The 72,089-nt window shown below is 32.8% G+C and overlaps 4 protein-coding genes across 4 annotated transcripts in view; 3 read left to right on the top strand and 1 right to left on the bottom strand.

The window, feature by feature from the left end:
• Positions 1 to 818, top strand: part of LOC106643499 (contactin-5-like) — a 3,516-nt gene extending 2,698 nt beyond the window's left edge. Inside the window, exons 2-3 of the mRNA XM_089589113.1 lie at positions 345 to 641; positions 759 to 818. Of these exons, the coding sequence (XP_089445239.1) occupies positions 345 to 641; positions 759 to 778 (317 nt within the window). The 3' untranslated portion in view covers positions 779 to 818. The remainder of the gene's footprint in view (positions 1 to 344; positions 642 to 758) is intronic.
• Positions 819 to 23,936: 23,118 nt separating this feature from the next.
• On the top strand, positions 23,937 to 26,779 carry LOC149375436 (vascular endothelial growth factor receptor 1-like). The gene is made up of 4 exons (XM_089589112.1): positions 23,937 to 24,201; positions 25,833 to 25,984; positions 26,072 to 26,403; positions 26,485 to 26,779. The coding sequence occupies exons 1-4, from the start codon at positions 23,937 to 23,939 to the stop codon at positions 26,777 to 26,779; spliced, it is 1,044 nt and encodes a 347-aa protein (XP_089445238.1).
• A 23,673-nt stretch (positions 26,780 to 50,452) lies between these two features.
• Positions 50,453 to 56,231, top strand: vib (phosphatidylinositol transfer protein vib). The gene is made up of 6 exons (XM_014358663.3): positions 50,453 to 51,055; positions 52,003 to 52,033; positions 52,595 to 52,858; positions 52,928 to 53,005; positions 53,290 to 53,670; positions 53,756 to 56,231. Exons 1-6 carry the CDS (start codon positions 51,036 to 51,038, stop codon positions 53,798 to 53,800), a joined length of 819 nt encoding a protein of 272 aa, XP_014214149.1. The 5' UTR covers positions 50,453 to 51,035; the 3' UTR covers positions 53,801 to 56,231.
• Positions 56,232 to 56,370: 139 nt separating this feature from the next.
• Positions 56,371 to 59,561, bottom strand: Arc42 (Activator-recruited cofactor subunit 42). Its single transcript, XM_089588470.1, has 5 exons — positions 59,491 to 59,561; positions 59,023 to 59,119; positions 57,821 to 58,488; positions 56,978 to 57,201; positions 56,371 to 56,908 (listed from the first exon to the last, which is right to left on the bottom strand). Exons 1-5 carry the CDS (start codon positions 59,495 to 59,497, stop codon positions 56,699 to 56,701), a joined length of 1,206 nt encoding a protein of 401 aa, XP_089444596.1. The 5' UTR covers positions 59,498 to 59,561; the 3' UTR covers positions 56,371 to 56,698.
• Between the last annotated feature and the right edge of the window lie 12,528 nt (positions 59,562 to 72,089).

The raw sequence follows: 72,089 nt of genomic DNA, 5'->3' as shown, positions 1-72,089 counted from the left end.
ATCTATTAACTAAAAGCTGTATTTACCCACATCAGTTCTATATATTTACTCATGTTTGTATGCATTTGTATATAAAACCACTATCGTTTATCAAATATCAATATTTATGCTGTAAACACTTTCACTACATTCCTCTAAATCATAAAATCCAATAACTTGTAAGTGAGTTTTAATAATTGCTTACTAGAGTCTTAATTTATGTCTTCAAATTTATATGAAATATGTATTTCTAAAATGTGTCAATGCATACTATTTAGAAGGCTCAAAAGAGTATAAGTACTATAGTGTATTCTGTAAGAGTAGATGACTTAAACATCTAATACCCACAACGTTTTTATTTGTAGAACCAGAAACACCGACAATTATTCGAACCAATATGAATGACACAGAAAAAATTCTGTCGTGGAGAGATGCTCTAAACACAATTACATTGCTGTGCAAGACTAAAGGGTTACCAGAACCTGATATCACATGGCAAAAGGATGGCTCACCCTTAAAGTTATCGAATCAATTCAGTGTAGCGGAAAGAAATCAAAAATTGATAATAAATTTTCTCTTTGAGTGGGATAGTGGAAATTACTCCTGTCTTGCCAAGAATCGTTTTGGAAAAGTACTGAAATCTATCAAATTTATCGTTAAAAGTAATTAAAATTTCAGGTTTAATGACATACTTTTCTTCGTCAACAGAATTTGAAACGGATGAATTAGACTTACTTACACTAAACGTGGTTTAAATTAACAATTTATTTAAATTTTAGGCCCTGAAAGATCGTTCTAGTTCTGCTTGCTTGAAAGTTGTACAAGGATTTAAATTTTTGGAGAATTAAGAAGGACATTAATTGACTGACACCCAAGTAGTGCTTGGGTACTCTAACATGTATTTATGGCCTTTAAGTCATAGTATTTAAAGTATTAAAAATAAAATTGTTATAATTATAAATGTCTAAGTACTAAATTCAGTTCAACTGACTACCAAACAAAAGTAATTAAAAGTTAAATACCATTTCACTTTATAAGTGGTAATGAACTTTGAAATAGAAATTGTAACGTTGCGATTTCGGCCCCGAATCGACGTTTTCACGTCGACGCGGAGCCGTCCCGATACAACGCACTAAAACACATCATATCACGTACGACACGTAAAACAACAAAATTCTGCGACCCAATACTCTCTCGAACGCCTTGGCTTGGCTCAGCTCTGATCTCTCGATGTAGACTCCTTACCTAGAGGAGGCCCCGCCGCGGACTATCCGTCGGGAGGCGGACAGTTCCCGAGGGAAATGATCAGGATGTGATTATTTCACACTCGTACAAATAAACACACTAACAAGAATTTTACTTTTAGACTACTCTTTATTTCATTTACAAGAGATGAACACTTCTAGAGAATCGACGCTACCTCCGGCGCTAACTCGCAATTCGCAGTACACACACACACACTCTTGCTCTTAAACCCCGCATTCGAACACCTACCTACACATACATGCACACGCATACCCACAGTTCCCGCACTCGACCTCGAGAATGGCTCGTTTTGAGGTTACGACTACCCGGTTCGATTACGAGAGCACTTGGCTACATCGACACGCCTTCGATCACGAGCTACCTCACGCATCAACCCGATGGCGAGAACATACACCACGCATCCTCTCTTGGTCTACAGGGTGTCCTACCGGCGGCTTCACCAGCTGGTTTACCGAGTCTCAGAGAACGCTGCAAACACTCACACACACAAACAAACTCTAAACACACGCATTACGTCCTACCGCAGCGGATAGTCGACCTCTCGCCGACTCCCGAGACTCAGACAACGCTTCGCTTCGAATACACACGCGTATTACGCCCTACCGCAACGGTCAGCCGGCCCCTCGCCGACTCCCGAGACTCAGACAACGCTTCGCTTTACACCCGCGTATTATGCCCTACCGCAGCAGACAGTCGACCTCTCGCCGACTCCCGAGACTCGGACAACGCTTCGCTTCGAATACACACGCGTATTACGCCCTACCGCAGCGGATAGTCGACCTCTCGCCGACTCCCGAGACTCGGACAACGCTTCGCTTTCGATACACACACACACACTCTCACACGCAGTGTTACAGTTTCCCGCCATCTCGAATGCCCTGAATTACCCACGATTCAAGCGATCACGCCCACCAAGCTCTCTTCCCTGACCCGAACGTCTTCCTCTCGAACCAACGAATTCTCGCTCTCTCACTCTTTTAGCAACCTCGACCCCTCATTTACACTTTTTACTCTACTTCACAACCTCAACAACGTCCCTCGTATCTTCAACCACACACACTCATCCATACGTTCGCTTTTTACCCTTACCCTCGAAACATCCTACAATCACACAACCTCACTTAGGCGCCACATACTATGTCCCTCTCCCTCACTTCCCTACTAGTCGCTACCCTTACCATGCACTACGTGAGATACCTTTAGGCCCCCATCTCCGGGGAGTTATCGGCGTCGTGTCCTCGCGATGTCGCCCACTGCCATCTTGCTCTTCGTGATTGCGTAGTCTTTAGCCAGGCTGCAGATGATGCCTCCCGTAGATCGCCAAGAGCTGGAGACGGACGTAGGTTGAACGACGTCTCGATGGCGCACACGCTCAACATCATTCCCGCATGAAGGCCCGTCAAGGAGTCCTCTCAGTCTCGCTGCTCGCGTCCTACTGCCTCAAAATCTCTTCTATCTCTTTCTTTCCCCTACCTCTCTCATACGACTCAGCTCGCACACGTCTCGCTCTTCCACTTAACTACACGTATATACACAAACTCCCTATATTCCCGGCGCATTACAGATTACAGTTCTACAGAAGACCCGATCCACACTAAAATGAACATATATATATATATATATATATATATATATATATATCTCTCTGCGCACACAGTACTAACGTTAACATCACTTATAGTCCCTTAATTGCACATTTCTTCTTATTATTCCCGCTTTTTCCGCTCGCGCTTCTCTTTGCTCGTCTCACTGGCTACATGTCTCTGTCGTCCTCTCCTTTTTCCTCGCATGAAACATAATGAAACACAACATACGTACACAGGGCATTAAAACAAGCCTAAAACCTCAAATTTTACATCGAGTCGAGTTTTGGTGTTTTTCGGGCTAATATGAAAAATGACCCCGTCATATTCCCCCCCACTAGAACGGACATTTCCTCAAATGCTCCGTTCTACACCAAAAGTCAACGTCAATATTAAAGTGACACAAGTTACTCACCCGGGTGGTCCGAATCCACATTGCAATCTTCGTACATGTTTATCGCGTATCTCCTCCACTGTAATACTCGGGCTGGTCCAACCTGAAGTGATCGATGGTGGCTCTCACGTAGGGAACTGCTAGGGAACACACAAAAAAAGAAAACAGAACCTTGTCGCACACTTCATCTGGTTCTCGTTTATTCACGCGCCGATATTGACTTTGACTGCCGTCATAAAATGTACAAGTAATAATAGAAATGTACGAGTAGTATATTGAACACCAATTTAAGTGAAGTTAAATATAATATAACCAATCAGTACTTGTTTTAGATAACACTTTTGACTTCAAAGGAGAATGAGCAACGAAATAAGTTTTAATAGTAACCAATGCATTTTTAGGCTCTTTCAGGCTACCCAAATCTTTTTTTGTTGATGATGTAATCCACTTGGCATCATCATGTGAGTTTAACATTTATTAAAGTGCTGAAAGTAAAAACTCGGGGATTTTCCTAAGGCTCGTTAATACAATTCCTTTTTTAGTACATATATTTTACTCAGTAAAACTAAACATTAACAAGCGGCTAAATTTATGCAAAAACTGCGTTTTATGGCGTTAATTTTATCTTACAGACATAAATTGTAGTTAAAAAAAAGTTAAATTTTTTAAAGATCTATGAATTTAACGTTAACTTCGTAATCTGAAATGTAAATAAAGAAGATGAGTAAGTTAGGTAGGGGAAAACGACATTTTTGCGATTTAGATCCCAAATTTAATATTATAACTAAATATTTTAAATACAAAAAAGTTGTATTTCGACGCGACCTTTAACTATCACGTTTAATTTATAATCTCGAGTGCAAAACAAAAAAGTTGGGTAGGGGAAAACGACTTTTAATTCATTTTACAACAGAGATGAGTAGAGAGATTGCTAACGCCAATGCTACGGCGTGAGACAACTTTTTTCCACTGATCGGGGCGACCCGCCGCGGCCAGCCGTGGAACCAAGGCGCACATTTTTCGAGAGTGCGAGACTCGTATCGAAGAGCGTGCGCCTACAAGAAGAGAAGTGGATTCGCGTGGAAATGAGCACATAGGCGCACATTTTGGCGACACGTAGAAGGGGTATACCGAATGTGTGCCTACGAGGAGAGGAGTGGAAATGTTAACTATAGCTATATATCTGAGCGCACAGCCAAAGCAAGCGATGACATTTTTCTCTTTTGACTGCAACCGAGTATATGCTATATATATTTAACTGACTCTTATACTCTCTCGCTCTTGCTTGAATGATATCTATCAATCTTACATTCGATTAAATCGTGAAACTAAATGCTCATATAATTATATGCACAGAATTTGATATCAAAACATTTTTTTTTTTCCGTACGTTAATACTTAATTTGAAATCTAGTATTATTTTGAAAAAATGATCAGCTTAATTTTTTTAAGGATAACAGTTCAGCTATAACCACTGGTTAATTATTTTTCCTCATCATAATAACTGTTATGAACTGTAGGACAAGCCCCGGAGGTTATCGATGAACATATGTGACTTTAAGATCTCTTTCCCTCGAAGTTTCGATAGCTAAGGTTGTAAGGGCTTATGCCACTACTGTTCTCGTTTTGCTATCTGAGGATCGATTCCAACTGTCGGCAATTTTTTTTTTTTTAACGTGATTCATCATTCTAGTTTATTTTCTTTTTATTTATGTTTTATTTATGTTTTATAAATAATATTAAAAAACCCTTTTTTCCCTATACATCGAAATACATTTTTTTAATACTAATTATATTAAATAATTTCATAAGCTGATACTTATCGTTAGCATGGCCATTTCGGAATTTCATATAAATTCTTATAAATTATCGAAAATTATGTTCAAGGTTAAACTTTTACTTTTTTGAAATTCATAATGTAAGTGACAAGTGGTTGTAACTACCAGGTAAAAATTTTAAGTAACGTAACAGTTAACTTAATATATAAGATCTGTTTTTCATTACTGTCCAGATTTTTGTTGCATAATTTTCAAAGGTATTAAGTTTTGATACTTACATACGCTAATTAAAAGTTTGGTCTAGAACCAACATTATGTAATTGAAATTGAAATTACATATTTAATCAACACAATAAGTATAGCTGCTATACCTAAAATTTTTTTACAACAAAAGACGGAAAATAAATGTTTAGGGAGTTTTATGTAAGTTTTCTTGTGCCTCCGAAGATTATGATTATTGTATAGATAGATAAAAATATCGATCAGAACAGCTTAATCATTTCTTGGAAAAAAAAAAATAAAAATTAGTGAAAATTATGTATAAGGATTTTTTCTCTCTTACTTTCTTTGGAGTTTTAAATGTAAGAATTATACTCATATCCTAAGAAATTTTTTTATTATTATGAAATTCCGAAATGGCCATGCTAACGATAAGTATCAGCTTATGAAATTATTTAATATAATTAGTATTAAAAAAATGTATTTCGATGTATAGGGAAAAAAGGGTTTGTTAATATTATTTATAAAACATAAATAAAACATAAATAAAAAGAAAATAAACTAGAATGATGAATCACGTTAAAAAAAAAAAATTGCCGACAGTTGGAATCGATCCTCAGATAGCAAAACGAGAACAGTAGTGGCATAAGCCCTTACAACCTTAGCTATCGAAACTTCGAGGGAAAGAGATCTTAAAGTCACATGTGTTCATCGATAACCTCCGGGGCTTGTCCTACAGTTCATAACAATTATGATGAGGAAAAATAATTAACCAGTGGTTATAGCTGAACTGTTATCCTTAAAAAAATTAAGCTGATCATTTTTTCAAAATAATACTAGATTTCAAATTAAGGATTAACGTACGGAAAAAAAAAAATGTTTTGATATCAAATTCTGTGCATATAATTATATGACCATTTAGTTTCACGATTTAATCGAATGTAAGATTGATAGATATCATTCAAGCAAGAGCGAGAGAGTATAAGAGTCAGTTAAATATATATAGCATATACTCGGTTGCAGTCAAAAGAGAAAAATGTCATCGCTTGCTTTGGCTGTGCGCTCAGATATATAGCTATAGTTAACATTTCCACTCCTCTCCTCGTAGGCACACATTCGGTATACCCCTTCTACGTGTCGCCAAAATGTGCGCCTATGTGCTCATTTCCACGCGAATTCACTTCTCTTCTTGTAGGCGCACGCTCTTCGATACGAGTCTCGCACTCTCGAAAAATGTGCGCCTTGGTTCCACGGATGGCTGCGGCGGGTCGCCCCGATCAGTGGAAAAAAGTTGTCTCACGCCGTAGCATTGGCGTTAGAAATCTCTCTACTCATCTCTGTTTACAAGCACTTTTCGGCTCTTAAAACGTGTGCGTTACACCCTAGATAAAAATATTTTACACAAAAAAGTTGTATTTCAATAAGATCTACAACTTTTACGTTTAATATCATGATTTAAAGTACAAAACAAATGAGTTGGATAGGGAAAAACTACGTTTTTGCTATTTTTTAGCACTTTATGGCTCACAGAACATTTGGGTTACATCCTGGACAAAAATTTTAAATGCAAAAAAGTTATATTTCAAGTATATCTACAACTTTGTCTTTCACAGCAAACCTCGAAAATATCACGTTATAAAGTTATAGCCAAAAAACTATTTTTTTGCACTGAAAGTACCATCTTAAAATGACTGCTATCTTTTTTTCAAAAAAGGAAACCTTGCCGATTTTGGACCATTTCGTTAGACATAAAAAAAAAGCTCTCTATTGAATTTTAGCCCAATCTAACAAAAAACTACATGAGTTAGCTAAAAAACTTGATTACGCCCATACATACATACATACACCCCTGACGCTGAGATCCGCGAAACAATTTTTTTTGTACCAAAACTTTTTTTACACAAAAACAATTAGTTTTAAAGGTACTAAAACCTTTTGCCCTGGCAAAAATATAAGTCACTCCTGAGTATCAGTCATGTCTAAAAAACTGGGTATTAAAATTTTCTTGAAAATTATACTTCAATTATCCTAACTATGTGACAATTAAATAATTTCCCTCCCAATTTACAAATTTGAAAAAATCTGCTAATTTGTTAGGTTTTTCCAATGTTACAATAACTCGTTTAAAAAAAAAGCTTTGTAAGCTATTAATCTATATATTTAACTAGCGGCCCCCGTCTCGGCTTTGCCCGAGGCTCACTAAATAGAATACCGTAGTGTGTTGACATGTAATGTAAAACGTTTTGGTTAGAAATTTTACATATATTCCAGACACTTCTTAGAATAAAGATAATTATAAAAAACATATTTGTTCGGAATTCATACAGTTTATTTGGTCAAATAATAAGCTGGAAAAATTTTTAAAAATATAATTATGCTGAAAAGTACCGTGCTTTCCTTATGCCATTAAATGATCGTTGGCCATAAGGGGCCGTTGATTTGCAGTTTCTCCGTATAATTTACGAAAAGGGCTTTTTTTTAAAGTTATTAAGATTGAAAACCCCCAAAAAATATGTACTAAAAAAAAATTTTTTCCTATCATCTCACAACTTTAATACCAGGTCAACAAAGTCCTGGAGCTTAATCTCTACATTTTTTATCGCCACGAAAATACAAATATATTTTCTACTTGTTTAAAAAACTGAAAGATTTAGGAGATTACTGTTAGGGTACTATGATAATCTGATCTGTCACGTAATGGATTATTTATTTGTTGATTTTGACGCTGCTGTTCCAATCCCTAAACATTTTTTGCGTCAGTTTCTTGACGCCTCAAATTGTATTCATAAGATACATTTGAAGTTTTCTTTCCAATATACCCTTTTGCGACTATTGGCATGCTTACGACTTTTGTGACTCATAAAGGCTGTTTTCAATCAACTTTGTCAAGTTCTAATATAATTGTTGGCAAAGTAGTTCGACGTCCGATTGCCCTAAAAAAGACCGGTGAGGCGGTGAGCTTCTTTAGTTAACTCTTTCTTGACTGCAGTTAACAGCAATTGTGACTCCTTGGATACCTCAGGTTGATCTTCTCTGGCTTACTGTTAAAGCCCCAGACTAATCGGGAAAAAAATTATAAACTCCGAAGCTTTGGAGCTAGTTGTAGTGCTCTTTCCCAACGTCTTTCAGTATAACGTCGAAGACGTTGGTGTCTAAAGCACCTTTTTTTTGCAGACTCAATTGTGTTGGTAATCTAAGATGGGGGAATTGGTTCGTGATGCTTGCCCGATGGAGACTGTCCCGTTGGCTCAAGTTCTTTTTCCCTTCATAGATGTTAGGTTCGTCCAGCGCAGACCTTGGAGAGGATCGGTGATTCCTGGTTAAATTCTTAGAATCGAGAGGGGTCGTCGGTCACCGGGGTCCTCAGCCTTGCGACGAACAACTCCGTTCGTGACATCTGCCAATGAATGACTGACTTGTTTAATAGTGGCCGTCTTTACTTAACATAGTCTTTTAGTCGACGAATTGCTTCTGGAAATGGTAATAAAAAAAGAAATTGTTGGCAAGGTAATTTAAACTTAGGTGGCCCTTAAAAGAACCAATGAGATTGATGGTTAAGTAGGGAACGTGAATATTACAATGGCCCTAAAAAGGACCAGTGGTGAAACTTCCAGGCTATTCTTTATTATTATTCCTGATGATGGAGAGCTGGCTGCGGGTAGCTTGACTTTTATCCTCGAAGTCTCTATGTACGGAGACTGTGATGGAGGGAGGTACGCTGCTGACCAAAGAATATTTTGCCTTCGAATCGTTTTCCGGATAACCAACCGCTCGCTCACCGTTAATCGGGAAAATGTAGGTATGCCGTTGGGAACACGACCACTGAGAAGGTAGCCGTTGTAGCTTCCCGTGCTCTTCAGGGCTGTCTTCCCTGGCTAACATTTGTAGCCAAAAATTCTCTGATGGCACCAGGCGGGATGGTGTAACGGGCACATGACTGTGAAGTATTGGAGTAGGTTATGCTCTGGCTAGATACGTCTCCTGGTATTCCACCGGAGACGTAATCGGTTATAATAATTTTTTATTGGTGGCACTCGTCAACAATGAAAATTTAGGGTGGATGTAGACCTACCTAGGTCTCTTGTCCATTAAAGAAGAGTGTCGTCGGTAACCGGGATACCCAGCTGCACGACTATCTACATTTTCGATGCAGCTGAAAGAACTGCTGGTAGACAATTACAGAAATTCTTGAGACTCTCCGACGTATTATAACCTCACTTATTTAATTCTGTTGTAGGTAGCTTTGATTTCATGTCAACGCCACCTATCGGATCCTACTGAACTAAAGTGGAAAGCTGGCGTGTTTTTGCAAAACTGTGAGCTTATTTATTGCTATTGTTATTAAGTTTTCAAGATAAAAATTACACTAAAACCATCTAGGAAGTGTCAAGAATCGGTATACAAAATTTCAGCAAAATCGGTTCAGTAGTTTTCGCGGTTAGCGATTTCAATGGTTTTAGCGACTTTGCTTTATATATTAGTAAGATGTAAGCAACAAAGAAAATTCTTAGCTGCGTCACTAGGTTTGATAATTAACTGTTTTGTCAATTTATTATTGTAATCAATACATTGATAAGACGTAGTTCCCCTCTTTTTTTTTTTTTTTTACCTCTGAGCCACTGCTAAGCATATTCAGTATTAATAATCTTTCCTAAATATGCGCTTAATATCAAATTAATAGTCTTTTATTCCGATGTTAAATCCAATCGTGGCTGAGTAGTGCAGCTACACAAATTTAGTTTATAGAAGATATTTCGACAAATAGGAGGTACCAGGCATAGCACACAATGGTAAACCTTCAAGGATCAAAGGACTCATTGCTGCTTCTACAGTTGACGACAATAGCCGTTTTTCTTAACGTACTATCAAGTAGGTCATGTAAAATTTCGATTAATCGGCGCTATAACCTCGATAAACTTAAACAGTACCTCTTCGATTCATACGAAGTTATTAAGGAGATTCGAGAGAAAAGTTTGAAATGTAGGATCGTGCTAAAAACAATGATTGGTATATTAAATTTTGAGTACATAAGGAGTGCACGTGCATTTTTTCAGATTTTTTACCAGAGAAATTTTCGAGGAAAAAATAGTTAATTTAACATGGTCTCTTATGATAAAACATGGTTAGGTTGCCTTCCAATTGAAATTAAAGTGTAATAAAATTGTGTTAGAACGAAAAAAAACGTTTTTATAGATACCACGGTACAAAAGAAAGATGCTCAACAAAAAATGAATAAGAGAGAGTGCATGTTATAGGGGGTACATCTGCACGGGCCAAGGAGACTCCGCGTTCCTTGCCTTTCTGTATGATCCACCAAACCTCCTTTAAGTACTTCTGTTGTTTCGCCATTATGAACTTTTTTGATAAATACTTTTAAAAAAACTCGTATGTTACTAGTAATCTGTGTACTTTAGGAATTTAAAGTAAATAATTTATGACGATTACAGCAATACTGTTTTATTAATACAATTCAGGCTGCCATGGACACAAACTCCAGCTTTATACAAATGCTACAGAGTTGCAAATAAACGAAGGAGAATCTCTAGAGATTACTTGCAAGAGCAGCCATCGGGTGTCTTTTGATTATCCAGACAAAAATAAAGACAATGTAAGTTGTAATAGTAATTTATTTTATGGACATCAGTTTTTATAAAATCCTTGTAAGTTACAAATTCTAAAAATCGGATGAATCCATATCAGTACTTAATGACAAGCTCTAGTGCAGATTGATACTGTTAATTATAAGTGTTTAACGATGGCATAGCAAATTATCCTCACCTTAACCATGAACATAAGTTAATTACATGACTTGAGAAATTGCTTGGAATATTATTCTGACATTTTGTTCGAAGTGAGATTTTCAATATTAGTTAGCATCGATGATTTCTTTGTCAAAGCTCTAGTGATACGCATATCAAATTGATAAAATATTTTCCTAACGAGGGTGCATTAAATTCTTGAAGTTATAGGAAATAGTGTAATCCACTGCAAGGATAGGAAATTGCATTTTCTTGGTTTTAACTCGGGCATATATATACCACTTAGAGAAGGATTTGTAATACTTTTTCTGATAATATTTTTCTTTTCATTTGATTAGGAGTATCTACGTTCATTAATTTTCGTTCACGATATAACAACGTTTTAGCTGACAGTGAGGGGCGTGGCCATATTTAACTTTTATCCTCGCTTCAGCGATGTTGCAAGAGACTCATTAAGCTTAAATAATCAAGAAATATTTTCTGCTGAACGTGCTATAAAATACAGATATAAAACAAGTACCAATCTGATTTTTGATACAAAAAAGGGCTGAATTAGCATTTTGTGCTCGTGTCTCACTCGTGAATTTATTAATGACACCTGAAATTAGAATGCGGATTTCTTAAGTATTCTGTAGTATGGGATTTCAAAGTAACTAGAGTAAACGAAATTTTTCTGGATTTTAGAGGAACGAAAACAATTGTATCTGAGATTTATCCCTATTTTTCCTACTGAGGGCACACCTAACCCTAAACAACGCCTGAGGTAGAAAAAGTTGTTTACATAAAAGCTACCTCATAAGTTAAATAAAATATAATCTATAAATTGAGTTGATAGAGAAATTTTAATTGCTAAAATTTTATGAGATCCGACACACATAATTTGATCGAACGTCATGTACCATCTTCACCAGTTAATCAACGACAATTACTTAATCACGTTCCATAGATGTAACTTATTTTTTCTTATTTCAAATTGATTCTTCATAGTGTACCCTTATTGTATGTAAAAAATAATGTAACATACCTAAAAAGCTAATAATAGAGTTGTTATTCATGCATCTTAGGATTGCAATGTACAGTAACAGTTAAATTAGGAATTATGAAGTATATTTTAATCGTTTTATATAACTTTTCTCATACGTTCATACAGAAAATTTTTTTTTAAATGAATATGTACAAATAAAGTGTCTATAATAAATAATTAATAGGTAATCACGTCCCAGTACAATATAACTTCTAATGAAAAGGATGGAGTCACAACATTTCAACGACCGTCCCTTGTCTTTGGTGACACTGGCTGGTACAACTGTTCTGACAAAAATAATACTATGTCAGGAATAGGATCCAATGATTTTAATACCAGTGGGAGATACATTTACGTTGAATGTAAATAATACTAATTTTTTCACTTATTTTCTATTCTTATTTACTTTCGATGCATTTGTGTTAATACTCAAAAAAACTACATAAAGTAACATATTACATTTCTTATGCAGCCAATAGAAGTGCATTCGTACAAACATCTAATGATTTCTTAAAGTACAAAGTACGTGTTGGTAATCGGGCAATTCTGCCGTGCCGCCCAACATCCCCCAAATTCAATGTGACACTTACGACACTTGATGGTTTGGTATGCCCCTTATTTCATTTTTAAGACATTAATTTTCTATTTGTAAGCATATAGTGCACATAAATTTATTTTCGCAACAGTGTGCGGAAAAGGTGTGTGGTAAAGGTTCTTGTCGCACAGTGTGCGGAAAAGGTTTTGCCACACACCGGAAAAAATTTTGCTGCACACTGTAAATCAAAATTCATACCTATTTTGTACCTATTTTCCTCACACATAGCGAAAAAACTTGTACGCAACTCGTGCGGGACGATTTCCCGCACTCGTGTGATAGACTCGCACTCGTGGCCGGTGACGGTAACTCGTACCTTGCGATCACGCTCGTGCTACGCACTCGTGTGCTCAACTGGTACTCGTTCCCGTCAACTCCGGCCACTCGTGTGAGTCAATCACTACTCGTGCGGGAAATTGTCTTTTCCGCACTTGTTACGTAAATAACTATTTCGCAATAGTGTGCGGAGAATGGATTTTTCCGCACTGGTATTAGTGTGGAAAATCGATTTTTCCGCACTGGTATTAGTGTGGAAAATCGATTTTCCCACATAGTGTGCGACAAAGGTGTGCGGCAAAGGTTTTTCCGCACAGTGTGCGGAAAAGGTGTGTGGCAAAGGTTTTTGTCGCACAGTGTGTGAAAAAAGTGTGCGGCAAAGGTTTTTGCCGCACAGTGTGCGGAAAAGGTGTGTGGAAAAGGTTTTGCCACACACCGGAAAAAATTTTTCTACACACTGGAAATCAAAATTCAAACCTATTTTGTACCTATTTTCCTCACACATTGCGAAAAAACTTGTACGCAACTCGTGCGGGACGATTTCCCGCACTCGTGTGATAGACTCGCACTCGTGGCCGGTGATGGTAACTCGTACCTTGCGATCACACTCGTGCTACGCACTCGTGTGCTCAACTGGTACTCGTTCCCGTCAACTCCGGCACTCGTGTGAGTCAATCACTACTCGTGCGGGAAATCGTCTTTTCCGCACTTGTTACGTAAATAACTATTATGATATGTAGGAGCCCCAGATGGTGATCAGCAAAAGGACAAGTTTTGATCCGAAATATGGTTTCATCATCGACAAATCAGAATTTATTGATAGTGGCAACTACACTTGCGAAGTAAACCAAGATGATTTCACGCAAAAAATGTACGCTGAACTTTTGGTCATTAAAAAAGAGCAGAAAAAACCAGTTTTCAAAAAAGATGGCTTGGAACATATCGTTGCTGGCTCAACATTAAACATCAGTTGTGCAGTTGAGATTGAAAAAAATAATCCGTACAATATCTCCTGGAAGACTCCCCGTGATTTGGTAATAGAAAAAATACACGTATATGACTACGAGAGACATTTTTTTCAATTAAAAAAAAGCTTTAATTAAAATCATTAATAAGCATTGACCTCTAGTTTTCTATAATAAATGTGATATTTATTCTTATAATGTAAGTCAATTAACATACTACGCTATCCAAAAAATCAATGACAATTATACTTAAAGGATAATCGTATTCGTTTTTTTTATCCTGATTCAGTTTGCATAAAATATCACTGTCTTTTACATATATTATACAGACTTATTGGGGATATTTTGTTATTAGATTCCAAGAAAAATTTACAATTATGTTGAAGAAATTGAAAATCACTTAGATTTAGTAACATCCAATCTTATTCTGAACAATGTTACTTTCGATGACGAAGGTAATTTTACTTGCCATGTTAGATCATTTTTCAGTGAAGATCAAAGTACAAAGATTTTTTTAAAAGTACACGGTAAGTTATGAATCATTTGTACTTTCTACCTTTTTTTACCATTTCAGTAAAATGTAGATCATAACGAACCTGACTAGTGTGTACGTACTACGATAATTGTGTTTACAGATCCGGACAAAACATACATAAACTTAACGTATAAAGATGGAAAAAAATTTTTTGCAGCAGTATACGGCTATCCAGTAACTTTTGAAGCTTATATTGATGCGTACCCACCGCCAACTCTTAAGTGGTACGATAGTTATTTATTTTTTTTTTTTTTAAATATTGTCCATTTGCATTACAAACTAATCATGTATAAAACACAAACTAAAACCGTAAAATAATCTTCTAGGTCAGGTACTAGAAATTCACGTCCTAGATATTCTATAGTTATATCAGAAGATAGTTTTTTAATTCAGAATACAAAATTATCAAGTAGTTTAACTGTAAAGAAAGTGGGATGGGTCAACTCCGGCATATATTATCTCCAAGCAAGCAATACTGCAGGAACGAAATCATTGTATTTTACACTCAATACTCACCGTAATTATGATATTGAAATCGATTTATATATTTTATTGCTGATATTTCTCTGAATATTTTGTCTATTTAACCTATTCATCACTTGTAGCACCAGACGAAGTCCCAAATGTTTATCTTAACGATAAACACGGCATCAAATATTCGTATACTAAAAACAAGAATGCAACTTTGGAATGTAGTAGCTTTGGTTATCCAAAAGCAAATATATCATGGTCCTTCAAGCAGTGCCTAACAAGTTCTTATGATCACTGCAACATCCTGAAATTGAAGGTTGTATACTCTTGATCAACTAAAAACCTTTACTTATTTTTACATGAGTACATGATATTATATTTAAGTGTGTTGAGGTGTTTCTAAACTTTAAGTAAGTTTTCAACAATAAAAGACGTATGAAAAATACTTCTTAAAACGTGTAGTACTAACACAATTAAAATTCAAGTATTGGAGGCATTTCACGTCAAATCTCCCAGTTTTTTATGTTTTAAAATAGCCATTTTTGAAAGAGAACTTTTTTCTGAGAAAAACATGGCGATGAACATTAGATTTTTTTTTTTTTTACTAATTTGTATATATAATTTTTAACTTTTATTATGTTTTCCTCTTTTATGAAAATATTAAAATTTATGATTATACGTCCAGTGCACGCTCAAGGAATCCGGTCATTTTCTTCATCATGTTAATTTTTTTAAGTAATGGTAAAAGTTTTAGTTTTCATGAATTCATTTCATGTACACTTACAGCATTCCTTAAATTAAATTAAAATTAATACTTTTAACAAGGAAGATAAAATTAAAAAATAAATAAATAACAGAATTCATAATGTCGTTCTTTGTAATCAATTTTTTTTGTATTTATTTGAAATTGAGTACGAAAAACAACTTGAGTTAAAAATTGGAGGATGCATAACAATATTACTTACGATACCTTCAAAGAAACTATTATCGCGGCAGGTTGAGTAGAAATTATTTACTTCTTAATCTTACTATTATATAAAGAGACAGCGTTTGTTTGTATGTTTAAAAAAAATCTCAAAAACTACTGAACCGATCGATCCCAAGTTTTGACAGAAGATCAGTTACAACTTCTAATGTGTCATAGGCTATTAAAATCAACGAAATGCGAAATGTTGTCTTTTCATAGAAAAAGAAATGATTTCATTTCGTTCCTCTGCACTGATACTTTAGTATTTTTTATTGTCCGGAGAAATCATAGATGAAATACGAAAAAAAGATTTCGCAGATTTATCGTGACAACCACTTATACAACAGCTTTTATTCATGTTTTTGCCACACACTGCTTCAATTTTGACAGCTCGTCAGAGGTTATGGGACTTTGTTATGATCGCGGAGGCGAGGAAGCTTGCAACCATATATATATGTATAGTGGACGGGTGCAATCCACCTGATTGCAGTACTTTTTTTTCTGTACTGATTTTCATTAAAACTACACTTTTGGCAAATAAACGAAAAATTTCGTCTAATGCATCGGGAATCGCTATTGACTATATTTCAAATTTGTTATAACTGGATCATGGTAAGCACAAAAAATAAAATGTTTTTCTAATCAACTTTATGCCCGCGATAATTTCATTCATTTTTTTGCATTGCTAACCAAGTGAAGATGTAAAAAATTTAGTGTTCATTTGATAGCTTATTAAAACCTGAAGTTTTTAAACGCATTATCATTAGTTGGGACGTCCTCGTGAATTTCACAGCTGGTTTTGCACATTTGGTGCAAATTTGAAAAAAAAAAACAGTGATCGCGCCATCTTGGAATGACGTCACAAGTGAAAATACCTTATAATTTGACTTAAGTAGAACCTCCCGAACTAGTGAGGCGACTTTATTTCTATTCCACTCGGGTTATTTCTATTCATCTGCTCATTTCTCCTACAACGCATCAAAAAATTAAAGTAAAGTAACTTAACTTTTTTTTAATACATTTAAATACAAGTGATGTCTCAAGACAACACGACCAAGAATTATGTCCCTCTTACGCTGATAAAAATACTAATAAACGCAAACAAACAGACTTTGAAGCACATCGTTGCACTCAATATTAATTTCCGTATAGGCCATCAAAAGATAATATTTAAAAAAGTTAAGAAATCATTTTTCTTTTAATCGCTAGTTGCATTAGAAAGCTAGAGGAAAAATATATTGGAAGCGTATGTTCCAGACATTTTATACGTTGATTCTAATGTTGGCATAGTGACCTGAAAAAAAGATACTTTGGCGTTCGTGCGCCATCACTAAGAGAGTTGAAATCAAATGCATTATAGGCCTATTAATAGAAAGAGACAACAACCCACAAATTATTATTATTCATCAACAATCTAGTAAAAAAGTTATAAATTTAATGTGTCTTAAAATCAATACATATTAAGATATAATATGGCTTACGTTACTGCGAAGCAATAATAAATACAGAAGGCAAACGTTTTGGAGTCTTTATAGGCAAAATCGTAAGCAAATTAACTAACAGTTGTCATAGAAAATATATGATAGCCCAAGAAAAGTGAGTTTCGTCTAATCTCTGCTAAATACCCTCAGTTAGTTTCTCGAAATCGGTTTTGAGTTGTCACATTCGAGTAAAAAAATATTTTGATACAAATTAATACTATAAAAGAGATTTTTCTTACTAATTACTATTTGTAAAAAAGCATCAATAAAACCTATAAGGACATAAGAGTCAGAAACTTATAAATACTTTTATTATCAGGGCAAAGAAATGGAATGGCCGTATGCTGATGGAGTTTTCTCCGAAATAACAATAAACGTCACCACACTTGGTTTTTTGAATTGCACGGCTTGTAATCGTCATATTTGTAACTCAAAACAAAAAGACATTCTAATTGTTGGTAAGTTAATATTTTCTACACTTTTATTAACACTTTTTTTTATAGCTATCGATATAGCGCGTTTGGAGGCGCAAATGGGCTGGGCTTTAGAGTTAACTGTATCTAGAGCCGGTTCTTTTGTTTTTTTTTTTTTTTTTTTTTTTGCAATAAAAATTAGTACAAAAACATTTTTTACGCTTTCATTGCTAAAATTTATTAGTACTTAATTTCCTTTAAGTTGGTATTTCTTAGTTTAACATCTGGTTTACGATATTTTCTTTTTTGTGAAGATGAAGAAGATTTTGAAGAATCACTTAAAATTGTTACGGACCAGACAGACTTTTTCGTAGGAGATAACGTTACTGTAACTTGTGCTTTCATTAATTACATGTTAAAAAATGTTACATGGTTCAAACGATTGCCTTTTACAAATAATTATGGTAAGCTATCAAGAGACTTACATTATATACATTATTTTATAATATGTTTCAACAAATCAAAAACTCTACCAAGTTTACATCTAATTCTAGAAAATATGAATATCACGTGGAAAAACTCCAGTTACATCAATCGAGCTATTCTCTCATTTAAAAACGTGCAGGTATCTGATCAAGCAAACTACTATTGCAAAGGACAGTACGTACAAGGTGGTGATATTAAAAAAAGTTTCAACCTCAGAGTCCAAGGTAAAAATAACATTATTAATTTTAATTACTATTGCTTAAATAAGTATAATAATAATAATTATTATAATAATCGATGTAATTAAAATAGTAATAGTAATAATAACCAGAATTAATACAGAACGTTTCGAGGAATTTTTCGTATTAGGCAAAAAAAATTGTTTCTTTTTTTTTATTTTCATTTCTCAATGTAAGCAGTGATTTGTCGTAATCAGAGAAAAAGTCCTAAGTGCAATCACTGTCTGACTAAAAAAAATCGATAAAAATTATTAAAGTACAAAAAATATTTAATAGAATTTCCAACCATCAAATTGGTTCGAGTAAATAAGTTATTAATATTGAATATAGCTTAGAATACGCAACCAATTTCAGTTATACACTGACCGGAAGCTCATCTCATTACAACACTTGCTTTAAAATATAGTTTGTTATGCAAATATTTAACTAATAGTTATTTACGTAACAAGTGCGGAAAAGACGATTTCCCGCACGAGTAGTGATTGACTCACACGAGTGGCCGGAGTTGACGGGAACGAGTATTGAGCACACGAGTGCGGGAAATCGTCCCGCACGAGTTGCGTACAAGTTTTTTCGCAATGTGTGAGGAAAATAAGTACAAAATAGGTTTGAATTTTGATTTCCAGTGTGTAGCAAAATTTTTTCCGGTGTGTGGCAAAACCTTTTCCACACACCTTTGTCGCACACTTTTTCCACACACTGTGCGACAAAAACCTTTGCCACACACCTTTTCCGCACACTGTGCGGAAAAACCTTTACCGCACACCTTTGTCGCACACTATGTGTAAAAATCGATTTTCCACACTAATACCAGTGCGGAAAACATCCATTTTCCGCACACTATTGCGAAAAAATAATTGAAAGCTACCCTCAAAATTTTAGTAATATGCATTATACCGGGGAAAGTACTAAAAATGTATTTACATGTTTGATTAGTTGTAGGAATGTCAGACTGATTTTTTTGTTTTTGTTTTTTTATTATTATAAAATGTCAGATAAATTCATTAAACTTTAAAAAGATAAAAAAGTCGCTCACTGCCACAAAAATATCACTACCCATTTAATATCTACTTCCAGAAATGTGAGTTACTAAGAAGTTTTTTAGGCTGAAAAGAAATTGGTTATCCAGTGGGAAAAAAATGGATTAAAAAAAAAACTTCCATTGATAATTTACATCATTGAGTAGTATAAAAGTATCAATTCTCGAATCTATGGACACTTGCAGAATTTTTTTAATACCTTACATTGCATAGGTACTTCTCTTGGTTTGTATAACTATCATTTATGAAATTGAGGTGAGAGATAAACATCGTGGAATAAAGGGTATCATATAAAAGTTCTCGTCACACAAAAATACATCTAATGTATTAGATTATACAAAAAAAATGGGTATCAAAAACTTAACTGCATTTTTTTATTGTAATGGCAAAAAAACAGTCCAACTGTGTGGAAAATGTCCGCTTTCCCGTATCTTACTTTTTTCAATCTTCTTCTTACTACGCTAAACGTGTTGGACCAACAAAAAAATTTTGTATGCTTCAACAAAAAAATTTTTAATTTATCTCTTCATAAACTGAGGACTTATGGCACAAAAACATCTGAATTTGTTTAAAGCGCATATTACAGTAGATCCTGAGGTAATTATTTTCCCTAAACCCACCAATATTAATTAATCTCATAATAATAACTATTTAATATAATTACTTGTAATTATAATAATGTTAGAAACATAAACTGTAAATACAAATATAACGATGAAATTAGTCATTTTGGCGACTATTATAGTCGCTTTGAAAATTAACCTGGACGGGAAAACCATGTGCGCCAGCACCTATGGTATCGATTGAGTAAAACACGGGGAGACGCTCTTGGCATCAAATGCAAGTAGTCTGTAGATATCTTTAAATATCTCAAAAATTAAGCATATTATGATTGTACATGAGGCGTAAAATATGTCATAAATTTAGTTATTAATAAATCTTTCAATTCCATCCAAATCATTAGTGGTGTTCTGTTATTACAACCGTTACAAGTTTGATAAATTCAAGCAAGAACTGAGCCTTGTATCTGCTTAATCATATGTATATCAATACTGAGAGCAAAAAACCATGCAGACACGCCCTTTGGTTGCAGTATATACTATATACCCATCTGTATTATATAGTTCTTTATGTGGGGCATTCCTCACAAGCCCCTACAACCTCCTACAAACCCCACAAACCCCCGTTGGCCCTTCACTACCTTCTCATAGCCCCACCCTTCCCATAAAATCAGATAAAATTCCGTCGTTTCCTCGCTTATTTCAGCTTAGCTTAGTTTTCGTCCAGACCCCGACTACCCTCCACATACCCTTACCACTCCCACAGAATTTTAATCGACCCCTCTCAACGGACCCCCGATTCCCCTACACTATTTTTGTGAAATTTAACTAAAACCCTACTGACCATCATGGACCCTGATGCCTACCTACACACTTATAGTATAATAATTGAATAAATTTTAAAATAAAATAAAATTTATACGTATATGTGTGTATTTATAATTTTGGGGGAAAATGCTAATGTAGTTTCTTTTATTTCGACTCATAATATTTTTCATCTATTCCCTTCACTACTTTCAAATAACTTCATTCTAAGATAAGATAATAGTATAGGATTTTCATAGTGCATTTTTCGAATGCAGTTAACTAAAATATGTATTATTCACAATGTTTTTATTTGTAGAACCAGAAATACCGACCATTATTCGAACCAATATGAATGACACAGAAAAAGTTCTGTCGTGGAGAGATGCTCTAAAAACAATTACATTGCTGTGCAAGACTAAAGGGTTACCAAAACCTAATATTATGTGGCAAAAGGATGGCTCACCCTTAAAATTATCGAATCAATTTAGTGTGGCTGAAAATAATCAAAAATTGATAATAAATTTTCTTTTTGAGTGGGATAGTGGAAATTACTCCTGTCTTGCTGAGAATCGTTTTGGAAAAATACAGAAATTTATAAAATTGATAGTAAGAGGTAATTCAAATTTTAAGTTTAATGATATCCTTTTTTTAGTTAAAAGACTTTCAAACATATGGACTAACTTACGCTAAAACTATTCTTAACCATAATATTTATTTGAATTTCAGACCGTACAACACCGCGCTAGAATCTATTTTCTTAAAAGTCGTAGTAAATTTGGATTTTTGGAAAATAAAAAGAGCTATTGAGGTAGCTGAAGTTTCAATGGTGCTCGATAACTTACACTTGTCCATGGTTCTATAATCAAACTATTTGTAGTATCAAAAATAATATTGTTACGACTACAAGTACCTAGTACTATAGTTAAATTTATATGACTACAAAATAAAAATAACTAGCAGTTCAATAATATTGTATTTTGTAAGTGTTAACAAAATTGTAAATCAACTAAACAAATGATAAAGATCAACATGTAATTTTGCTAAATTTAGTGTATTCACAACTCGTTTTTGCTTCGTTCGTTAATCTACCAATAGATTTGAGTAATAAAAATTAACTTAGACTCCACCAGTAACCAAATCGTATACGTATCGTATCACTACTTTCCTTGATATTATTGAAAGTGAAACATGACTCCTTAGATAAGGATCGTATGAAAGCGAGAAAAAATAACACTATCATTGAAAAACTGTAATTGAAGTTGCATGCTTTCATCAGTTTAGATACGTAGTACTTATGATTTTAAAAATAAAGAATATCGAAGAAAGTTCGACCAAATGAAATTGGTATTTACACATTATTTACTTTTTGAATGCAAAGGCCAAGGCATAAGCACTAATTTGCATAAAGTTTAGATAAGAATGGACCGCATGCTTTTTTTTTCTTGACCCTCTCAAGTATGCTGGACCAAAATAAAAATTACATGATCTTAGTAAAGAGAAAATTTTTAATTCATCACTTGGTAGACCGTAAGCTTATTGTATAAGTCACACCTTTATTTCTATGCTATGGACTGGGATAAGCATTATTAATAGAGCTAGAACAGAAATAATAACCATTTAGAACTCAAGTTGCATCGTATAATAATATATAGATATAACAAAAAGGAGCACCGTTTAGTTACCTTTTGTTATCGGCAGTAAATTTCAAGTAATGCTTTTTTTTATAGGAATTTTAAACCGCTCTTAGCATTCAAGAGGTTATAAATGATATTATAAGTTACTACAGACTTGTTAAATAATATTACAAATTATAAAATCCTAAATTGAGCTAGTCCTGTCTGGAGCACGTATAAATTCAAACAGAGGAAACTAGGAGATAAAAAAAATTCATTGATAACATTTTTAATTATCTTCCTTCAATCTGTTGATCGAACGAATTTACCTGCAACATCTTTTTTCCAAACTATTGATTTAAAAAAGTAACAACAAACTGGTTAGTAAGACTATTCGATTTTTGCAAGTAGTCGGCGGGGTAACAGAAATCGATCAAAGTAGCTATACTGAAAGAAGAGTGCGTAACTTTAGGACTTTTGAAGGCACAATTCACGGTCCACATTTCGCACAATTTTGAGTGTTTCATCATGTTTGGATTATTAAATGTAGATTTAATTAAACTACAACTAAAAGTCATCTACACATTCACTTTATTAAAAATGAGTAAAAGTTTTGAGTGCAATAGTTTACTGACAGCGATTAAAATAATATGCTTGATTACATAACTCAATAGAACCATCATTAATACTCACTCATGACATACTCACATCATTTTAAAAACTAATTCAATTCTTTCCACTTCGACATCGTGCAAACAATGTTATATTACTGGCTTTGGAATAGAGTTGATTTTGTCTATACGAATATTGATGTAACTTTTTTCTTCTAAATTTTGAGTTACTGACTACTACGATGTTTACAGTTATTCTGATTATAAGTAACGTGAAATATATTGTTAACCTCTGAACGAAGTACGTATACTATTTGTATGAAATGGGACAAAAGTTCCTTCTTTTGGCGTGGTATCAGTGGTATGGTGAAAACTTGTATTATTTGAGAAGATTAAGTTCTCAAAAGTTCTGGAATTACGCATTACGCACTTTTCTGGCACCAAATGGCACCAATGCAATTGCACGACATGAACAGATTGGGCTGCTACTGCATGGAGCCAGACGCCATCTACGCAGTAAAAATAATTCGTAAATTTACTACCAGCATTGAAAAAAAACTAATATTTGTATGAGAGTGTGGGATATTCCAACGTCCAGCGTTGTAAAATTACGGAAATTTTTTGCCAAAAAGTGTCTCCTGAGATTAACTAACGTTAACTGCAGCCAGCGATGGCCAGCATAGATTCACTGCTCACTATAAGCGATTCCTCAGTTTTTAACAAATATTCACTAAAAAATTTGTGTTTTCTGAGTACTTATTGAGATAAAATATATTTAAACAGGAATTCTAGAAAAACTTTGTTCTCAAAAATATTATGGTCACACAGTTTTTTTATTTATAGAACCAGCAATACCTACAATATTTTACACCAACATGAATGGCACTCAGAAAACTCTATCGTGGAGAGATGCTCTAAACACAATTACATTGCTGTGCAAGACTAAAGGGTCACCAGAACCTAACATCACGTGGCATAAAGATGGCTCACCCTTAAAGTTATCAAACCAATTCAGTGTAACAGAAAAAAATGAAAAACTGATAATAAATCATCTTTTGGATAGTGGCAGTGGAAACTATTCCTGTCTTGCTGAGAACCGCTTTGGAAAAGCACGAAAATATCAAAAGTTTATTGTTCAAGGTATTAGTACTCAAATTTTTGATGTTACTTTTTTGTATGAGATTCATACAGCGTTATGTAATACACTGATGCATGCATGGTTTGACCCTTACTGAAGTAATTACTGTTATTTTTTTTAAAATTAGGGGCAGAAAAAACTTGGCTCTTGATTACAATGATTGTTTTATTAATAACCATCTTGACATTACTTATGACATATTTTTCGATAAAGGCAAGGCATTCAAAGGTAAAAAATATTCATCATATAAAATATTTGTAAATAAAATTGTAAGGTAGAAATTAAACTTCTCAACTTAATTACTTGCTACACAAAGATGGAGAAAGAACTATTGACAGCTCGTGTAATTAAATTTGAGGAAGGATCACTACACCTTGTAAATCCAGAACTAAACATGTCAGATCAAGCAGAGCTTTTCCCATACGATAAAAAATGGGAATTTTCCAGAGAAAAGCTAAAGTTTGGTATGCTATGAAAAGTTAAAAGTTTATTCAATTTCACGCATTTACAAATTGAACTACGACTTTTTTTACTATATGATAAACTAATCAATTAGAATATATAAAATTACTACGTGTAAAGTAAATATCTCACGTGCAGTTACATGATGCAAAAATGTGAATCACACCGTCACAAGTAAAAGCAACAATACTTTTTTTAACCCTTTCTTTTTTATACTTTTCAAGTTTTTGTAAAAAAAAAAGTTTGATGTAGTATTAAACCTTTAGTACATTTAACGTCATAAATAAGTGCATATGCAAGTCAAAATACAATGTCTACTAATGCATAAAAAATAATTCATAAGATAACGTATAGTTCTGGAGTATTTTTTGTCACTTTCATTTTCCATGTAAAGATAAACAGTTGGGGAGTGGACAATTCGGGGTCGTTATGAAGGCAAGAGCGTATGGTATACGTCCTGATGAAGATTTTACAACTGTGGCCGTTAAGACGATCGACCGTAGGGCTGATTTAATCTACCTACGAGTTTTAGAGCGTGAACTAAAAATTATGACTCATCTGGGAAAGCATTTAAATGTTGTGAGTCTTCTTGGTGCCTGTACCACAAATATTGGTAGACGCAAGTATTAGCTTTAAAATTTAATAACATTTGTTCCAATTGGTAATTGAATTTAAAAGTCATTCATACATTTTTGAGGTGAGCTGCTGATTATTGTGGAATACTGCAAATATGGAAATTTACAAGATTTACTTTTGCGTCACCGCGAAAATTTTATCGATCAAACGAATGTATGTAATAGCAAAACAGTTGCAGAAAATGGACAAAAATTAATAAGGTACTGATTATTTTTACTTGTTACATATTTTGTTCAATATGTTCAAGGTTATAATCTTTTAATATCATAGTCACTGTTTAATTGTTGAGGACTTATAAATTTAAAAAATAGTTGCATTTCATTAAAACATTTATACATATTAATGTGAAAATACTTGCAACCTATAAAAACGAAAATCTATAAGGATATTTTATGAAAATGTTACTGATGATTTTTTTACAGCGTAAAACATGCAGAGATGGATTTTTTATCAAATCATAGCCATTCCTCAAGCAATGAATCTGTTCTCTACTGCTCTGACTTTAAAAATTTCAATAACACGAGCGAATTTGAAGGTAGCATTGAGTACAGTGACTCCCAACCAGGTTGGATGTCTAATTACAAAGGTGATTGCAATGAAGGAAATCTTCAACCCATAAGCTCTGAGGATCTTCTCTTTTGGGCATTCCAAGTCGCTCACGGAATGGAATACCTGTCCAAAAAAAAGGTACGTATATTCACAATTTTTTGCTTTTTCCTAACAAAAGATTACTGAATTACTTGACTTTCATACATACATATTCTACATGCACAGGTACTGCATGCAGATTTGGCAGCGCGAAATATTCTATTGGCAGAAAATAACGTTGTCAAAATTTGTGATTTTGGCCTAGCTAAGATGATTTACAAAGACGGAATTTATAAAAAACAGAGCGATGTAAAGGTACCCTTGGCATGGATGGCTATTGAGTCAATCAAAAATGGAATATTTACGACTAAGTCTGATGTCTGGTCATTTGGTGTGGTGCTGTGGGAGTTTTTCACTTACGCAGACACGCCATACTCTAGAATAGGATTTATGGAATTATTACAAGAACTTACCAAAGGCTATAGGATGGAAAAGCCTAAATTTGCCAGCAATAATGTGTTAGTTAAAAGAAAGATCTTTTTATCTTCTTTAGCGTACTTTTGTTGTTACCTAAAAATAATTGCTTACTGCTATTCCAGTTACGATGTAATGCTTCGCTGTTGGAACGAGAAGCCACACCTGAGGCCATCATTTACGGAACTAATCGATATCATAGGCGAGTTTTTAGAAGATGAAATTAGAATGCATTTTAAGGAGCTTAAAAATATGCATGCGAAAGTAAACGAGACAGACAGTGCCGAAGAAAAGTACGACTATTTAGCTAATATGACGTCAGCATCGGATCATCCAATGTCGGTCTCAACCAAGAATGAATACGCTAACTATATGTCTCAGATGGAAAAGCCGTTGAATTTTAATACCAAAAATTCGTAAGGGGAAGATAGATATAACTGTACCGGTGTCTTATGTGACTTTCTCATATCATTTATGTCTTCAGTAATTATTATTTACCTTTAAGTCTCAATTTAATAGTAGATGTGTAAAAGTTAAAAAAAAAACCCTTAAAGTTTTGTAACCATTGAGCTGAATATACAAATAAATGAGAGTCTATGCTATACATTCGGCCAAAGTTACCATCCTCATTTACTTTTTATTTTTTAGAGTCTAGAGCAAGACGTGGCCAACACTTTCACAACATCTAAAAAGTTGCAACATTCAAGAACTATTCTTATAATGTGAAGATAGGATCTGTATTATATCCAGTATTTTTCTGACTTCAGATATTCCCTTCATCTTCCTAATAAAAGAAAGGTACACCATACCAGCACCATTAAGTTAGTATAATCGGACTTGGGTGTTTAATGTAAATCATGCAGTAATAAAATGACTAGAGGCAGTATTTTCTACTATTCTAAGCTCAGCATAAATGATATCTGAGGATAAAAACTATGTCGATTTAGAATGGTAGTTTTTCTAATAATACATTACTGCTACTATTTACCATTTAAGCTAGTTTTCTGAATATTGGTGATTGTAAAGCCGATGGGCAGTATATTATTTTTAATATCCGCATGATAAATCAAATTAGTTATGAATTAGCTATCAAAATTGTTAATTAATCAAAATTTTGTATGGTGAATATGAGTTTGACAGTTCACAGAAAATCACTAGACAATAGCAATTTTAAGTTTCCAAGTCTTCCGAACAATGAGACGTAGTAATAATAATATTTGAAATCAAAGTTGTGTAGATGATACTTTTGGGAAATATCATCTACTACAACATGCGTGTATGTATGCTTATTTTCGAAAATATCAAGCGTAAACATGTCAAGTAAAAAAATAAAATAAAAATTTTATTATTTGACACAATTTGTGAAGAACAGATTCAGTGCCTCTATGTACGTTTTAAACGATATCACTCAACGTCAAAAAAGCTTGCTTGTAAAATTTTGTTTGGATATATACTGTAAACACGTGAAATAAAAAACAGTTAAATAATGCGAGTTTGCAATTTTCCTGATATCTAGTGATTTTTATTTAGAGCTTTCGGTGCTACACACGTCAATGCTTTTAAAAGTCTTTCGTAAGCTGCTAATCTATAAATTTAATGTGAGCAACAAAGAAGATCCTTAGCTGCGTTACTAGGTGTGATAATTAATTCTTTCGTCAAGTCATTATCATAATCGGTGTGCTCATATGACTTAGTCTTTCCCGTTTCTTTCTTTTTTTTATTAGTGAGCAACTGCTTTATTCAGTAGATAATTAAAAAACGAACATCTATACTAAGTAATCGGTTGCCTTTGAATTAATAGTCTTTTGTTCTGAAGTTTAGTCCGATCGTGGATTAGTTGTACACTTACACAAGTCAAGTTGAAAGACGACACTTCAAAAAACCAAAGGAACCATACAGACCACGTAATGTTAAGTCTTCAAGAAGTGAAGAACTCATTACTACTTCTGATATGTGTGCCACTAGTGTTTTTTCTCAATCTTCCTCCAGGTTTGTCTTGCAAAATTACTGTTAATAACCTACTATCACTTTTTCTGAGGATTTAACAATTACTAGCATTAATATGTACCCATCGATAAAATTAGATTATGTTCTAATATTGCGTATATGGACACTAGTAGATAATTAGGTGAACAACATAGTTTTACGCTTGTTTAATGCTGTTTGTACTTAGGCAGACTGTTATGTCTAAACTGAAAAAATTATATCCTAAGGATACTCTATGTACACATTTTTTGTTGCATATTAATCTAAGGTAAATGTCTCTATTATGGCCAAAAATTTTATCATATATTTTTCTCTAACTTTATATTGTTTATTGTAAACTTTAATGTCAAAAATTTTGGTTCTTTTGAGGGCGCTAAAAATTTACCATTATTATTCTAATTTTTAATTATGGTTCTTATCTAATAAATTACTTTGTTTATAAAAAGATTACAAGGCCAAACTTTGCATAATTATAAAATATTGTATCAGTTGTATCATTGTACCTATTAATTCACAATTATTTACCTATTTATGAAAATTTTTTAGGCACGACTGATGCCAGAGCAAAAAGGGTAAATACCCTTATAACTTATCGTTTATTTGTAAAAAAAGTTTTGGTAAAAAAAAATTGCGATTGCGGACCTCAGCGTCAAGGTTGTAATCAAGTTTTCTAGCTAACTTATGTAGTTTTTTGTTAGATTGGGCTAAAACTTACCAGATAGTTTCTTTATTTATGCCTCACAAAATGGTAGAAAATCGACAAGGTTTCCTGTTTTAGAAAAAAGATAGCAGTCTTTTAATACCGTGGAAATGTATAAATTTTTTAGTAACCCTACACCGATCAGTACCTACGTTATACACAGTATGGTAACAACAGTAATATATTACCTCGTATCAGTCGTTCCTTAAATGCAGTTTTTGCATAAACTTACCCACTTGTTAAAAACATAAATAGTACAATATTTCAAGACAATTAAAGTTTTTTCATTTGCATGACACTATTGTAGTTAACAGAAATAATTATAACGTTTATTCGTTCCCTAAAACTATATACTTGATGAAGTTTAGTAACATAAAATGTACGGTTCAAAAGATAGGTTATGTTTGACTTTGGCACTATTTAACAACAAGTACCATTTTTTTATCTAGTACTTTGCATATCAAGTACATGAATTCTCTTATTCCATGAATAGGAGCATATTCCAAGAATAAAGATATGTACCTTATGCTTCTCCTTGTAAAATATAACAATTATGATTTAAATAGTTACAACGATTATATCAATACTGATTTATTCATACTTTGCAGGCTGTTATGGATACAAACCCCAGCTTTATCCAAATGCGACGGAGTTGCAGATAAACGAAGGAGAAGCTCTACAAATTACTTGCAAAAGCAGCCATCGGGTGTCTTTTAATTATCCAGACAAAAATGAAGACAACGTAAGTTGCAAGAGTTGACTATCTTACATGCATTAGTTTCTATAAAATCATTGTAAGTTAGAAATTTATCATATGTATGTATCGGTAGTTATTGACGAGCCCAAGTACAAATTAATACTTTTAGAAAGTATTTAACAATGGTAGGATTGACGTACCCCACATTATAGCCGTTATAAACACGAGTTGGTTCCATAACTTGAGGAATCATCTGCAAAAGTTACTTGAAATATAACTACAGTATTTGTTTCGAAATCAGACTTTTAATACTAGTAGAGTATCTATGATATTTTCGTCGAAGCCCTGGTGACATGTACATAAAATTGTTGCAATATTTTCATAACGAGGTTGCAAGAGATTATTTAAGGTTTATGAGAAAATGAAGGTTATTTGTCATTACAAGGCGTAGGCTGACTAAAAAACTAAAAATAAGAGAATAGTTGTTTTAATAATTATAATGTAGGGAAGACTAAGGCGTTTAAGGTTTAGTAAGTAACTGTGACATCTCAGTTTTTTTTTCTAGCTGATGAAATATTTTTAAATTAATACTTGTAAATAATGATTCGTAATACTTTAACTTTTTTCCGCTTCAAGTAATGCAATAAAAAAATTAAAAAAAAACAACAACAACAAACCAGGGGGGATAAATGGGTCATGGGACCCACGGTAAGAACGAAGTTCTTTGAACATGACGAGTATAAGAACACAATTTCTCAGGTAACAAGGGGGTCGCCAGACCAATTGAAAGAACGAAGCTCTATAAACGTTAATACTGCATTCATGTAGTTCACTAAACAAAAACTTGAAAAACGAATAAAAAAAAAAAAAAAAAAAAAATAGTTTACTACTCACGATGGTTGAACTTCGTGAGAACGTCGTGCATAAATACAGTACTCACGAAGTTCAACCATCGTGAGTAGTAAACTATTTTTTTTTTTTTTTTTTTTTTATTCGTTTTTCAAGTTTTTGTTTAGTGAACTACATGAATGCAGTACTAACGTTTATAGAGCTTCGTTCTTTCAATGGGTCTGGCGACCCCCTTGTTACCTGAGAAATTGTGTTTTTATACTCGTCATGTTCAAAGAACTTCGTTCTTACCGTGGGTCCCATGACCCATTTATCCCCCCTGGTTTGTTGTTGTTTTTTTTTTTATTTTTTTATTATTATTTTTTTTTTTTAAATTTCTTGTTTTATTTATTTTTTTTTTCATTTCTTGTTTTATTTTTTTTCATATTTCATTTTACTACATTTTTTTTCATTTTTTCGTATTTCCTTTATTTAATTTCTTTCTTATTTTCATATTTAATCTTTTTTTTTTCATTCCCTTTTTTTTCATATATCATTCTTTTTTTTTCATATTTAATTTCATTACTTTTTTTTCATTCTTTTGTATTTCCTTTATTTCTTTTTTTTATATTTTTCTATTTATATTCATTCTTTTGTTTTTTCTTTTTTTTCATTTCTTTTTTCATATTTCATTTCATTATTTTTTAATATATTATTTTATTTGTTCAAATTTCATTTAATTTCATTATTTTTTTTTTTCATATTTCATTTTTTCATATTTCGTTTTTTTTTTCCATATTTAATTTCATTACCTTTTTTCATTTATAACAGTAATTATTAGCATTACTGTAATGCAAAAAAAACCTCAGGTTTAATGAAAATACATATATTTAATGCGTAATAACGCGCCTTATTATATTTAATCTACATAACCATATTTATGCTAATTAAATTTTTTTTTTTTTTTTTTTTTTTTTTTTTTTTTTTTTTTTTTTTTTTAGATGTATTATTTAGAAAACAAATACACAATTTATAAAACAAATTCATAATTGAATGTATTATCAGTGAATACATTTAAAAATGGAATGTTATAGTTACGAATTACACGATAAGTACAAGAAACTGACTTCTACAGTCGGCAGCGCTCGTAGCAGAGTGGGTAAGGTACAGGACTCACATGTAGAAGGTCGAGGGATCAAATCGCTTTATTGGAAAATGTTTTTGTTTTTTTTTTTTTTTTTTTTAGAATTGTAAAAGAAAAAAAAATTCAAAGTGAAAGAAAAATTACTGTGGGGAAATAAAATTGAAGTTTGTTAAAAAATTAATTGCTTGGGAGTGTGAGGTGGAATAGTGGGTAAAGGTATGCAGAAGAGTAACACGGCACGGTTGACAAATGTACATATATAGTTGGGAGAGGGGAAGTGTGTAGAGAACACTTGGTGAGGGGGGACGGGTTGAGGGGAAAAACTTGAGAGAAAGAGATTTCTGATTCAAAAAAAAAAAAATCTGTCGGTTTTAAAATTCCAGCCCCCCGAGTAACGCGACATAAAGAACTTCGTTCTAAAAAAAAATTCAGTACAAGTTCTATGAAAAATATGTAAAATCTTATCTAATAGAGTGCCTGCCCTCTTATTTTTAATCACAGACACTGAACACGATCAAACCTGTTTCAAAAAATTTAATAAAGCCTATTTTGTACAGTGAACCTTGCTCGATGATTTCCTGTTTTTATCTAAGCTCTAGAAGGCAAAAGTAAAAAAATTATGATAAAAACAAGAACGTCATCTGTTAAAGGAATTATTGAGACCTTAGGGCGGGGAACTACTGGCACGAGGGCCTTCTATACCCTTAACAAACTACAAAAGTAAACAGATTTTCTGTTGTGAAAATATATTTATTATCGTCATTTTTTTGCCTTAATCTTATACACACATTTATTGTAAAAATATTTTGAAGTGTTATAATAAAAACCCTCAACCAAAACGACCTCTCTATTGAGCACTACTGGCAATTTAAGGAGGTTCGATTTGTGCCACTTTACAACCACAATTTTATTATTTTTATAAAATGAGCTTGTGCTATGATAAGTAAAGTTTTTTCTCTTTACAAATAAATTTTTTAGTTCTTCTAACTCAAACAGTAAAGCTACAACTAGCTATTGAAGAAAAAGTGTCAGTATTTCCCCAGTCTCTCTAATGATAAAAATTTTATTTACTGACGAAAACGTAACTACTAATCATATTACACTTCCTTTCTTTAGCAATTGTAAACAAAACTAAAAAAATGCATATTTTCACTTAACTACTTGTTAAAATTATTAGATAATCACATCACAGTATAATATTACTCGTGATAAAAAAAAATGATATAACAACATTTCAACGATCATCCCTTGTCTTTGGTGACACTGGCTGGTACAACTGCACTAGTAAGAGGGATACCATCGTAGGAATAAATTCCCACAATTTAAATACCAGTGAAATATACATTTTTGTTAAATGTATGTAATAATAATTTTTCTCTCTCGTTTTTCTATTCTTTTTTAATTTCAATGCATTGATATGAACACTCAAAGTAATATCTAAAAAGTAACACAATATTTTTCTAACGCAGCAAATAGAAGTACTTTCGTACAATCATCTAATGATCTCTTGAAACGCAAAGTACGTATTGGTGATCAGGTAGTTCTGCCGTGCCGCCCAACATCCCCTAAATTCAATGTGACGCTTACGACTCTTGACGGCTTGGTATGACTCTAATTTTATTTTGAAGATAGTAACTTACCATTTATAAGTATATAGTGCACGTAAATTTATTTATGCAGGAGCCCCAGATGGTCATCAGCAAAAGAACACGTTTTGATCCAAAATTGGGTTTTATCATACATCAATCAAAATTGACGGATAGTGGAAACTATACTTGTGAAGTAACTCAAGATGGTTTCACTCAAAAAATATACGTTGAGCTTTTGATCGTTAAAAAAGAGCAGAAAAAACCAGTTATTACAATAAACAGCCTGGAACATGCCGTTGTTGGCTCAACATTAAACATTAGTTGTACAGTACAGATTGAAAAAAATAATCTTTACAACATCTCCTGGGAGACTCCCCGTGATTCGATAAAAGAAAATATACGCAATCATAACTGCAACAAACATTTTGTTTCATAATAAAAAATATGTAAGATCGAGAATACACGTTTATGATAATGATAGGTATTTTTATTTATAAGGTAAAGCTGATAAAAAAACGTAAATGAAATAATTAACCATGGACGATCTCTTATTCTTCTGATAACTATTCTATTAAGTGATACAATTTAAATTAATCATTTTTCTACCTCATCTGAAAAATTAATGAAAAGTTCATTTTGAATATGTGATTATTAGATTTTCAGGAAAATTTGCAATTTTATTAAAAATAATGGAAGCCACTTTGATTTGGTAACATCTAACCTTATCCTCAACAATATAACTTACGATGATGGAGGTAATTATAGCTGCCAAGTAAAGTCATTGCTCAGTAAAGATGACAGTAACTATATTTTTTTAAGAATATGCGGTGAGTTATGAGACACGTATACTTTTTTACAATTATATACCATTCCATTTTCATACAGATCGTAAGTAGCAAACTTACTAAACTAAATTAACTGTATTTACAGATCCTGAAGATACATACTTAAACTTAACGTATGAAAAAGGAAAAAGATTCTTCACTGGAGTATATGGCCATCCTGCAACTATCGTTGCTCATATTGATGCTTACCCACCGCCAACTCTTAAGTGGTATAACAATTTTCTTTTACAAATAATCGTCCTTTTGCATTAAAAATTTATAATTCGTAGAACATTTACTATGAATGAATATTACAGGTTTAGTTCTAGAGATTCTGTTATTAAATCAGATGGTAATTTTTTGATTGTCAATACAAAATCATCAAGTAGTTTAACTATAAAGGAAGCAACACGGTTTAATTATGGCATCTATACTCTTCAAGCGACCAATAGTGCAGGAACCAGATCCTTAAAATTTGAATTTAATACTCACCGTACTTATAATATTTACATTCATTTATAAAATTTTCTGCTACAATTTTTAAGAAAATGTTTTTTAATCAATCTATTTATCACTTTTAGCGCAAGACAAAGTCCCAACTGTTTTTCTTGACGATGTACACGGCTTAAAATATTTTTATCCTGAAAACCAGAATGCAACTTTCAAATGTAGAAGCTATGGTTATCCAAAAGCAAATATAACATGGATCTTTAAGCAGTGCCCAACAAATTTTCATAATGGCTGCAACGTCCTGGAGTTAAAGGTTAATTAATGCTTGATTTAGTATAGTTATATTTTTATTTATGTTGACGTAAGAACACAACATAATTATTTCAGTATGTTAGAGTATAATGCTGAATGTGAATTAAGTTTTTGAACAATAGACATTTTTAATAACATTTTTGGTTCCATAGTAATAAAATTTAAGTTTCAATGTAGGGGGGGTTTTGAGTAATTTTTCCCAGTGCAGCGTGAGAACACTAAAATTTTTAGTTTTTAACGAACGATTACAACATTAAAATTGACCCATGAGATGTTTTAAATATAAATTTTCAAAGTGTAGTATGTTTCCTCGCCTTTCCAATGTAACTATCAATTTGAAAAAAAAATTTGTATCCTTAAAAAACACAAAACATGATACATCTCCATGTCGGCCTTTTAAATATTTTTGTTTATAGTCTGGATCAAAAAAGCATCTTGTTTATTTATGAAAGTAGCTGTTTTTTTATCAACGAGTTTTTTTTTTTTTTTTTAGCAGTCACCACTTATACCATCAATGCAGTAGTTTAATAAGCGTAAGTACAATACACCGCAAAGTCGTGTTGCCTTCATACGTCACTTGTATTGAAATATATATATAGGAAAGAGTCTATATAGATAGTAAGATCCAAATAAGGTTAATCAAGTGACCCCAAAAATAGTGGCTAAGCTACGATTAAAAAAAACCAGATTATTCTTATTAACGTTGGATGAAAGAGTTGATTTTAGACAATTAAAGGTACTATATAATAGTATACATAAAATTTTAATTTGGATATGAATCAATTAAATTTTAATATAGATTAGTCAATTTATATGGATATGAATCAATCCAATTTGGATTACCTTGTTATTAGAAAATACGCTTTTTTCATCTTAAATTAAACTTTTAAACTGTTAGTCATTATATTCCACATGCAATTTTTTTATACTTTTATTTGTTTTCTCTGCGATGAATCAAAAAGTTAGCGTATGTTGACCTTATCTTTATTAAAACACTTTGATACAAGTGATGCCATAAGATGATACGACCATACAGTGTATCGCACTCACTTTGATTAAACTGTCAGTACGTGGTACCTAAAGCTTATTACAAAGCAATTATAAATAGAAAAAACTAACATTTTAGTTACTAGAAAAAAACTTAAACAAATAAATAAACTAACTGTATTTACGGAAAACTTACGAAAAAACAGTAAGCTTAATCTGGTCTCTGTAAAAGACCGTCAGGCATTATGTCAAAATCTGTTTAGTCTTGATCTATTAAAGTAAGAAATCACTCCAAGACAAAGACTATCGGAGAGATTTATCTCACCTCTTGCTATTTGCAAAAGCATTCCAACATCTATGAGGACGGAAGAGGCGTAATCTTATTAATACTTCTATTTTCAGGGCAAAGAAATTAAATCACCGTATGCTAACATAGTTTTCTCCAAAATAACAATAAACGTCACAACACTTGGCTTTTTGAATTGCACTGCTTGTAATCATTATTTTTGTAACTCAAAACAAAAAGACATTTTTATTGCTGGTATGTAAATATTTTCTAAGCTTTTAACTGAAATTTCCTATCAAAGAGAATCGAGCAAGCGAGGGCTTATGCAGTGAAAGTAAATGATGATGTAATCCTAAATAGGTGTTTAAAACCATTTTTTTAATTTTTAATAAAAAACGGTAGAGAAAATCTTTTAAATTTTTATAAACAACATTCTTTGATGCTCGTTCTCTTTTGGGTAGATATTTTTTGGTTCAACTCCTGATTCGTCATAACATGTTTTCTTTTTAAGATAAAGAAGATTTTAAAAATCCCTTAAAAATCATTAAGGATCAGACAGATTTTTTTGTAGGTGATAACGTTACTTTAACATGTGCTTTTATTAGTTACGTGTTCAAAAATGTGACTTGGTTAAAACAAGGCGGCTTTACTAACAATTATGGTAAGCTCTCAAACATTTATGAAAAAATACAAAATTCCATAATATAAGTTGTACCATACAAACTTCATCTAATTTTCATCTTATTCTAGAAAAAATGAGTATCACGTGGAAAAACTTCAGTTACATCAATCAAGCTGTTCTCTCAATTAAGAACGTGCAGATATCTGATCAAGCAATTTACTATTGCAAAGGGCAGTACGTACAGGGTGGCAATAAATATAGGTTATTTAATCTCAGAGTCCAAGGTAAAACTTATATTGTCAATTTTAATTATTATTATTTTATTTAGTATTATTATCATAAATATAACAATAATAATAGTAAAAGTAATAACAACCAGAATTAAAACAGACTGTTACGTATAATGTGAAAAACATTTTTTTTTTCCAACGTAAGCAGTGATTTGTCGTAAGCCAAGAAAAATCGTAAGTGTGATTCTGTGCGTAACTAAAAAAATTGACAAAAATGATTGAAGTAAAAAAATATCTGATAAAATTTCTAACAATCAAATTTGTTTTAGTAAATAAGTTTTTCATATTAAATATAGCTAAGAATACACAACCAATTTCAGTTATATACAGGCTAGAAGTTCTTCTTGCTTTAAAATATAGTTTTTTTTTACAAATATTTTACTAAAAATAATTTAAAGCTACCATAACTTTAATAGTATACATTATACCCGGGACAAATACTAAAAATGTATTCACATGTTTTATTAGTTGTAGAGATATCAGATGGATTTTATTTATTATTATTTTTTTTTAAAGTATTAAATGTCAGTTAAATCTATAGATGAAAAAAAAAAAAAAAAAAAAAAAAAACCAGTGGACAGTGGGTGCTTGGGTACCCAAGTAGTAAGTTATACTTCTCTATAATTATATGACAGATAATACAACTATAAATATAAGTGTACCTGGTATGAAACGATATCATGTAGAAAGGTGGTGCAATTATTGCTGGAATGAGTATACCTGCGTTAGTTGGGCGAGGTTTTAATAAATATTTTAATGTATAATAACAGAACAGTTGTAAACAATATTATATGACACAACACAATATAAACAATATGGTAGCTGGCCAGTATAAGACTGTGCCCTTTCATCGAATCTTCCGATGGCTTCAAAACAACTTCCTAAGAAAATAAAAAATACCCTTTATTGAATAGTGGATCATTAAACTGTAAACCCTTTTTCACATGTTAAATTTAAAAAATGTGCAATTTGACTTGTAACCTCATGAAAAAATTACTTTAAATTTAATGTATAAGATCTATATAAAGCTCACATTTTTTTTTTGTATTAAAGATTAAGGGTTACTATTACTAAAAAGAAATTTGTGCTTTAGTACAAAAAGATAAAAATCCAAATGAAGACGGCCCTCGATAATTTACATCATTAAATAATTTAAAAGTAATAATTATAGGATCTACGGGTAATTGTAGAGTATTTTTAATATAAATGTATATATATATATATAACCTCTGTTCGTATCATCTTCTAAACTGAGGTGTCAATTGTCACACTAAAAGACATCTCATGCATTAGATTATACAACAAAACAATGGATATTGGAAAATTGATTACATTTTTTAATCCCAATGACAGAACAAGGTCCAACTGTGAGGAAAATGTACCCTTTCCTATAATCGTACTTTTTTCTATCTTCTCTTTACTACGCTAAATGTGTTGGACCAATACAAAAATTATATCTTGATAAACCGTGGACTTATGGCACAAACACATCTGAATTAATTTGAAGCGCATAATACAGTAGATCTTGAAGTAATCACTTACCCTAAGCCTGCAGATATTAATTAATCTAACAATTATTACAACTCAATATAACAATTTGTCATTAAAGTACGTTTGTTAATAATGTTAGAATCATAAACTGTTAATACAATTATAACGATGAAATAAGTCATTTTGGTGACTATTATAGTCACTTTGAAAATTAACCTGGACGGGAAAACCATGTGCGCCAGCACCTATGGTATCGATTGAGTAAACCACGGGGAGACGCTCTATGCATCAAATGCAAGTAGTCTGTAGATATCTTTAAATATTTTAAAAAGTCATCATTACATGATGGTACATGAGGCGTAAAACATGTCATAAATTTAATTATTAATAAATATCTTTCGGTTTCATCTAAATCATTAGTGGCGTTCTGTCGTTATAACCGTTACGAGTTTCATAAATTCAAGAAAAAACTAAGCGATGCGTCTGCTTAACCATATGTATATCAATACTGAAAGTAAAACACTATGCAGACGCACCATTTGGATGCAGTATTACTTTTATTTGCTCTTATATGAAAACGCCTGCTTTTATTAACATGGGAAAAGGGACTTACTTATAATTAAAGTTTTTATAACTTTTACGCCTCATGTCTTATAAAATGAATAATAAATGAATAAAATATACTTACCATACAATGCTTAACTTTTAGGACATTGAAATATTTACAAATTACGTGGATTTGATGTCGCTGGCATCCCCCCATATTACCAACTTTTACTAAGGGCTGGGGCGCCACATTTTATTATCGGTCCCACTATGTAGATACAATAAAAATATAGAAGAATAAATTAATATTGCCTTTTTTTCCAAACGGCACGGGAATGTTTCTCATGTTTCAACATTATATTATTACAATCATACGAAATAAAATATAAGTTTTTCAAAAAATTTTTTTGTACAATTATTCAATAACTGAATTAAATCGTGCCTATGATCACTATGTTAAATGGTGCAATTTTTAAGCCTTACATTTTTGTTTCGGCACCGCTGGGTTCTCTACAATTTTAACAGTTGATTAATAACAGATAAGGAATCGTATGCTTAAAATTTCAAGACATTTGGTCGTCTCTTTACTCCATCAACTATTACTACCTTGAAACCTTCATAGCACTAATTTCTTTTAATTGGGATCGAAACTCAAGAGCCTACTCTTGGAGTTTCAAATAGTAGCCAGAATGTTTCAATATAGAAACATGGAGGGCGTTGCTGTCGGAAAACCTAATCTCGCAGCTTCTAAAATTCATCACCTTATGTAAATTTACATTTGTAGTTGGCGTGTCAGCTTAGTTCCGATCCCAATAGTGACACAAAACATATGTCTATAAATTCAAAGCTTTTGGGTATTCCCTTAGTTCTGTATATTCTCTCATTATAAATTATAATGCTTCAATAATTAGGCCGTGAAACATATCTTTCACTACATTCCTAAAAACTATGAATTCCAAAAATTGGGCCACAATTTTTCAACAAACATGTTCTATGTCAATACTAGTCATAAAATTAAAAAGTGTATAAGTTTAATAGTGTCTTTTGTAAGAGTAGATGACTTAAAGATCTAATACCCACAATGTTTTTATTTGTAGAACCAGAAATACCGACCATTATTCGAACCAATATGAATGACACAGAAAAAGTTCTGTCGTGGAGAGATGCTCTAAAAACAATTACATTGCTGTGCAAGACTAAAGGGTTACCAGAACCTGATATCACGTGGCAAAAGGATGGCTCTCCCTTGAAGTTATCGAATCAATTCAATGTAGCGGAAAGAAATCAAAAATTGATAATAAATTTTCTTTTTGAGTGGGATAGTGGAAATTACTCTTGTCTTGCCAAGAATCGTTTTGGAAAAGTACAGAAATCTATTAAATTTATGGTTAAAGGTAATGGAAATTATAATTTTAGTTTTTATATCCAAAGATTTTTAAACTTATAGACCAACTTACGCTCGTAGTATTCTAAATAAACAATTTATTTAAATTTCAGGCCCTGAAAAATCATGCTAGTATCTACTTTCCTAAAGATTTTTGGAAGATAAAGTGTAGGCTATTAAGTTATTTGAAGTTCAAATGGTGCTTGGGTATCATATATGTTTTTTTGGTCCTATAATTATAGTATATAAAATGTCAGTAATAACATTGTGACAATTACAAGTATTTGATACCGAAGATAAGTTTACATGACTATAAAATAAAAACAAGTAGCAGTTAAGCAATATTTTATTCCTCAAATGTTAACTAAGTTGTAAATAAAAATATAATAATAACAACGATGAACGTGTAATTTTGCTAAATTTAATATTTTTACAACTCGTTTTTGCTTCATTCGTTAATCTACCAATAGATTTTAGTAATAAAAATTAACTCAGACTCCACCAGTAATCAAATCGTGTGCATATCATTATTTTCCTTGATATTATGATTGACAGTGAAACAAGACTCCTTAGATAAGGATCGTATAAAAGCGAGAAAAAATAATATTATCATTGAAAAACTGTAATTAAATTTAAAAATGTGCATGCTTTCATCAGTTTAGATACGTAGTACTTATGATTTTTAAAATAAAGAATGTCGAAGAAAGTTCACCCAAATCAAATTGGTATTTACATATTATTTACTTTTTTAATGCAAAGGCCAAGGAATAAGCACTAATTTGCATAAAGTTTAGATAAAAATGGACCGCATGCCTTTTTTTCTTGACCCTCTCAAGTATGCTGGACCAAAATAAAAATTACATGATCTTAGTAAAGAGAAAATTTTTAATTCATTGCTTGGTAGACCGTAAGCTTAAGCTTGTGTAAGTCACACCTCTATTTATATATACTATGGACACCAAGATTAGCATTATTTTTCGTACTGGAACAGAAATCATAACCATTTAGAACTCAAGTAACACCGTATAATGATTTATTGTAGATATAACAAAAAGTAGCTCCATTTAGTTACCCTTTGCTATTGGCAGTAAACTGCAAGTAATGCTTTTTTTTATAGGAATTTTAAACCACTTTTAGCATTTAAGAGGTTATAAATGATATTATAAGTTACTACAGACTTGTTAAATAATATTTCAAATCATAAAATCCTAAATAGAGATAGTCTTCTCTGGAGCATTTAACGATTGAAAGAGAGGGAACGGAGAGATAAAAAAACTGATTCCAAAAAGTAGCAATAGACTGGTCAGTAAGACTATTCGATTTCTGCAAGTAGTTAGTGAGGTCACAAAAATCGTTCAAACAGCTCATGGTAAGAGTAAAGTGCCTAATTTTAGGACTTTAGCAGGCACAATGCACGATTGACAACATTATTTTTCGTATTTTATTATGTTTGGTTGTTGAACGTAGATGCAACAGAATTCAACATAAGGGGATTCTTCTCATTTTGTTTTCTAGAAATAAGTTAAAGTTTTAAGTGCAATAGTTTACTGACAACGAATGAAATATTGTGAGTCACATGATTACATAACTCGACGGAATCGTTGTTAAGGAGGTTCAGGAGTATGATTCAACGTAAAGAAGCGAGGAAGGAAGAGTCCCCCCCCCTACCCTTAAAATACACTATAATTATACCTCAAAAATTTTCTCACTGAATTATTAAAGAATAGTTCATTCATAGGTAGGTTATTTTAAATATCTTTGCATTTTATAAAAATGTTTGTCCATGTAAATGTCAAAACTGAGGTTTCGTCCCCATAAGAGCCTATTCTTATCACACGATTTTGATTTGTATAGTACTTTTAAGAATGACCTATAAAAAATATTTAAAAAGTTCTACGTATTCTATACTATCCAGAAAACTGAATATTGTTGTGATCTCTGCATTTTATTATTACTCCCGAACCTCCTTAATACACTCACTCTCGGCATACTCGCGTCATTTTTCTAGTGATGTCTGGACCTCCAGGAGCTTCCTTTTCTAAGGAAAGCTATTACCTAGCCAGCTCATGGAGTAAAGTCACTTTTGTTTTTAAAAAAGGTCGGTACAGCGAGTACAGATGGTTTATCGGAAAATATTTTTTCATTAAACTTTGACAATAGCTGGGGTGTGCTTGAGACAATCACTGCACCCTGTAAATAGTACCCAGTAGGATGGATGAGACCGAGTCGTCTATACGGAGAACTTTGCAAGGAGTGTACACGAAAGACTCACATACTTGGAAGAAAGGATGATAATTGTACGGAAAAAGCACCGGAAGCAGAGGTTAGGGACAATAGGATCCGTAAAAACTATTAATTGGGTATTCGTGGAATCCAAATACTATACTCTACCATTTATGTATATTGACAACATGGAGGACAATAAAAAGTTAAATTCAGGAATATTGATGGATATTTTTCATAAAAACATTAAACTAAATAACAAATAAGTTACCCTGAGAGAAAAAAAATATTACTGTGCTAGAATGGTAATCTGGTGTCATTCCGCCGTCTTGGGACTTTTTTTCCAACCTAATCATTGTCACCCAGAACTGTAATTTTTATTGTATAAATAGTAAGAATCACTGTACTTGCGATAAAAATCATTGCTCTAAACGGTAAAAATTATTGTTCAAATAGTAAAAAGTCTCTAGACAACGCAACAGCACCACATTACCATTCTAACACGGTAATTTTTATTATCATTTTTAACTCTCAGTGAATTTTTCATGCAAAATTTATAGGTTCAAAGAATCTGTCATTTCAAGTGGACATGGATCTTTAGAAACATCTAAGGGAGCATTTTTCTCAACATAGGAACAAAAGATTGGCACTCTAATATTTTTGATTCAACAAATGGACCAAGCCATTTTTCTCCTGGGAGCTGAAATTGAAAAGAGCGGTGGTCATACTATTTCATTTTCATAAGTTTCACTATAACTGAATGTGTTGCAAAGTGGTACGACTGATATGTTTAAAATTTTGTCAATACGTTTATTATGATAATTATAGCCTCTGTATCACACATGCACAGCACAATCCGTAATTGCTGCTGAGCCACGGAATGTGGGCAATACGGAACCGTTTTTGGCCAATAAAATTGAGAGAGAGGGTATCATGGAAGAAATCCTTTTCTTCTGATTGGTTTCAAATTGCGCATTGCGTACTCCAAATGTGATCGTATAGCCTAAGCCAGTAACATATCGTGTGAGTGAGAAAGACACTATCACAGTATCACACTCTGGCTCCTTCGTTTTCACACGATATTTTACCGGCTCGGTGGCTCGCTACTCACATACATATATATAGTAATGTTTTGGCACCCATTTGTTTTTAATACTATCAGCAGTAAGAATATGTAAAGGGAATGTTTTTTATTGTTAGTTGGTAAAGGCAGTTCCTACTTGTATGTATTATTTCAGTTTAACTGTGTAACTCAGGCAAAACATTTATGTTTGGCATTGGTTTTTCTGATAACTTTTTAATAAAATTCGTTCGGTAAAAAAAATTTTGATATTCAAAACATACTTTTTAAAACCTACTTAAACACGTCAGTCTTGATGAAAAATTTTAAAATACAGTTTATGGATATAATATAATAACATTTTATTTACTTCGAAATGGTAATTTTTTTAATTATGATGGTTTTTTTGGAAATTCATGAAATTTTCTTTGTCTTTATGTTCTAATTTGTACTAACGTACTCATGGCTCAACTTTGCTTGATAAAGATAATTTTAACATATTAATTTAATTTTAAATGAAAAATATTAAATGCTTAAAAAATTATTGCCATACTGAATTTTTTTTTTTTTTTACGTATAATATCTTGTTTTTTTTATCTTATCAGTCAAATCTTTGCATGATATATTTAAAAGGGACGTAGAGAGGAACAAAAAAAAATTAATAATATAAGACGTCCAATGACAGTTAGTTAATAATTAAAATAACGTCCAATGGTGGTACTGTCAAATTTTGTATTTATTAAAAAACAAAACGACGTTTCGGCCGTTTGGACAAAGTCCTGGCCCTCATCAGGTACAAAAATCTATGAGTAATAAAAAAAATTCTTTACAATACAAATTTTGATAAATACAATAAACGCAAATTAAATAAAGTGTATAATATACCTCTGACTCTTACGAAGGGGATGTATATAAGGTCGTAATGTAGTCAGAGTTTCAAGTTTCGTTACTTTTATGCCCTGCGCATACACAAATGACACAGTATACACACATAATATGGTATTTTTGATGAATTAAATAGGTTTGATAAAGATATTCATAAAAAAAACTCATCTAAATGCAACGGACTAATAAAAATACACAAAAAAGACTTTCCTATGCGTATAATTGTCTCGACACTGAATCCACCTACTTATATTTTTTCAAAATTTCTTTCAAATTTTTTGATTAAGAATATTCCGCTGGTGAAATCACACGTAAAAAATAGTTATGAGTTGAAAAATAAATTAAAAGATATCATTTCACCTGGTTACACTCTTATTGATCTAGAGGTTGTTAGGTTATTTACTAATAATAGTGAAACTTTAATCATAAATGCAACAAAACATTTTTAGAAATTCTTGAATGGTAAAATTAATGTTTCTCTCAATAAATTTTGCACAGGTGTATCTTTATATTTGAATTCAACTCTTTTCCATTTCAAGAATGAATTTTATAAACAAGTTTTTGGCTCTCCAATAGGCAGTCCCTGTAGTCCAGTACTGTGTGATCTTGTAATGCGTTTGCTTGAAATTTCATGCTTAGAGAAGTTATGTTTTTATGTTCCACTGTTATGCGATAGGTGGATGATATTCTCATATGTGTGCCACTAAATATATTAACTATTCTAAAAAAATTTTTAATAGCTATTGTCTGGAATTACAATTCACTGTTGAGACGTGCAACAACAACAGCATCAGTTCCTTGGATTAAAAAATTATCATTCAACAAAATAACACAGTGCTAACTAATTGGTACCAAAAACCCACACATTCAGACTGATACTTGAATTTTCACTCCCACCATCCAATACAACATAAAATAGGTATCATTTACACATTAGGAGACTTTTCCATTAAATTAGTAGACACTCAATTTCACAACGATAATTTAAAATTAATCAATAAATTTTTACTAGCTAACAACTACTCTCAAAAATTTATTGATAAATTTTTAAACAATAATAAACACTTGCACGGTCCTATTAGATATTTTTGTAAGAAGCTTCATATTGGTCTTGTATACAGTTTAAACAATAAATTGAATTCGATCTTTTCACTTGGAAAAGATGTAACCGAGCCACTCGATAAAAATAATGTCGTTTACTACATACCCTGTGCGAATTGCAACTGCTGTTATGTCGGTCAACCATCGAGAGCTGTAAAATTAAGAATGGCAGAACATAAAAGAGACATAGAGAAAAAAAAGGATACATCTGTACTGTCACAACATAGCATTGAATTGACACACAACTTTAATGTTGATACAATAAAAATTTGAGACACAGAACAAAATTGTAAAAAGCGCCTGTTTTCCCCAATGTTAAATATACATTATTTTAATAATAATATTAATAGACAACAAGATACAGAAAAATTGAAAAATTGTTACAAGTCTCTCGTTAAGTCAATTAAGAAAGGAGGCTAACTTGATATACATGATTCGAGGGCCCCTTTCATTTATGGTATTAGGAAAACATGATCTATTTACGTGTGTCTCACAAGGAACTGCTTGCGATTCTTATTTGATTGTATTGGACGTTATTTAAATAATAAAAAAAAAATTAAGAAATTTAAAGTATTGTTTGAATATCAGTACTGCCTTGCCTCATTTTGCAATCAATTTTTTTTAGTCTTGCCAACGCATAGTAATAAAGTAAAATTGTAGCAGAACAAAGTGAAAAAACTGTCTCCAAAATACATCAATTTCTGGAAAATCTAAGCATTGAAAATAAATAAAATCAAATTTTAGTGGTGAGAAACTTAAAATAGATCGATCCAGGTGATCTTAAGATATCACTCATTAAAATCTTACGCGTACACATAAAGCCGAAAATTTGTGTGAGAGTATTGATCCGATGTTTGAAAAATCTATTTATAAAATTTTATCTCAATTTTTCAGTCTTCGTTAGTTACAAAGCTCCTACAAGGAAGCAAAACAAAATGCTGAGTCAGCTTCTCGATACTTGTCCATCGACACCTACAACTCGCGCCCTAACTTTACCAGTCAACTACAAATACGTGTATACGTATAATAACATTTTCATAGGTACATCAGCCTGCTCCGATCGAACTCACCACGAGCAGATAAAATTTCTCGATCAAAACTGATAAACCCTCTAACGTAACGACTGAGACTCTAATCCGCACGGTAATTATGTTTGAAATATCACTCGCATCTATGTAGCCGGACGGTTGAAAAAGTTACGTAATATCCTAAAAAAAACAACAATTTTTCATTCAAAGGTAGATTTTCTGGAAAAAAAAGTAATACCTATACGGGGAACCAAGAGTAAAGACACAAAGCGCAACGAGCGTATTTTCGCAGCGTAACGGCTACCGCGTGAAGTTACCGTGCACTCGGCTCTTTTAAATATTGTTGTGTCTAGGAGCTGATATGCATTGTGTGCCTGTGCTATAGTCTATACTGGCGTTGCGCAATCGCAGGTTTATTATTGTAATTATACTTCCTGGCTCCGTGAATATGCAAAAATATATGCTGTGTCGCGTTGTTCGCACGTGTCGTGGCTCAACGTGACGGACCAGATTTCGGATCATCGCTTTTAATGATTTTACACGAAATATTTTATTCCTGGAAGAAATAGTCCATGTTTCAATATAGCTTTCAATGTAAGATGAAAGTAATTTTAACATGTATTTACACGCGAGCTCGTTTGGGAGCTCTGAGTTTTTTCACCATTTTCAGAGCTTTTGAAAACTCGCAAAAAATTAACTCGGGAATCTATTATTAACGTTTTTAGTCGTTCTTGTGTAACACGTTCGTGGTGTGTTTAATTTTTTTTTTTTCTTCTGAAGATACAGTACGTGATATTAATGTGCGTGACAAATATTTACTAAAAGCGCTTATTGTAGGGGCGTGAAATCGTCTTCGCTATTGTAAATAATTATTACTTATCACAAACAAGTTTTTATCACAAACGCATAATGATGCCGGTCTTGAATCGTAAATAGTGTACTTTCGTGGATCTTTTTTTTTTTAAGTATAAATACTACTTATATGTTGGGCGGCTGAAAACATTTTTCATTTTTCTAAAATAAATTTGACAAATAGTTAATAAAAGAACTAATTCTTTCTTTGCATTTGATAAATTACGTCAAGTAGCAAAATTCATGCTTACAATAAAAGCACGTGATTAGTGAGTACTGATACCTTTTTTCTCATTTTTCCTGTTCCGTCCAAATACGTAAATTTTACAGTGCAAGAATACGTTTTTATATTTACAAATTTAGCATGATTCTTTTATTTATTCAAAACTTAATTGAAGAATTTTCTTAATTTCTTAAGTAATGAAAACAGTAAAAATATCTTGAGCTTAACTCTTTTGCTAAACTGTACTTCATTAAAAATGTATTAATGTTCCAAAAAAAATGGAAAAACTTATGGGTTGTCAGGTTGATAACAATTAAATTCCACAAACCACTACCTCAGCTCAGAATACACTAGAAGTAAACATACCAAAATGTAATTTACCGTAATGATTCAAGAAAAAACGTTATCGGAAAAATTTTTACCTTTGTATTGACAACACTTCAGCGAGCAATGTTAGAAGCTGGGGCTGCAAAAAAATTGACGGTGTTCTCGTTTGCTCTAAAAAATGAATAGTATATTGTTTACAAGTATCTAAAAATTAATCGCTTGGCCAGTTTAAATCATTTGTCTCTCCCAATTCAAAAGTATCAAAAGTCGTTTTAAAGACTAAATCTCGTACTTAAAAAAAAAATTTTTTTTGTTCTTAATTGAAAGCCATTGATAAAGAGATTCTTCAAAGCTTTGCATTACGATAATGACATTTTGGCCTGTTTTTGCATTTTACGGCCACGCAAAAAATTATTTCCATGTCATCAGTTTTCGTGAAATGGCCCTTAAAATCAGCCCCGGCATAATATATAAAGTGTATAATTAATTGTTTATCAAGTCCTTACGAGACCTACAGATGAACTTACGTCAAAAGTTAACAAATCTTATTTTGATGTTGCAATAAATATATACTTTTTTGATGATAATGGTCTTAGAAAAATTATTTTAATGCACATAACACCTAGAAACTGATAGCTACTTACCAATGTGTTTTTTTTTTTTTTTTTTTAGATTGAACAAAAAAAAAGAAAACGTAGGCTCACTGTCAAAAATACATCAATCAATCAAATGTAAACCAGTGCTTTAATTATTAATATTTTAAATAAGATTTTGAAATTTTATGTAAGCCCAAGTACTCATTAAATCAGCACACCCAACCTAAATTTTTCGTCCACTTAAGAGTGTTGTAAGGTTTTCTCAAAGTTCATAGGTGGCGGTTAAACCTTCAAAAATAATTAATTAGAGTATCAAGAAATGGTGTGAACTTTTTCAATATTTTTAACCACAAGTTTTTTTATAATGAATTCTTAACATTTAATACAAGTTCTTACGAACAGCAATGGATTTAAGCTCATTATTCACAAAAAAAAAAATTATCGATAAAATATTTAAAAAATTTACACAGTTTCTTGACGTTTTAAATAGTTTTTTAGTTATTGTTAAAAGTGTTATAGCTTTCTCTGCATTTTGAAAAAAATTATTGAACTTCTTCAACTAACAAGTGAGAAAAAATTGAATGCTCATACTAAGTATGATTGTTGAAAAATACTTATTATTATCATTATTATTTTTTATAAATATTTTTTTTTATCAGGGTTCGTGAGAAGTTAAAAGCATAAGTATGCGAACAATTATGAAAATTATAAATTATGTTTTGACTTTGAGCATAATGTAGACGGCTTTAAAGAACTGCTACCACGAGAATACTATTTACTTTGACTAGAAATTTATTTTAACTTCATGAATTAGGTACTTCTAAAAAAAGATTTTCTTGACAAAACAATCGAACGAGAGCTGTTTAAAAGATCTTGAATTTCTTTGTTATTAGATAAACAAACATGGTTTAAAATATTAATCCTTGAAAAAAAAACATTTTTTGTTATTTTTATTTATTTTTTTCCTTCTCTCTTTTTTAAAATTTTAATGGTTTTTTTTGTCTGTGCGAAACTAAATTTTTGTGAACGACAAATTTGTGAAAGCTAACATGTCAGATACAAAAAAAAATGTTTGTACTAATTTTCAAGCAAAAAATAATTATTTTCATGCCGTAAAAACCTATTAACTCTGAAAAATAGTTTATGTTATTCTCCAGAGCAGCAACTACATTTTAGATTTAAGATCAATCAAAATGTAATATTTCTCTTTACTGTTGCTGAAAAATAATAAGCATAGTAAACAAAACAAAAAAACAAATAAAAAATAACAGTTAAAAATAAAATGTTTGCAAGAATCATATAATCTATATTTTATTTTTCAGGCAAATTATCATAAAATAATAATAATAATAATAATAATAATAATAATAATAATAATAATAATAATAATAAAGAAAATACAATTTACAAAAACCAACCCCCAGTGGGACAATAAACAGCATGTATATAAATATACAGACTTTAAGGAACATTTGCTTGATTTGCTTTTATCAGTTATCGGTCGAGTCGAGTTGGTATAAAAACACCAGACTTGCTGGCAAGCGGCAAGGTAGGTAGGTATACCTACATACACATATATGTATATACCGTACTGTACCTAGAAAGATGTATACTGTACATTAAGCAAAAGAGCAAGCGTGGGATCTCGGTAAATAAAAAAGCAGTGCAGTTGCACTACTATACTTAATACTTAACTATAAAAAGTAGTGTGCCTAGCAGAGATTAATCTCTGGTCAGCTGGTGCCGCGTGCGTGCGAGCTGCGTGGTGGTACCGCCGCCGAAGATCGACCGCGCGGGCGGTATCGCATTAAAGAAAAGAAGTAGTCTCGCGTCGTCGTCGAGTCGAGAGACACATAGTCAAAAAGAATTGACCCATCATAGCGTAGCGCGTGTACTTACTTATCGTCGCGTACATCGTTTATTCTTTTTCTTTTTTTTTCCCCTCTCCCGAAGAAGTGCCGCGTAGTCAATCGATATCATCTCTTGAGAGTGAGAGATACCCGTGAATTTCGTGCTGATCGTCCCCGGTAAAACTGTGCGCGTATATATAATATTGCAAAGGTACATCGGATCTTGAAAAAGGCTGTGATTTTCATTGAATCCTACAACCAGCGAGTCTATACACCTGTATACATATTATATATACATACACCCGTATACCCAAGTAATAATAAACATCAGCGGATTGCAGACGGCCCATGTATCAAACGACAGTAAAAAAAGGAGCAGCAGTATAGCTTGAACCATGGTGCAAATCAAGGAATTGTAAGTGCCTTCAATATCTAATTGCACTGGGTACACGAGTACCTCTGAGTGGTGGAAAGTTTAGTGCAATGCAGAGCCCATGTACAACGTGTGCTGTAGCTTTCATGTGTATACTTGTCCATGGGTGTATACACAATCCATATAGAGAATTGAATGTCTAGTGGATGATTTTTACCAGTGATTTCAGTGTCAGTATCAGGGCCACCCATCAGGCGCCCCTTTGATCCCCCAAGGTTTTCTCTCTCTTCTCTTGGTCCCCCCCCCTTCTCCAGTTCATGCCTTGCTTTGCCTCACCCTCTCACGCCTGCTCGGCCGATCGTTACTCCAAAATTCGTTGGAGGCTATAACCTATATCATCATCAACCACACGCGCACTCTCTGCATGCTATTTGCTATGCTCCCTCCCTGGTGATGCACCCCCCGCAATAAACGTGATACTACATATCGACCATGTCCTGTGTCCTCCTGACACCCGATCCATTCGAACGACCACAAAAGGGATGCTTTATTTTCTTTTCAGCGTACACCTTATACCTACCTTCGTTCAATAAATATACTTATTGGTAATCTTGTGTTTTTAAGTGACACGCCGACGTTTCAACATCTGTTGAGATAGACACTTCCTGATAAATTTTCTCAACAGATTATTAATTCACTGCTGTATGAGTGAGAAAATAATTAATGCGTGACGAATTGATACGAAAAAAAAAAAAAAAAAAAAAAAAAAAGTAAAGAGAGAGAATCTTTGGATATTGGAGGCGGGCTTGTGTGTCAAGGCCACACGCACGCACATACAGGCACGATTGTAGTCCTCCATGTCCAAGTCTTGTATATTTTCTGAGGTCCACGTGTATACAGTATTGTCGACCTTGAAATGTTTTTTGTCACCAATGTAATGACCGTTTCGTTGAGTAACATCTCTTTTTTTTTCCTTTGCTTTGTTACAGCCGTGTCACCCTGCCCCTGACCGTTGAAGAGGTATGTATACATGCACATATTTTTACAGTAGTCATTGCATGAGATTTCTTTTTTTTTTTTTTTTTACCAGCTTCGAGCAGGGGTCTAGGTTGATTAGCAGCAGAGCAATAATGTCAGATGAGCTTGCAGTATTCGACACCTGCGATTCATCTGACATAAATGCTGTTTGTCAGCCTCAGCACTGATTAGCACTTTTTACTCTCGGCCAGTGCTATGCATCAATTAAATCCTTTGCTTGCAATTTCAAGATACTCGTACTTGGGATGAAATCTGGAGCCTCGACGAGTAAAAAGTGTTCCAATCATTGCTCTAGACTCTCATGCTTATTATCAAACCGTGATTTTGACATTTACATAGCTGTCTCTTTGATGCTGTCGTTGAGTAAAAAGTATAGGTTTTTTTTATTACTGCAGACATCTATATTCAAAGTGTATTAGCAATGCTAACTTCTTTCCTTAAATTTACGATTCAAAATATAATTGCTATGATAACTTTGCTATAGACTTTTTTTTTAAATGACACTTGAGACCAACAAAGAAGAAAATTTATTTTAATTTGCAGTATCAAGTTGCCCAGTTGTACTCTGTGGCAGAGGCTAGTAAAAACAACACAGGCGGAGGTGAGGGTATCGAAGTGAGGAAAAATGAGCCATTCAAGAATGTTCCACTACTTGGTGGAAAATACACCTCTGGCCAGTATACGTACAAGGTGTACCACTTAGCAAGTAAAGTGCCTGCTTTTATTCGCATGGTGTTGCCCAAAGGCTCCTTGGAAGTTCACGAGGAAGCATGGAATGCCTACCCTTACTGCAAAACAGTTATAAGCGTGAGTATCGACTGTTTTCATCTTTTTTATCCTTTCGTAACTCAACTTGAAGTATTTATTATTTTGCAGAATCCTGGTTACATGAAAGAAAACTTCTTTATTGTGATAGAATCTTATCATATTGGGGACACTGGTGACCAGGAAAATGTGAGTAGTAAAAGCCAAGTATTACATATTTATTTTTCAATGAGTTTTTTTTTTTTTTTTTTATTATTCTAACGACTGATGCTCTTGCTCGGAATGAACATCTTATCGGCACAATGTTCAAAGAATATCTTTACTTTCCTCCCACTTCTAGTTTACACGTGAGATTTTGATTTTAAAATTAGAAATGACTCACAGTTGAGTCATGCAGTGGAGCAGTAACAGCGCAAACAACATTAATCAAGTATTGTTCAATGAAATAGCCAAGATAAATCTTTGCTTTTTAGGTTCACGAACTCCCACCCGATAAACTCAAAACAAGGGAGGTCGTGCACATAGATATAGCCAACGACCCAGTGTTACCAGCGGATTACAAAGAGGATGAGGATCCAACCAAGTTCAAATCGGAAAAAACCGGTCGGGGCCCCCTTGTTGAAAAAGACTGGAAGTATAATGTGTCGCCTGTGATGACCTGCTACAAGCTCGTCACCTGCGAGTTCAAATGGTTCGGCCTACAGAGCCGCGTCGAGAGCTTCATTCAGAAATCCGAGAAACGTCTGTTCACGAATTTCCACAGACAAGTTTTTTGTTGGATGGATCGCTGGCATGGACTCACCATGGAAGATATCCGAGCCATTGAAGACAAAACAAAAGAAGAATTGGAAAAGGTAACAAAATTTCAAATTTTAGACGTCATTTCGCACATTTCAAAAGTTTACGCTCTAACGAATTTTTTATTTTATTCATTTGCAGCAAAGATTCCAAGGTGAAGTACGAGGAATGCGTGCTGATGATTGAGGCTCCGATAAGTACAGTGTAATAAGATTAAATGAATTTCCTTTCAAAGCAAAGAACGAGCGTCAGACTTACCTTCACACACATATGTATACACTCAAAGCCATAACGCGGTCCTGCCGGATCGGGGCAGTTTCCAGAGTTTATCTGTCTAGATTCAGTGTCTAATCTAATTACTTACAATTTTAATTTATTTACATCTACAAACATTTTAGATAAATGTATTTATAGTTAAACAAACAAGAGAGTAACGTTATTGTGTTATCACTGATAAAGCAAAAATACAAAGAAAGAAAAAAAAAATGAAAAAAGTATAGGCATGTCAAAAGGCAGATACCATAAGGCAAATTTTGTGTTCACGAGACAAACACAAAAGCATTGGAATTAGGGGTGACATAAAGTGACAAACGCAGTTTAGATAATTTAATTATAGTTAAAATATTGAATTAATGATTAATAAGTTAAAAATAATGATGAAAAAAAAAAAAAAAAACAAAAGTAGTCAATGATATTAAGCAGCAGTTGTTGAAATGAGCAGATGAAAATTTGCTTTTTGCAAACGCATAAGTGATTACAAAATGGATGAACGATCATCGACTTAAGAATTGAACGTGAATTGAATAAGAAATAATAATGCAAGCTGCTGTGTAAATTCTCCGAAAGTGCTAAGTGTGTGATATGTAAACAAAGCTACAAACTAAAGGTAATTTAAAGAGAAAAGCAAAGCTGTTGGGTGGAGGAAAAAAAATAAAACAAATAGAAACATAAATATCTACAAAAGCACTTGATTCGCAGTATATGCAATAAATCCATAAAAATAAAACAATATCTTGCGCCGTATGTCCTTAGAAAAATTGCTCCTTATTTTTTTAAATGCAAAGCTAAAGTAAATCAACCTGTGCGTCAAAGCACGAGTCTCCGCGACACCAGCAGCAACAGTCTCGCGCATATTGCTGCCTACTACCGGATTAACCGAGAAACCATACCATACTTATTACGCTTTTCCACACTTGATCCGTGGATCTTCTTCTAATTGTCCGATTAAGGATAAATCTTTCTATTCTTTTAACGGAGAGTTTCAAATAAGGGGAGCCTCAGTATTTCAAGTAAATAATTATGATCGCAACACTTTAGGGGTGGTGATAGTTAGTGTCCAGTTGTGTTACAATTGCTTGTTGCAATTAAAGTATAAAATAATCGATATTGTATAGGGCGTTTTACAATGTAGGCAGAGCGAGAGTGTGAGAAAAATAATAAAGCATAGAGAGCTATTTTGAATCTCGGCGACATTTTAGCCCATCATAAACTTGGGATGTGTTGTACATACGTGTATATGAAAATCCACGGAAGCATACAATGAAATTCTGATTTTATTTTATTTTGCACGACAGTTCATTCTTCTCAAACGAATTGAGCAAATTTTTTATCTTTACGTCCAACTTTATGCGACTTTTTACTAGTTTGGCTCCATCCTCTTGGTACACCTAAAAACCTGATTATTTTTACAAAGTAAAGTTTTTTAAAAATGATTTTACGTTGCCTACGGACCAAAGAAGAATATTAGAAAAAGTATTCTGATTTTCAATAAGAAGCTTACACTTAACTTGTATCAATTTTAAAGTTTAGAGCTTATGTAGATTCGACAGAATTGAAAAATTAACTGATTAGACCCCGAGTATGTTCAAGTATCTTGTCTACAGCATCTTTTTTTTTATTTGCCACTTTTTTTTCAGTCAATCGTAAAAAGCAGAAAAGAAGAGAGAAAACACTCCACTGATCTCATTGAATTCAATATAGTTCAATTGTCATTTGCACAAATAAATCTGTAGACCGCGCCACTGGTAGACATGACAGCAGAGAAGCGAAAGAAAGTACTTGCAGAATACACTTGTATAGTAGTTACTCGTATTTTATCGATAAAAGAAAAAAAAAAAATATTTTCCGTGTTATTAAATGTCAAGTTTTAAAAAGTATTTTATCCAAACGAGAAAAAAAGTAGATGACGATAACGGTTCCTCTACCAATATGTGTACACTTGCTCGCATGCACTTTATTAATTGAATTCCATTGTATGTGTGTCATATATTGACGGAAAAATCAAGAGAAACGAACTGTCTTTACATCCTAAAGTCAAAAAAAAAAAACAAAATACCATCCGAGAAAAAAACAAGATTAGTTGTGTATAAATACATATAAAAGATATATATAAATATGAAAGAAAGAAAATATTAGTTGTTCCTCGTAATTTTAACACACAGAGGTCTCAAGTTACTCTCTGTTAGCGCTGCCAAAGGGCTGATTAAATGACGAATGAAACCCAAACAGTTAACGCACATACATATAAATGTATGTCTTGTGCAAGTTGAACGAAAATGAATAAACACACACGCGTATGTATGTTTGTAAAAAAAAAAAAAAAAAAAAAAACAAATAATAAGTAATAAAATAAAGAATGTATATGTATATACGAGAAAGTATAAAAGAGTATACATGTCAGTCGTTTGGCCGATGAAAGATGATATAATAACAATGATGATGATGATGATAATAATAACAGTAATAAAGCCATGAAATAATAAAGTATAAAATTTATTGAATCCTCATGCGTTGTAGAAAAAATATAGCACAAACATCGTTCTTGCGTTCGCGTATATATTCACATATACTGAAAATATGTTCGAACCACCAGCAACGCGATGGCGATTCGAAAAAAAGAAAACTCGACGTATAGATTTGCTTTTATATCACATTGCACTTTTTCTGTATAGGCATAAAATTTGCATTGTATATATTCTCACGAGCCACGCCATTCGGCGGCGCGTCATTAAAAACGATGACCGGGGTAATTAAGCCATCCACGAGTTTGAAGAGACACGTATACCCACACGTGTGTGTGTGTATCTACAAGCCGTACTCCTTGACGAGATTACCAGCTATGACCAGTCGTTGGATCTCGGAGGTGCCCTCGTATATCTCGGTTATCCGGGCGTCCCGGTAATGACGCTCCGCGGGCATGTCGGTCACGTACCCCATGCCCCCCAGTATCTGGATGCACTGGTGGGCGCAGAAGGTTGCCGCCTCGGACGCGGACAGCTTGGCCATCGCAGCTTCCTGAAACCATCAACGAAGCCCCCCGGGGTCAAGGCTTAATTTCGAGCAGCGCGAGGGTAACGTCCCTACCTTGGTGTACGGCTTGCCCTGGTCCTTCAAGTGGGCGGCCCTCCACGTCAGCAGCCTCGAGCCCTCGAGCCTCAGAGCCATGTCGGCCAGCTTGGTCTGGATGGCCTGTAGTTTGATGATCGCGCTGCCGAAGGCCGTCCTCTTGCTCGCGTACTCCATGGCGCAGTCGAGGGAAGCTTGCGCTATCCCCAAGGCCTGGGATGCTATGCCGATCCTACCGGCGTCTGTGAAACAGGGACAGAGTTGACTCGAGGGTCTGACACAGTTGGTTGTTTGTGGACGAGCTGTTCTGAACTCCCTCGTGTCTTTAATTTCTTTCAACACGTGTGTTAATTGTATTAATTTTTTTTTTTTCTGATTATATTTTACAGCCATTTCTGAGAACTGTGCCCAAAAGGCTCTGCAATGCTGTGTTACTATGCATATAATATATGCTATCGTCATTGGCAAAGTGAAAAACCACCTCAGATTTAATTGTGACATCAATCACTTGCATACCAATGGGGACATCTTAGTGTACATGGCTTTCGAATCATCGACCCACAGGTGGAAAATACGCACATCAAAAATTAATTTCCCAGAGTAAAGACTTGGTGTCTCGAACTCGTGAGCATGTGTTACCAAAACCTCGAGCTACAAGAACTAGTCTAAACCACTGTGGAGGACAAAATTTTATCAGCAACACAAGTCAACGAAGCTAGCAGCCAAATTGCAGCAGCGGTACCGTTAAATAATAACTTTGGGTATACCCTTTAAGACTAGACCAGGTATACCATCCTAATTAAGTAGTATAAAAGGGTATCCTGTTGCTGCAGTTTGGCTGCTAGATTACTGAACACCCACCCAGAGACATCATGGCGATCTTGAACCCCAGACCGGGTTCCCCGAGGAGGTTTTCGGCGGGCACCCGGCAGTCCTCGAATATGAGGGAGCACGTGCTGCTGCCCCTGATGCCGAGCTTGTCCTCCTTCTTCCCCAGGGCGAGACCCTCGGTTGGCTTGTCGACCACAAACGCGCTGATGCCCTTGTGCTTCTTGGACTTGTCGGTGGTCGCGAACACGACTATACCCCCAGCCTCGTACGCGCTGGTGATCCAGGACTTGGTCCCGTTGAGGACGTACCCGTCGCCGTTTTTCTTGGCCACGGTCGATGCCGCCCCCGCGTCCGAGCCATTGCCGGGCTCGCTCAGGGCGAACGAGCCGACCCTGCGGCCGCTGGTGAACGGCCGTACGTACCTTTCCTTCTGCTCGGGGCTGCCAAACTTCTCGATGGGCCCCAGGTACAGGGAGTTGTTGACGCTCATGATGACCCCAGCGCTGGCGCAGCCGCGCGATATCTCCTCCATGGCTATGGCGTAGGCGAGGTAGTCCAGGCCCGCCCCTCCCAAGGACTCGGGCGTCGTTATGGCCATTAGGCCCAGTTCGCCCATTTTTTTTATCTGCTCCTCCGGGTACAGGTGCTCCCGGTCGGTTATCGCGGCCCTGGGTTTCAGCTCGCCCTCCGCAAAGTCCCTGTGGAAATTCATCGTTGGGGGTTTATTTTCGATTTTTCTTTTTTTTTTTTTTTTTTTTCGTTTAATACAGCGGGTTTGATAGTTTTTGGTTTTATGGACTGTAATCGCCCCCTCGTCTCAGTCCGGACAATCAGTGTCACTCCGCCAGGGCATTTTTGCGAGTTTTGCTAAACATTACTTGGTATTTTTTTGTTACTTGTGCCATATTGCCTTCCAAAGCACGAACCAAGAAAGAAAATGATCACTTGTAAGTAGTACCTATATGTATCTCGATTTTTCGAAACTTTTCCATTTTCTTTCCCGATCGTGATTTTTCGAGGAATCGGACACGTACACGTAATGTACGTATACGTATGTATATGTTCGTGTGTCTGTATCGATAAGACACACTTTGGGTTAAAAACCTCTGGGAGATTGTAACTCTCGGCGCTGTTCTTACACTGAAAATAATCAAAACTCTCGATCGATCGGTTTCGAGGAGATGAGCAACTTTGCACAAAAAAAAAAAACGAACGTAATAAGCAAAACTTACCTGCACGTTTTTTGAAGCATTTGATGGGTTTCCGGCAAACTTGACAAAGAGGCGATGCCCCGGCGGCCACATACTTGAAACAGCGATCTACACACACCTGTGACATAAATTGATTAATTTGCGAAGTTCAACATTATGATCGATAACACTAATCGTGAAGAAAATGGACACTTGAAAATTAATTTTGGTAAACTTTCATGCATATCGAACGTGTCATTTATGATATTGAAAAGAAATTGCGATAAAAAAAAACAATGCTTTGACTCGACTTCGCGATAACCATCGTCTTGTAAAAAATTGGCCGATCACATAATACTGCACACGACACAAAAGCACAAAAAATTATACGCAAATTTTTTTTACGTTCACAGTTATTGTGCGCGTACGTGTCAAAAACTCCCACGATTAAACGTGGGATTGAAAGCTGCACCATGATTTCTTTTTGACGTAAAAATAGACAAGACTCACCCAACATTTTAAAGGAAAAAAAAAAAAAAAATGAAAAAAAATTGAAGCTTTCACGGAGCCGAGTGTGGTTCTTGGAGTGCTAAGAGCGACTGACGGACTTTGACCAGCCAACGATATTTACAAATATGCATGTGGCTACTATATAAAGTGAAAATAAAATGTATGTGTATAACATATACGTGATTGGCTGACATCCGCTCTCTTACCGTATGTTGTATGTGCGTGAGAGACGAGCAACACTTTTGCCGGCGATTTCGAACACTGCAAAGTGTGGCCACCGTGGAGGGAGAGAGTAATTCGGTCTTGGAGTTGGTGCAGCGCGTTCTTCAAAGATGGCACAGTAGGTATCATTCTAGGAACGAGGTGCTCTCTTTGGCTGATGAGCTCTGCAATTGCGCTTTGAAAATCACAGATTTCATCATTTTAATGATTAGGATACAAATTTTCGAAAATGTTGAGAAACGTTTTAAAGTTTTGTCCACTGCTTTTTGTGACTAATAATCAGACTCCTTGGCTTCTTTCGCATGACTTTCCATTTTATTGGCCAATCAAGGTGTCACCGTTCAGTTTACACTACGTTTGGTTTTAACTTCTTTGACTTTTGTCTTAATTTAGTTATTTTCATTAAAACTCGTTATTACTATTCGCGAGTATCTTAGCTTTAGTTTCCAAGCTTTGCCTATAAAATATGTTTTACATCTGTATTTTTCTTTTGTAAGTATCGATATTTCTATAATTGCTGTTTTGTTAGTCCAAGTCCTTGCAACTTATCGCTATTGTGACTTGTAATTTCAATCATCTGATTCTCTAATTGGCACAGCTAAATCTTTATGTTTGTAATTTTGCATCAGTATCTCCCGACACTATCCCGATATTATCTCTCCATTTCTACATATCTATTTCTTTTTTCGTTCTTTTGTAATTCTTTTCACGGTATCTCCTTATTGTGTTTGTCTCTATGTCTCTAGTTGTGTGTACAACCTGTTAATACGTATGTATTTCGAAATGTGTAACTCTACTTTGGTATGGTTATCTTTAGTTACAATATATTAATCTTGTGCATATTCATCTCTATATAGAAGTTTTATGCTTTTGCATCATATCTCTTAAAAATCTTTTTTCCTTCGTCTTTGTATTCGTTAGTATAAAATGTATCAAAATAGATAGTCTTTGTATTTGTGACTGTAATTATGTGTTTGCTTTTCTAAATGGAAGGGTATGTCTTACATTCAATTTTTAGAACGAAGTTCTTTATGTCGCGTTACTCGGGGGGCTAAAATTTTAAAACCGACAGATTTTTTTTTTTTGAAACGAAAGTGGTTTCACCCGAAGTCTCTCCCTCTCAAGTCTCCCCCCTTACCCCGTCCCCCTCACCAACTGTTCTCTATACACTTCCCCTCTCCCCACTGTATATGCATCTCAGCCAACCGTGCCGTGTTACTGTTCTGCACACCTTTACCCACCGTTCCTCCTCACACTTTTAATTTTATGTTCCCACAATAATTTTTATTTGACTTTGAATTTTTTTCTTTTACAATTCTGGAAAAAAAAACATTTTCCATTAAAGATATTTAATCCCTCGACCTCCTGCATATGAGTCCAGTACCTTACCCACTCTGCTACGAGCGCTGCCGAGAGAAACTTGGTTTCTTGTACTTATCGTGTGGTTCGTAACTATAACATTCCATTTTTAAATGTATTCACTGATAATGCATTCAATTATGTATTTGTTTTCTAAATAATACATCTAAATTTGTTTTCTAAATAATACATCTAAAAAAAAAAAAAAAAAAAAAAAAAAAAAAAAAAACATGTAGAATAGAGTTGAAGAACGTATCAAATCAACTGAAGAACGTATCAATGGTTTTTAAAAGCGCTTATTTCAAATTTGACAAACAAATTATGTTACATTATTACATAATTATATAAATAAAGTAATTCATTAAATCAACTATAAATAAATTATGTAAGATCATTATATAAATATATTTCGAGTTTCATATCATTTTAATGGTTTTTAAGGGTACTTATTTTGAATTTGATAAACAAATACTGGCACAATGTCATTGAGTAATTATATAAAAATAAAACAAAAAATGCATTAATGAGCTATGAAATCGCAAAAAAATAAGTGAAAATAAAAATTTCAAAAAAAATTAATGAAATGAAATATTAAAATAAAAATGAAATGAAAATACAAAAGACATGAATAAAAACAATGGAATAAAAAAAATAAAATAAAAAAGGAAATTAAAAAAAAAAGATTAAATATGAAAATAAAAAAAGGAATTAAATAAAGGAAATACAAAAAAAAATAAAAATGTAATGAAATGAAATATGAAAAAAAATAAAACAAGAAACAATAAAATAAAAAAAAAAATTAAATAAAGGAAATACAAAAAAATTAAAATAATGTAACAAAATGAAATATGAAAAAAAATAAAACAAGAAATAAGAAAAAGAATACAACAAGAAATAAAGAAAGAATAAAACAAGAAATTAAAAGAAAGAAAAACAAATGAAAAAATTATAAAGGAAATTAAAACAACAAACGAGGGTGTATTAATGGGTCATGGAACCCACGGTAAGAACGAAGTTCTTTAAACATGAGATGGGTATGGACACAATTTCTCAGGTAACAAGGAGGTCGCTCGACCCACAGGAAGAACGAAGCTCTGTAAACGTTAATACTGCATTCATGTTGTTTACTAAAACAAAAACTTGAAAAACAAATGAAAAAAAAAAAAAAAAAAAACAATAAGTAGTTTAGTACTCACGATGGTTGAACTTCGTGAGAACCTGGTGCATAAATACAGTACTCACGAAGTTCAACCATCGTGAGTACTAAACTACTTATTGTTTTTTTTTTTTTTCATTAACTTTTTTATTTCCCAAGCTCTTATTTTAGGCAACCTCATAGAGACAGCCTGTTTCCCTACCTCTGCTATAAATTTCTACATTACTTCTTATGTGATAACGTTAAAGAAACATGGTGGAAGTCAGAAGTGTGCAGAAAATAAAAATTAAGTTGTCAAGTGAGTAAAAACATGTTTTCCAACTATTATTTTTTCGGTTTTCAAATTGGTTACTAATATAACACTGCTTTAAAATTGCTCTTTTCCGTCGCTCATAAATGCAACCACTCCTAAGCCGTCAAAACTTACGTACATATATGATATTACATTTATTTATGATTTTTCAATTTTTGTATAACACAAAGAAATTAAAAAGAGAAGTATGTGTCTATAACAGCAGAAAACATGCATTTCAACAACAGATATAACGGTTACAATCGGGCCAACTAGTCATAAAATCTTTTGCATCACACGAGCTGTACTTCTTTAAGTGATTTTAAATTATAATAACTCTAACTACTTTTAAAATGTGCCCCGTCCTTGTGTCGTTAAAACCACAGAGTTTAAGCATTGGCTTGATGTAATAAAATCTGATATTAAATTTATTCTGGAATAACATTAGAATCAATAATATTTGTACGGTAATGCTAACCTTATTTTGTATAAAAAATTTGTAGAAAATAATAGAACTTCTATTTTTTTTTTACATATTTTTACAAAATCTCAATATTTAGAGCTCGTAAGAAAAATATTTCAGAGGGTATTTTTTATCGTTTGATCAGCTTAAACATGAAACTCATAAAATTTGAAAAGTTTTATTTTAAATGCCAAAGTAAGATAGAACTGCAAAAAAAATATATGCTCACACTTTGCGCTTTCAAAAAAATTAAAAAATGTTATTAGTTTTTAATGTACATTAAAAATAAGTAGTCTGTAGTACATTTCATTTATGGATCAAGTTTCATCAAGATTGGTTCAAAATTTTTTTTTCAATAATTCGACCTTACAAACTTGATTAGATTTAAGGCACTGAAACATGCTTTAGTCATGGAGCACCAGTCCTCATCTCAGCTGTAGCAGAAAAGTTCCCGCATTGAATTGACTTTTTTTTGCATTAAATAACTGGTACATATAGCGCGTAAGCACCGCAAGTAAAGTAAGAATTGAGACGTGTAGATAAATTTTTTATTTTGCAATACTAATAACACACTCGTTGCAAGCATTTACGAACGTTGCAGGTCGATATCTTTATTTATAATAAGGATATTCAATCTCACAAACGCTCAAATTGTTTGGAAACGTAAGCTCTATGCACATAGAAAATTTGATAAAATCATTGCTTAAATGCACTAAGGTATGTGTCTTGCAAGTATGACATAAATTTTAAAAAAACGATTGTTTGAAAATGGAGTTTAAGTTTTCAATCGTACCAATATTACATAGAAGAGAGAAATTATGTAAAATAATCAGGACCTATGTAAAAATACGTTAAAAACCGTCACAATGGACTAAATTTTTCCAAAATTGTTAAGTAATTGCACAATAAGTTTAAAGAGTTTGTAATTCACTCAAGTTCAACGTGTAACGGACTACTTTATCTTCATTGATATTAAAAATAAACATGTTCTTATTTTTCTCTCAAGTAATGAAAATGCAGTATTTCTTTTTTGTAGTTTTATCATATTTTGGCATAAAAATTAAATTGATGACATTAAGCCAAAACCTAACTATTTCACAACAAAACTAAGCTAAAGATGTTTATTAATCACACAGTTTCATCTACGATACGACACAACTAAAACAATTTGAAATATACAGAAGTAGAAATCATTTTGCCCACTATCATAATAAATGATGTACTGGTTCATATTTTTTTAAGCAATTACCAGATAAATATATTTATAAAATAATTACCTGATGTAAGCCTTCTGTAAGTTTTGTTGGTAAACTACCGTTTTTCCTTACAAACAAGCTCAAGTTTTTGTGTACATCATCTTTCGAGTCCTAATAAAAACTTATAAAATTAGTTGTCCAACATTTTTGAGATATTTTATAATCTGTCAAAATTTTGAAATTACCAATAAATACTTTGAAAGGTATAATCCTTTTTGAGCAATTAATTCATAAGTTCCATCTTTGAGGAGACCAGTCGAATCATTAAATGGAATCGTCGGTATCGACACTGTCACAAAGCTGGTAAAACAACCAGCATACATTGAAATAAGAATAAATGCTGTCAGATACAACGACAGTCTTACAATCTTCAGCGAAAGGGGGCTATACTGTACATCTGCAAATTTTGTAAAAAATATAGGAACAGTCGATTTATAATTCTTAATAATTATTCAGTGTTTTAAAATCAAGGGGCTGCGAACTCCAAAGTCTTTTGGTGACTTACGAGATCTTTGAAAGACTTAGAATGACTTATAAAGTCTTTTTTAATGACTTAAAATCTATTTTAATGACTATATGCACTCTTGAAGTCCTGGCAAAAAGTCTGAAGTCTTTTGAAGACTTTTCTTAGAATGACTTACAAAGTTTTTTTTAATGACTTTAAGACTGCGCAGACTCTCGTTTAAAATACATTAATTTTAAGGTTTAAAAAATCATAAAAATCTAAATAACTGAGTGTGTAGAGTTATTCTGTTGTGGCTTATATAATCAGTTTCAAATCAAGATAATTTGTTTTGCCTAGTTAGAGCAACCAAATCGCCTCTTAGCCCTTTAGACTCCTGATGGACACTTTAATTTTAAGCGCTTTTACCTTTCAACTACATTTTTTGTACAAAGGTTTATTTTCACTAGTTAAAGAGCATCTTTTGATTAAAATTTAAAAAAATTTAAAAAAAAGGAAATTTTAATCTAAAGGGCCCAACCCACCAAACACTTCTTTGTTAATCGTTTCCATTTTAGCAAAACTTGTCACGTAGTCGAATATACAGTTAAGTAAAGATGTCGTTAAAATTAAAAAATTTTGTATTATATAAGAACTGGTGATGCCATTTCAGCCCCCTGTTTTTCAGTTAAACAGAAGCTCATAATATAATTTATGTTGTAACTTAAGCAAAACTTAACTTTTTATTGGTTTAAACAATTTTTAAAACCAAATTTTTATAAATGGCGTTTTAATTTTTCGTCGTTTATGGAATAATTCATTTATATGCAAAAATAAATTTGTAAATATGCCACTCATCTTTTTGTATATTAAATGTTACTTTTGTGAAGAAATACTTTACTAGGGCACGCACACCTGGGATAACTCAAACGTAACCTATAATATTATGGTATGTAATAATTTTAAATCGTTTAAATAATCTTATGCAATGTAATTAAAACTCACAAAAAAAAGTGTCAATAAATAAATTTTACGCAAAAGTATTTTCAAAAGTGTACCTTCAAATTCCTGGTGACAGAAAATCCGCCATACAATTATAAAACCATCTGATAGTTTATGTATGAAATTTCTTCTATTATTACTCATGCTTATGATTAAAGTACATAATGTTGATGAAAAAATTGTGACAACAATCAAATAAATCCAGATATTCTTGTTGAAAACCTTTTTTAAAAAAAAGTGTCTTCCAGTGCTATAATTAGTACAACTATAAAAAAAAAAAAACTTTTTTACCTCAAAATATGCGTGCCATGGGATATCCATGGTTTCAGGTAATTTATAAACAAACATATCTTGCACATCTGATAATTTAATCGTTAAATCCTTGTCATCTAGTTTTTCTTTGGTTATCAATGTGCGTTGAAGGATACTACTATCATTAAACGATGTTGTGGAATTACTTGATGTTTTATTATTGTCCTCAGTAATATAGGAGGCGTCGTTATACTTAACAGATAATCCTGTCTTAGATTTCAAGTCTTCAATCATTTCAGCATAAAAAGTAGATGGCTACAAAGAATTCCACAAAATAAATCACTCTTTCAAAGTACAATCATTTTTTTTTCTAATAAGCAAACCAAAACAATTCTTAACCTTCGTATGTATTGTAATCGAAGCACCGGTAAAATTTTTCCGTCTCTCAAATAAATTTAGACTCTCTTTTACAATTAGCCCAGTCCCTTTCTTCCACTCCAGAAACTCCTCAACTCGTATCCCAGTCGCAGGACTGACGGCGTACCATTCATTGATGTCTTTACTACTACCACATTTAACCAGTACTTCGCTTGCAAGATTCAAGTGGAGATGATTTTCTTCCGGATCTTGGCAGATACTTTTGTTTTTCTTCTGTGAGTTACAATCACTTTTCACATAACCCTGCATCGTAAAACAAAATATTTTTTTATCGAAGTGTTGAGTGCGAACGTGCTGCGATCCTTGATACTTTTTCAGAGAGTTAGTGGTATTCGATACAAGTTTTTTTCGATAAAGCAAAAGGGTTATAAATAAGCTTTAACTTTTTGTAAGCACTAGAAAAATTTCAGTGTAAAAATTTATATGCATTCAAAACTTTAAAATTAAAAAAATATTTATAACTAGGCTGGATTTTCAGGTTATTATAAAATTGAATGCTTATAAATTTTATTATTAATGTTGAGTACCGTTTCGTAAAATTAATTTTCTTTTAAATTTTTAAATTTTATCTTTTTGAAAAATAATTATAAAGTTTCAAGGTTATTAAATAATAAAATAAACTAAATAGCAAAACGATAAAACTTTCAGGAAATTAAATGTAAGAATGGCATGCAAAAAGCAGTGTATCCTTCGTAACTGATGAAACATGCTGCCAAGACATGCACCAAAACCACGGGACTTTTTGTGCTTGCAGTAGTTAAATGTGTACCAGGGAAAAACTCTACTTGTTCTGCTGTAATCGCAGTGAACACTTGAACATAAAAAAATTACTAATTTAGAAGAAAGTGTTTTTCGAGGTAATCGTTATTAGAAAAAAACTGGCCTCTGAGTAATACGTTACGTTACGTCAAAACAGCGCTGTTTTTATAAACATTCATTACTTCAGTTCAATTAACGCAGAAGGGAATTTTATTTCTTTTTACTAAAAAAATAAGATAATTAAAAAAAAAAAAAGATAAAATGAAAGTATGAAAAGTAAGAAATAATTCTCATTTGCTTTGCCATATAAAGCTAACGAAAGTTTTTATTTAAAAAATTTGCTGCTTTTAAATTCTTTTGTGTAGAAGGAATACGCCCCCTTATAAGAAACTGAATATTATTTTGCCAAGACTAACTTAAATCTGTTACTGGAAAAAACAGGACGTAGGCGAGTACTTACTTAATTAGTAGACTTTTGCGATGCAAAAAATAACTTTTGAGAATTCCTTTCATTTAGCTAAGCACGGCTGGAATTGACTTTCTTTAGATGCTGGAGGTTTCAATACCTTGAACTTCACGGGTCACTTTTCACTGATAAACACTGATTAAACACTGGACTCCTCCGTTGAACTAGATCGAAAATAGCGTATTGGAGTGATTACTTTGGGTTGAGGTGTTGTCTAGCTGACGCACTGCGAGACAGTGTCGTGCTAGCGCTGTACATTTAAGAGCTAAGGGTAAAAAATCATGTTCCCCACTACCAAAATTTCCCGGCCATCGAATAGGAAAAAAGTCACGCCCATAAAAAAAAGTCAACCCCTTCCTTACCTCCCCTAGTTTTGTCTATATTTTCAAACAGACAAGGAGCTAATCCACATAGGCCAGGTTGCAAAGATTTTAAGTGTCACAAAGTTTCAAAGTAATGCATAGTTGACTCAGAGCTACTTTTCATTTTGGATTTAATACTCACAACCATTATGTTTTTTAAAACAAAGTTATTTATTAATATAATTGATTATTCAAGTATGTGAATAAAAAAAAAAAGTTACTTACTAAAATTACTTATCAAACAATTCACTTGTTTATTTGTAGCAGTATGTATCGATGATTTTTTAATTTTTATTTATTTGAGTCTTATAAGCGTTATTCATTTATTACATTATTCCAAACACCTTAATATACAACTATTCTTGAAAAAACAAAATAATGTTAACCATACATCTTAGTGATTAATTATTGTGGTATCCACTTAATCAAGACTTATGTATTCATTAATAGTACAGAAACTTGTTCACAGTAACTAAAAGCTTATTATTATTAAAAAATTGTCACAGTTTCATTTATATAAAAATATAAACACATAACAACTGTTTTAGAACACTGTATACTTCCTTAGTCACAAACTAATCGTATCCAGCTTTATATGTCATCCATATAATACAAACACGTATTAGTATATTACGCACCTAGTGAGCAAGGTGAAGGATCTCGCAGATTTTACGTATATAAACGTTGTTTTCTTCTTTTTTCGACTGTGAATTTAATATTATAATGAAGGCTGTTAAAAAATTTTACCAATTTTGGCTATTGTCTTTTTAACCCTTTGAAAATGTTTAAAAAATTGTATAAATAATCGTGTCAGCGTGATAGGTTGTGGCTTGATTGATGATCTATTATTTAATTATTTAAGTTACTCATAAAATCTTCTTACAAAAGTGGGCTAAGTGGATTGACCATTTTTAATTCTTATATTGCAGTTGATATACTATTATTTAATCCAAAATAGTTTTGGCTTAAGTAGCACAGTAAAATCTTCGTAGTGTCATTCATTATACACACGCCAGCTTTCTTTTCACTTTGAACTCTTTAGTAATTCTATGTTCCTCGTGGATTAAAATACTAGAAAACTAGTTGCTTACATTGGGAAAAAATCATATTACTATCCTTACTAATTTTCAAGTTTTAAATTTTTTCAATTAAATATTTTAAACTTTAAATACAGTATGTGCATTAATTTAGTGCTGTAGCTTACCATATCGATTTATTTCTTGGGACTTTTGTAAGAAGGAGCGTTCATAATCAACACCATTGGTCTAATATAATTTTTTTATGAGATTTAGGAAACTGATATAGTTTAAAACGTTGCAGGTTTGTCAGTATGACTGAATAATGCGGCACTCTTTTAGTTATAAGACTATTTTTGTATACTTAAATGGCGACTCACTGAAATTCGTCAGGTGGATTGTTAGATAAAATTAAAAAATTATCTGTACTTGTTGTTAAAATTTCTTAAGAAACATACATTTCTTTATTTAGCTAATATAAGCTGTTCTTTTGTCTGCTCTCGATATAATAATACTGTTTTCCTTTAATTTTCTTTCAATATTTAAAAAAAAAAGTCCGATACAAGCTCTTCGTAAACTTACAGAATTAAAAAAAAAATTTTTCCATAATAGTATTAATCATCTGTTTTTCTTGTACAAGTATCTTGTTACATGTAATTAGCCCTCATGACCTCTTTAACATTGTTAATTTGTTGTATGTTGAAATTAAATTAAAAAATCTTATTCCAAAATTTTCATTTTACTGTTATGAAAATGAAAATTTGATAAATCAATAAACTCATTAAAGAATTTGTTTGTGTATGTAGTTTTATCTCTGTTCTTAAATACGCTGTTGTTATTATGATAATTGCTATTATTTTTGTAAGCGTCTGTTACATTGGAAGTCTATTGCGTTTTAAATTTCAAGAACTTTTTCTTGATATTCTATTTTTGTTGACTTACTTATTTACTTTTTGTCTTGTATTATAGTTTGTGGTATCCTACTAAATTTTATTTATTCTAAAAGTAAGTTCTGAGTGTATCACTTTTTAGTAAAAACTTAAAATATCTCTTGTTCCACACGTAATATTTCTCTCTAGTTCTAGACACATATTAACTACTACTTTGTTTTCTTTTAAGTTAAAAATTTATCTAAATTTGTTTTCATGTAAATGCGGTGAGGTGTTAGTTCTTCTTTGATGCAGATGTTGTAAGACAAGATAGTCTGTGCATAATTAGACTTGTAGTAATAGTTTCAAATACTACTTGACCAAAAAGCTAGTATCCGCTTTTGTCAAACTATTGATTATTGTGGTCTGTACTTAACAAAGACCTAATTTTAAATGATTCTTTAAAAAATTATAAACATTACAACTCAACGTTTAGGAATACGTTTAGTTTGTTATCCGTTACGGCGGAGAAAGGTTTAGTGTACTTAAGTAGCTGCTACGATTTAATGTTTTAACATAAATTAAAGTGTGAAGATTTTTGATAGATAAACGTGAGGTTGTTATCTTCATTATTCCCTTTACAATATGCTGTTTATGCTTGATGTAATAGCTTTTCGATAAAAGTGAAAATAAAGAAATGCTTAAATCTGATAAGTACAGAAGTTCTTGAATTTTTCATAGATTTTACAAATACTATTTTACGTATACTATTAGACGTGAAAGTTTTATCGTCCAAGAAAATGTATTTTAAAATAAGTCAGTAAAAATTAACGTTTACTGAATTTAAAAACAACAAATTAACACATGAATATCAGCAGATCTTATTTACCGTACAATCACACTTGATTACTCTCTTTTTTGAATTTTCTTTGTTCCTCTGAATACTCGTAAGTATCAACGTTCCTAGCAATTTAGTAAAATGAGAAATTTTACTATGTCACATAGCAAATTCTACTTCTGAATGTGGGACATTTTAAATCGATGACAATCAAATTTACTGTGTTCATTAACAAAAACTATACTATCACATTTGTTACTGTGTTAGACATGGTAATTTTAATTATGCTGCGTAATAATTTTTCTGAAGGCTGCTACATAATAAGAAATGATTAAAATATAATGAAGATTATTTAAAATGTAAAAATTTACGTCAGTAGATGAGTATGTCTAAGATTTCATGAAGATTATAGTTATTCTTAGTACGGTTATAATACTTTTTTAACACCTTTTTTCCATTGTATTTATTTTAATCTAATCATTGCGTAGGTTTTTCAAGCTACAACCTTAAAACGTAAAAAATGTGCTAACGGCAGGTGGTTTGAAAAAACAGTACTAAATGCCAAAATAAGGCTTTATTGTATACGTAGATACATAGGACCCTCGTTCAATAAACCCGCCCCTTTCGCCACTGCGGTTGAGGACATAATTATATAGTCATAGCAGCCCCAATGCTTTTACAATTTTTCCTAAGCTTTTCCCTTTCCACTCCCTCAGTTATTAATAGCTTATCTGTATTTTCTGGCACACGAAAAAGTAGCTAAGCTGTTGAGCCGAGGAAAAATACTCGATCCCCTTGAATATCGTGTGTCAGTACTAATGCGTTCAATGTGTATGACAATTCACTTTTACCACCTTCTACTACGCAGCTCTGCTCATAATATATTAACAATTATCGCTACGTGTCCTGCAGGTGTTTTTGTTTCACGCTTATCTTTCCTATAATCTGCCCTGTGAATCAGACCCTGCCCCGATGGTAAGTACATTATTTTATTGATCGAACGCACTGTTTTGGGTTTATATGAGTAATCACAAGCCACCGAATTGTACGTGAATATGAGTTTCAATAATATACGCCACCGTGATAATGTTTTGATAAATACGAGGCCATTTCTTTGGCAACAAAAAAAAACAAAATTCATAATTCGATATTAACCACAAGCTAAAAATGAGTGATAAAACACCTGTACATGTTACGCGACACATGCTAATCAAAGTTGGAAAAAAAACATTTGTTGTTACAATTACAACGTTTATTAAACAACTTTTACTAAGGTAAGGATTTGACTGTGTACAGAGTTGCATTTACGCAGTTTACTATATTATTAAGTAGATTTGAACATATTATGTTTTCTTAATATAATTTAGTAAACCTGAATTACTGTAACACAATTTTAAGTTTAACACA

Source organism: Copidosoma floridanum, unplaced genomic scaffold, assembly GCF_036245765.1.
Source record: "Copidosoma floridanum isolate Cflo_tuat_1 unplaced genomic scaffold, Cflo_Japanese_pri ptg000007l, whole genome shotgun sequence".
In the NCBI taxonomy this organism is placed as follows: Eukaryota; Metazoa; Arthropoda; class Insecta; order Hymenoptera; family Encyrtidae; genus Copidosoma; species Copidosoma floridanum.
Note: the sequence above shows the minus strand (reverse complement) of the source record. Positions and strands in the feature narration are given on the sequence as shown.

Excerpts from the sequence above, each read along its gene's own strand:
- Arc42 (XM_089588470.1), bottom strand. Across the intron at positions 58,489-59,022 it reads ATGCTTCAAAAAACGTGCAG|GGACTTTGCGGAGGGCGAGC; the intron begins GTAAGTTTTGCT and ends GAATTTCCACAG. Across the intron at positions 56,909-56,977 it reads AGGGCAAGCCGTACACCAAG|GAAGCTGCGATGGCCAAGCT; the intron begins GTAGGGACGTTA and ends TGATGGTTTCAG.
- vib (XM_014358663.3), top strand. The coding sequence starts at position 51,036 with ATGGTGCAAATCAAGGAATT. Across the intron at positions 52,859-52,927 it reads ACTGCAAAACAGTTATAAGC|AATCCTGGTTACATGAAAGA; the intron begins GTGAGTATCGAC and ends ATTATTTTGCAG. Across the intron at positions 53,671-53,755 it reads CAAAAGAAGAATTGGAAAAG|CAAAGATTCCAAGGTGAAGT; the intron begins GTAACAAAATTT and ends ATTCATTTGCAG.
- LOC149375436 (XM_089589112.1), top strand. The coding sequence starts at position 23,937 with ATGAATGGCACTCAGAAAACTCTATCGTGGAGAGATGCTCTAAACACA. Across the intron at positions 24,202-25,832 it reads TCAAAAGTTTATTGTTCAAG|GTAGCATTGAGTACAGTGAC; the intron begins GTATTAGTACTC and ends GCGAATTTGAAG. Across the intron at positions 26,404-26,484 it reads AAATTTGCCAGCAATAATGT|TTACGATGTAATGCTTCGCT; the intron begins GTTAGTTAAAAG and ends CTGCTATTCCAG.